Raw genomic sequence first — 71595 nt, forward strand, 5'->3', positions numbered from 1 at the left:
TGTACATATAAACGTCTTACCTTAAGGTGTTTAACTTGCTCCCAAGGATGAACCAGACTGATTTCTTTTGATTTTCCCATGATGTCAAGCAGAGGCACTGAAATACATCCACACTTCCAGTTGACTCAAATGATGTCAATTAGCCTATCAGAAGCTTCTAAAGCCATTTTAAAAGGCACAGTCAACTTAGTGCATGTAAACATCTGACCCACGAATTGTGATAGTGATAATCTGTTTGTAAACAATTGTTGGGAAAATGACTTGTCATGCACAAAGTAGATGTCCTAACCGACTTGCCAAAACTATAGTTTAACGACTCCAACCTAATGTGTATGTAAACTTCTGTTACGTGCGCCTCTCGGAAGATGGAATGCCCCTGCTACAACTCAACTCCCTGTGGAGTGAAAAGTATGGGATTGTAGGTGCGAGTAAGGATGACAAAAGCAGAGGATTTACAGTTTACTGGGAATTTATTTTCCTTCATAAGGTATATTTGGGGAAAGGGCTGAACGGAACCAAAGAAAGTAAATGTCAAAGCCCCCTCTCCTGCCTACCCACTACTTACTTAAAACCTGTTAGAGCTCTAGGGGCGCTATTTCATTTTTGGATAAAAAACGTTCCCGTTTTAAGCGTGATATTTTGTCACGAAAAGATGCTCGACTATGCATATTCTTGACAGTTTTGGAAAGAAAACACTCTGAAGTTTCAGAATCTGCAAAGATTTTGTCTGTAAGTGCCCCAGAACTCATTCTACAGGCGAAACCAAGATGATGCATCACCCAGGAATTAGCAGAATTTCTGAAGCTCTGTTTTCCATTCTCTCCTTATATGGCTGTGATTGCGCAACGAATGAGCCTACACTTTCTGTCGTTCGCCCAAGGTCTTAGCAGCATTGTGACGTATTTGTAGGCATATCATTGGAAGATTGGCCATAAGAGACTACATTTTCCAAGTGTCCGCCTGGTGTCCTGCGTCGAATTCGGTGCGCAATTGCCAGCTGCTTGTACTTTACCATTTGATTCAGGGGAGAAAGCATGTGTCCAAGAACGATGTATCAATGAAGAGATATGTGAAAAACACCTTGATGATTGATTCTAAACAACGTTTGCCATGTTTTCAGTCGATATTATGGAGTTAATTTGGAAAAAAGTTTGCGTTTTGAGGACTGAATTTATGGATTTTTTTTGGTAGCCAAATGTGATGTATAAAACGGAGCTATTTCTAATACACAAGGAATCTTTTTGGAAAAACTGAGCATCTGCTATCTAACTGAGAGTATCCTCATTGAAAACATCAGAAGTTCTTCAAAGGTGAAGGCTTTTATGTTTTTGTTAATGTTGCGTGCTGGATGCTAACGCTAATGCTAACGCTAAATGCTAACGCGAAATGCTAACTCTAGCTAGCTACTTTTACACAAATTATTGTTTTCCTATGGTTGAGAAGCATATTTTGATAATCTGAGATGAGTGTTGTTTACAAAAGGCTAAGCTTGAGAGATGGCATATTTATTTCATTTCATTTGCGATTTTCATAAATAGTTAACGTTGTGTTATGCTAATGAGCTTGCTGATAGATTTACACAATCCTGGATACAGGGGTTTTTTCATAGCTAAACGTGACGCAGAAAACGGAGCGATTTGTCCTAAACAAATAATCTTTCAGGAAAAACTGAACATTTGCTATCTGAGAGTCTCCTCATTGAAAACATCTGAAGTTCTTCAAAGGTAAATGATTTTTTTGAATGCTTTTCTGTTTTTTTGTGTAAATGTTGCCAGCTGAATGTTAATGCTAAATGCTACGTTAGCCATCAATACTGTTACACAAATGCTTGTTTTGCAATGGTTGAGAAGCATATTTTGAAAATCTGAGATGACAGTGTTGTTAACAAAAGGCTAAGCTTGAGAGCTAGCATATTCATTTCATTTGCGATTTTCATGAATAGTTAACGTTGCGTTATGGTAATGAGCTTGAGTCTGTATTCACGAACCCGGATCCGGGATGGGGAGATCAGAAAGGTTAATCATTTAGCACCACCTGGTGCGCTAACCAAAATACCTGGGGTGGTCCACCCAGGTCTTACCTAGTAAATACTACAGATTATGTAGGCCCGCAGGCCTCTTGCCTAAACACTCCCTAGGTGCCTTCCCCCTGGGAACAACAACACAATGGCAATAATTTAAAAACTGCATCATATTAAGCTCTCTCAGCAACAACCAACACAGGACACAGGACTAAACCTATGTCTGAGCAACAAAGGAACACTGTTTTTTATTAGCTGTATCCCCTGATGAGAGGGCGGGGTCAGCTCCAAATGGCAATGGGGCCAACCAATCAGCTGCTTAGGGGAATTTTAGGAAGCCATCTTGAAACACACACATACAAACCAAACCATAACTGGGGAACGTAACACGCAAACTTAGTTTGCAATAACCCAACAGAGCGTCAGCAATCACATTCGCCGAACCCTTCATAGTTAATCTGTACATTGTATCCTTGTACAATCAGAGCCCGCCGCATAAGGCGGTGGTTCTGATTGTACATTTTCTTCAAACACAAGGATTAGGGTCCGTGAAGACCAGTATAGGCAAGGCGCTGGAGCCCACATACTTCAAAAAACTCGAAGGCTAGCAATAAAGCCAGGGCCTCTTGTTCAATAGTGGAGTACCTTAACTGACACAAGTTGAACTGACGGGCCAATCCACTCCCTTTTCATCTTCCTGCAAGAGAACTGCACCCACCCCCACTATACTCGAGTCAACCTCCCAAATTAAACGGTTGGTCAAAGTTGGGGAGGCAAGCACTGGGGCACTACAAAGTAGCACTTTGGCAGACTCAAAAGCATAGTTAGTCCTGGGACAACTTAAATGGTACCTTAGGAGCGATGTAAGGGGAGCTACTACCGTCAAGAAATTCTTACAGAATGTACGATAGTACCCTACCATCCCTAGGAATCTGCGCAATTGGCAGCAAGTCGTGGGAGCAGGAAAAGCAACACTTGCTTCCACTTTGCCAGTTACTGGGCGCACTTGACCTCGTCCCACTTGTTTCCCTAAGTAAGTTACAGTAGCCTTCCCAAACTCACACTTGGCCAAATTGAGGATTAAATAAGCATTCTCCAACCACTGAAACACTCAAGGTGGCGAGATGATTAGACGAATTAATGACCACATCGTCAAGGTAAGCAGTACAATTTGGCACATCCGAACAATGTTTACTAGACGCTGAAAAGTAGCGGGTGTATTACACATTCCAAAGGTCATCAGTGCATTGTACGAAATTATCAGGCGTAACGAAAGCCGGGATGTCCGAGGCACCTGCCAATATCCTTTTAGCAAATCTAACTTACTAACGTAAGCAGCAGAGCCAATTCTATCAATGCAGTCATCTCAGCGAGGTAAAGAATCAGACTTTGTAACAGCATTTACATGATAGTACGTTCCGCTTATGTACAGACTGTCTGCCTTAGGAACGAGAATATACGGGAAACTCATTCTGTGTAAAATAAGCTACCTCTGTACAGATGCTGACGTATGGGAGCAGCATTCCCCACATCCACGTCATGTTCCAAGATGGACGTGTGACTTGGAACGTCCCAAAACACATTGAGAACTATATATCAATAGGGTAAGATCATTAGTTTGATCGTTATCCAAATGTTCTATTTGAGAGGGTAACTTTTTCAGCATCTCTGAATTACATAAGCGTGTACACTGCTGTAACGTATGGTGTAACTCCAGCCCGTCCTCCTTATCCTCCTCTAGGTCCCAGCCAGACTTCAACACCAGCGCAGCCACACTGGAGACGGTGAGCTGGCCCCGGCTTACCTGAGGAACAGTTTGAAGAATCACTCACATATTGTGACGGCCCTGAATTTTTCTGAACCGTCTCAGTGCTTCTCCTTCCATTAGGGCGCTTTCCCTTTAGTTCCCAATTAAATAGCCATCATCAGCTGCGCAAAAGTGGGGTTGTGATGGAGACGTGAATGAGGATGTGTTCAACCCTCAGTTCCAAAGCTTCTCTATAACGTTTGTTTTGTTGCCTTTTAAACGTGTGTTTTGTAGCCTAATAGAGTTTACCCAGGATCTGATCCACTCTTTGCATCGGTCCGTGGACTACACCTCTCTATTCTTCGTGGCTTTTCTCAGCTGGAGATCTGTTGGGGATTGGATTGTCTGACTGACCGACTGACGACAACCTTTTTGTATACGGTATTTCATCTGTTTTGATGTGATGTATACTGTGATTTATGTAGTAAGAGTTGATACGCTTTATAGTTGTTATATTGATTGTATGATTTGATACTGGGTGTACATTACACTTGTATGAACAGACAGACATTGCGTGACTAAGGTCACTTGAGTTCCCTGAACTTCTTTACTGGGCTGGACTCTTTTTAGGCCCGAGGTACAGGACATTCATTTCTGGAGGAACCAGAACTCATTGTGTGATCATTTATGTTGGTAATACCACCCACGCAAAATAATACAGTTGTTTTGAAGTTCTTTCCAATGTTTTAAGGGTTTATGAAAAGTGTATTTCCATCCTGACTTTTACATAAGTCTATAAGTAGGCACACCTGGCACCCCTATATAAATAATAACCAAGTCAAAACCGTTACAATATGCTTTCAGCATGTTCAGATGACACACTTCACTCCAGTCACTAATGGTGTCATGAAATAGGGGCGCGATTTCGCTTTCCCCTGCCTTAGTTTTTACGGGGTTAAAAACTGTCAGCCTTGCAGAAGGAATACTCAGTGCATTGTCTACCTCAACATTCTCAAATGGAACTAGCCAAATCCACCACATCTCCTAGCTTGCAAGATTGTGCCCTCGTTAACATCAAGCAGGAAAAACATGGGGAAATGCTTGAACCAATTTATCTGTAGTTTTGATTTCAGGGTTGTCCACTACCTCTAACACAGGAGTGATGTTACCACCAGTGATACCATTCCCTAGTAGCAATGTGACTCCTTTTACTGGTAGTGTAGACACTACACCAACACGGAAACGTCCTGATACCAAGTCTGACGGTACAGGTATGGTTTTTGTCTCTATCCCCTGTAATATGATGTGAGCCACAATACATTTCAGGGGTAAAGCATCAGTAACGGTTATTGACTGCGCCGCACGTGTGTCTCGTAAGATTTGTATAGGCTTTTGATCAGCTTGTTCTCCAGTTAAGGAAACACAACCGGCAGAGGTAAACGGAGCATAGATAGGATCAGGTTTCCCAAAAGTAGAATCAATAACTTGGTCCAACGGACGAGCCAAAGACTTGACTAAAACCACACTTTCATTTTTGGGGACTTTTTTTTGTTTATTTTTTCAAAATCGGACAGTCCAATCACGTGACCCTTTTTGGTGACAGTAAAAACATTCACGGATTTTGTGCGAAGGCTTAGGGTCGTTGGAGGAAAAGCAACCGAACGAGGCACTGATGACGTAATCAGTTGGCCTTCAAAACGAGGCGCACCAAAGACAGTCTTGTGTCAAAGCATACTTATCTGCCAAAACTGCTGCCTGAGTCACTTTCTGTTCATTTAAATGAACTACAATTCTATCAGGGAGGTTGCTTTTACAATCCTCCAACAGCGTCAACTCCCAAATATCAGCAAAGGTGTTAGTTTTGCTGGCAAAACAACATCAATTAAACACTCTTTGTCCCTTACAAACTCAAAAAACCCTCTTACCGTACGTTTGTTGTGGTTCCTGAAGCGCTGCCTATAAGCTTCAGGCACCAACTCATAAGCCCGCAACACAGTAGTTTGAACTGTATCATAGTGTAAATTGTCTTCCAGGGAGAGAGCAGCTACTACTTCCTGGGCTTTCCCAGACAATTTACACTAACAGGAGCGGCCAATGCAGCGCAGCGGCCACACGCTCAAACACAAAGATATAGGAATCAACTTCCGACTCCCGGAATGGAGGGACTAAAGCTATATTTTTACTCAAATCGAAGTGGGCTTGATGATGAGCAGGTTGTGGAGTCGCACTGGAGCCAGCATCTAGCTCCAGTTGTCAGATCCTCACCTTGTCGATTTCCATTCTCATTTCTAGATCAAACTTAAATCTCTTTCTTTTTGCTCCATTTCTAGCCTCACCTTCAGCCTAGCGGTCCCGTCTGAACGACCCGAAGCAGAAGATAAAGGGTCAAATCGGGGCAATGTAAAGGGGGTACGAGCAACCCTTCCTCCTCACCATCCTCCGACTTAGGAAGGTCTACCCATCTCCTCTCGTTAAACCCTCCCTGACTAGCACCACAAGCTCAGCCTTTAGAGCTTTAAGGGACGGAGAGTCCATAATGGTCAGCTAAAAGGTCTACTTTCCGCAACCCCACCAAACGATCAACGGAGGGCGCTTCAATGAACTTGGAGATGGCTGAGGCCGCCATTTTGTACACTGCAACCTAAATAAGTCATCCAAACTCAACCTACCATCACACCTCAATCACCAATCAGAGAGTTCAGTGCAGCAGGGTCCGGTGGGTATAATGGATTATCCTGGATGAGCCCCCATTATGTTACGTACGTCTCTCGGAAGAGGTAACGCAACTCCCTGCTACAACTCAACTCCCCGTGGAATGAAAGAGGTATGGGATTGTAGGTGCGAGTAAGGATGACAAAAGCATAGGATTTACAGTTTACTGGGAATTTATTTTCCTTCACACTGTAAATTTGGGGAAAGGGGGCTGAACGGAATCAAAGAAAGTAAATGTCAAAGCCCCCTTTCCTACCTACCGACTACTTACCTAACCTTTTAGCCCCACCTGGAGCGCTAACCAAAATACCTGGGGGTGGTCCACCCAGGTCTTACCTAGTGTGCATAGACAGTAAATAATACAGATTATGTAGGCCCGCAGGCCTGTTGCCTAAGCACTCCCTAGGTTCCTTCCCCTTGGAACAAAAACAGAATAATGCAATGTGAATAAAAAAAACTGCATCCTGTTGACATACTAATCAGCTCTCTCTCTCAGCAACAACCAACACAGGACATACTAAATCTCTGTCTGCGCAACAAACACAGAACATAACCATCCACCCTCTAACAAAGGAACACTGGCTTTTATTAGCTGGAGAAGGAGTCTAAAGGGATACAGCTGTATCCCCTGACGAGAGGGCGGGGTCAGCTCCAATTGGCAATGGGGCCGACCAAGCAGCTGCTTGGGGGAATTTCAGGAAGCCACCCTGAAACCCACACATACAAACAAAACCACAACACAACTTCCAACTTCAACTGTACATCACCTGAAGCCTAGAGTTAAAAAAAGATGCTATAATATCCACAATACTCACTGAAACAGAACTGTCTAACTGCTGCTCAGGGACAGCTGGCTGGCTTCACTCTGTCAAAGTACTGGACAGCAATATTACAAACAGGGAAAAATACATTAGAAATGTAGGAGTAAAATAATGTTAAGTAAGCAAGTTAGAGGAAATATGCCCCAACTACCTTATTGGAGGAGCAATTTTCTCAACAGCTCACTTTTCTCTGCAACACTGGATCACCATGTCAGTATCCAGGACCATTAGGATGTCCTTCTCGGTGGCCATCAGCATGAAGGCCTCTAGGTGCTCTTGATGTACTTTAAGGTAGAGAAACTTTGCTCACAAGCTAGCTGGGTAACTGAGAGGTGGAGTAGGAACGTGTATCCAAGGATATGTTATGCATTAGTCAGCAGGTTGTACCGTCTCAGCGTCTGGTAACAACACAGTGGACATTCTTTGCAGAATGAGCAGCATTTATTCTTCATTTCTATGAGGGCCATCCTCTACCTCATGTATTCCTCATGTATTCCTCCAATCCTGAACTTTTCAGTCTTTTCCACTGTACAGCGAGGCTCCTCAGCTCACTGCAAATTGCCAACAGTTGCTCGGCTATCAAATCGAAACAAGCTGAGCTCTTGAAGGGCTGTCTCTGGAAGACCATTGGATGTTATTTGGGAGAGGTTTCTTGGGTCCAGAAGGGGCTAGGTCAGAATATAGAATGCCATGAGACAGAAATCGCCTGTATATACTATCTGTGACTGTATCCATAATTTGATTGTGATTTTGAACTTTATAGACACACTCTCTGCCTCTGTCAAAGCTTCATCTTCAGCCATCTCTCCAGACATAATTTTCTTCTTTCTTTCCCTTTTCTGTGGGAGAGTGGCTTCCACCTCAAGTTCTGTGTCCTCATCCTGTTCTTTGATCTTCTTATTTGCAAACTGAACAAAATGTGTCTGTAGCTGCCTTAATGGTGTCAATCTCTTGACATGCCTTTCAGGGTATCCTGTGTAGCCACAACCATTTGATGGGCAGACGGATGTCCATCCCACTTGTCTGCAGGTATTTGGACAGTGGTGACGTGTTTGCAAATATCAGAAGAAATATTTGAGCTGTCAGTATCGTCTCATACCGGAGAAGAGCCTCAGTAAATCCTCTTGCCTTCACCCGAACAGTTGTCTTCAGGTTGGCCTGTCCTTGTATGGCTGATCATGTGAGGAGCACTTCAACATAGAGACCCTGGTCTGGTTTTCCAAAGGATCTAAAGACCTTCTTCAAAGCACTATCCTTAGCCCACCAGCGTGTTTCCTCTGATTGGAGAGATATAGAACGCCGTTTGGGTCTTAAAGCACATGGTGAAAATGCAATATTTGTAATGCCACGTGTGTAAACGGGTGCAGACGCTAAATTAACACGTGCAAAATAAACATTGCAAGCGGTCATGCACACGTCAACGCCTACAGCTACTAAATATACACCTACACACGCTAACTTAACGCGTTCCTTAATATGCTAATTTTACTAGCCAATTTCCCTAGCTCCTCCTTTCAACCAGATTTCACAGTTTGAAGGAACTTCTTTTTCTACTACAAGCTGAGAATGAACCTTTACAAGGTAACGAACGGTTTTGTCTTTGAAATGTGTTTTTACTGAATCGGAAAGTTTATCAGCTAGTTTACAGTGGAAGGATCTGTTTCATCATGGCTATAAAATTCAGCTAACATTAATCTAGCACCAGGGTCAGCAGTGCTTAGCATAAGCTAAGTCAGATATTTTGTTAGCTAACATCGGTAGCCTTGAACCCTGGCCATATTATACTGCTAGTCACAGTGAAGTCTTGTTTTTTTTCAGCCGGGCTTTTAATAAAACACATGTCAACTATAATAGCCACGGAAACACATTGGACTGTGTTAATACTATCAAGGTCAATTAACTTGCATACTAGCAAGATTGTTGCTTGTAGACAACGGAGACGCTCAAAATCCTGGCAGTTCTCGATTTTTGAACTATTGTCTTTATTTTAATTTATCATTGACTTAAAGGAAGACAACCTACCTAAATGTGACTTATCGGCTAGTACTGAAGCAGGACATGTTTTTGAGTTACATTTTTAGCCCAAAGCCTTGTATTTAAGCAAAACAACTTAAGGTAGGCAACTTCTTCAGCCTGACTGGCTTTCATTTAAATGCTAGCGTTAGCTGCGCTAGCTCGCGATTAGCATGAAGACACATGTCAATTATACATTTTTACATACGTCAGAATGCATTTTCTTTTATAGCTCTGCTTTCAATGTCATCCTTACCCACAAACTGGTTAGCAGGCTCTGGGTGTAAATCCTGTAATAACAAATTAGATTTTTTACATTACAAGAATGTGTATAACAAAATGGACCCGACAGACACTACCATGGTACACATGAGTACATGAAGGAGCTGTGGGACCTGACATAATGGTGATAGGACAACAGTCTCAGCATAAGCAAAACAAAGTAGATGGTGTTACTTGACCATTCTCCCATCTACTGTACATTTGACATGGAGATGATCAGCAGCTTCAAGTTCCTGGGCCCTGATATCCTTTTCTGCCCTCAGTTACTTCACTCTAAGTCCCACTTGTGCTTCTCCACTACCCACAAACTTGCTGCACCACGACCTATGTACCAACTATTTTGTCTTTTATTGCCATAGCACATGTAAATGAAATGTCCATATTTACTGTAAGATTTATTTATGGTAACTTTGCACATTGTAACATATTAACTTGACATACAGTTGAAGTCAGAAGTTTACATACACCTTAGCCAAATACATTTAAACTACATTTTTCACAATTCCTGACATTTAATCCTAGCAAATTCCCTGTTTAGGGTCAGTTAGGATCACCACTTTATTTTAAGAATGTGAAATTAATAGTAGAGCGAATGATTTATTTCAGCTTGTATTTCTTTCATCACATTCCCAGTGGGTCATATGTTTACATACACTCAATTAGTATTTGGTAGCATTGCCTTTAAATTGTTTCACTTATGTCAAATGTTTCGGGTAGCCTTCCACAAGCTTCCCACAATAAGTTGGGTGAATTGTGGCCCATTCCTCCTGACAGAGCTGGTGTAACTGAGTCAGGTTTGTAGGCCTCCTTGCTCGCACACACTTTTTCTATAGGATTGAGGTTTGGGCTTTGTGACGGCCACTCCAATACCTTGACTTTGTTGTCCTTAATCCATTTTGCCACAACTTTGGAATTATGCTTGGGGTCATTGTCCATTTGGAAGACCCATTTGCGACCAAGCTTTAACTTCCTGACTGATGTCTTGAGGTTCCTTCAATATATCGACATAATTTTCCTCCCTCATGATGCAATCTATTTTGTGAAGCGCACCAGTCCCTCCTGCAGAAAAGCACCCCCACAACATGATGATGCCCCCCTGTGCTTCACGGTTGGGATGGTGTTCTTCGGCTTGCAAGCCTCCCCCTTTTTCCTCCAAACATAACGATGGTCATTATGGCCAAACTGTTATAGATTTGTTTCATCAGACCAGAGGAAATTTTTCCAAAAAATATGATCTTTGTCCCCGTGTGCGGTTGCAAACCGTAGTCTGGCTTTTTTATGGTGGTTTTGGAGCAGTGGCTTCTTCCTTGCTGAGCGGCCTTTCTGGTTATGTCGATATAGGACTTGTTTTGCTGTGGATATAGATAATTTTGTACCTGTTTCCTCCAGTATCTTCACAAGGTTCTTTGCTGTTGTTCTGGGATTGATTTGCACAAAAGTACGTTCATCTCTAGGAAACAGAACGCTGCGTGGTCCCATGGTGTTTATACTTGCGTACTATTGTTTGTTCAGATGAACGTGGTACCTTCAGGCATATGGAAATTGCTCCTAAGGATGAACAAGACTTTTGGAGGTCTACAATTTTTTTTTCTGAGGTCTTGGCTGATTTCTTTTGATTTTTCCATGATGTCAAGCAAAGAGGCACTGAGTTTGAGGGTAGGCCTTGAAATACATCTGCAGGTACACCTCCAATTGACTCATTATGTCAATTAGCCTATCAGAAGCTTCTAAAGCCATTACATAATTTTCTGGAATTTTCCAAGCTGTTTAAAACCACAGTCAACTTAGTGTATGTAAACTCCTGACCCACTGGAATTGTGACACGGTGAATTATCGGTGAATTATAAGTGAAATAATCGGTCTGTAAACAATTGTTAGAAAAATGACTTGTGTCATACACAAAGTACATGTCCTAACTGACTTGCCAAAACTATAGTTTGTTAACAAGAAATTTGTGGAGTGGTTGAAAAACTAGTTTTAATGACTTCAACCTAAGTGTATGTAAACTTCCGACTTCAACTGTACATGACTTAACTACTTTGCATAGTGCTCAGTTTACCCACTAAGAAATCATACATTTATTTAAATATTAAAGCTGCATTATGTATTACTGTGTCCAATTTTGATTCTGGTTGGTTTTTGAAAACGTTCACTACACAGCTTTGTTTTGATGATGGACAATCCTGTCTGAAACTTTCATAATATCAATCATTTTGGGACACATCAATTAACATTGGCTGTGTTTTGCTGATGTGGGCCGTGTTTCTTCAATGATCATGGTTTTAGAAGTCAGTCCCTCCAGAAACATATGACTCTTCTCTCTATTGCTCTTTTATTGGTACCAGGTGGGGAGTGCTCTGCTTTGGAAAGAGAAGCCAAGTCTTTGGCCAAAAGAGGTTTCTCAGCGTAGATGAAAACCTCTCTGAAGAGGCTTGAGTGTCTATTCATGTAAGGCAGGAGACCTAGACACTCCAGACTCTCTTTGAATCTATAAAGTAAAAAAAAGTCTATGAATTTGCCCTGAAGAATTTAACTAAACTTGAGATTCCTTAGATATAAGGAAACTCACCACTCAATAGCATCCCATATCCTGCTTTCTAAATATAACTTTGTGGCTGACTTCACCAGGGCATCCCTCTCCAATGTATGAATGTATTGCACTGGACCCAACATGACCACTTCCTGTGCCTCGTCAACAGTTTGTGCTAACTGGATCTTGGATTGAACTGTGTTTTGGGTCAAATTAGCAAAACAATAAACTGATTATCAATACCCTTGAAGATTGACTGCCAACAAAAATAAACCAAATCCATGTGGAAAAGTTCTCATGAACTACAACCCTAATTTTTTCCAAACTTAGTGCAAATGAACAGTAGCTTCACATCCATCACAGTATAAAGTACTTACCTTCTCCAACTTCTCTCTGAAGTCATATTCCGCAATTTCTTTCAGTTCTGGCACAGGAGGTTGTAGGCCACACACTTGCCTGTATAGCCTCTCTGAAAAAATGTGTCTCAACACCCCCATGTACCAGACAGACAGCAATCATGCGGCCCACCTGCTTGTATAAGACATCAGAGTGCTGTCACACAGAAGACAAACAGTAAAAAAAGGACACATTACATACAAAAATCAAATGTCTTACTCACCTTCAGAATTGCAAGAAAGGCATTTTTGACAATCAGGTCGTCCCTCAAATATTGCAGAGGAATGGATGGCACTCATTAGCAGACGAAGAAATTATCTTGAGGGACTGCCCTCATCAGCTGCCCCTTTTCCTTCAGCATCCCTAAAAACCATGTCTATTTATGCCTCTGGATTAAAGCGGGTACTCTTAAAGCCTCTCATTGCACCATCATAAACGTTGTCCCTCATCACATTCATTTGGTTGGCATCTCATTAACTTCAGCAGAGACATTCAGAATAACAAAGCTCAGATACTTCCCACAATTCATCTGTAATAACAAGACATTTAATTATTTACAGGGATGACTACCTCATTGTCATCACCAACAACAACAGGTGAGTGTGGTGAAGGTGGACGATAAGCCTCAGGGAATGGTGGAGGGGAGGCCACAGGAAGTGGTGCAGAAGATGGGGTGCCACAGGAATAGGTGCTGCCACAAGTGTAGCCTCATTTGTAGAAGTAGTCTGTAAAAGGTTATTTAAAGGCTTATTCATTTCAAAAACATGGAGAAAGCAATAAAGCTGTGATTGCGTTCTGAAAATGATTTACAGGGGGAAAAAATGTAGCCGCATGTATCACTCACTATAATGTAGCTCTATTTAAAAATATATATATTTTCAATATGTATTACATTCAACAAGCAGACAGGGTTGTTTTCTCCTCCACGGTCTGTCCTAACTGTGGAGGGAACGCCATTTCTGGAGACAGCATTCATGAAGCAATCCGTTACAGTACTGCTGCGAGTTGTTGCTGGAAGCACGGAGAAACAACGAGACGGCTGTACCCATCAATGCCACCATGTACAGTGCCTTGCGAAAGTATTTGGCCCCCTTGAACTTTGCGACATTTTGCCACATTTCAGGCTTCAAACATAAAGATATAAAACTGTATTTTTTTGTGGAGAATCAACAACAAGTGGGACACAATCATGAAGTGGAACGACATTTATTGGATATTTCAAACTTTTTTTAACAAATCAAAAACTGAAAAATTGGGCGTGCAAAATTATACAGCCCCTTTACTTTCAGTGCAGCAAACTCTCTCCAGAAGTTCAGTGAGGATCTCTGAATGATCCAATGTTGACCTAAATGACTAATGATGATAAATACAATCCACCTGTGTGTAATCAAGTCTCTGTATAAATGCACCTGCACTGTGATAGTCTCAGAGGTCCGTTAAAAGCGCAGAGAGCATCATGAAGAACAAGGAACACACCAGGCAGGTCCGAGATACTGTTGTGAAGAAGTTTAAAGCCGGATTTGGATACAAAAATATTTCCCAAGCTTTAAACATCCCAAGGAGCACTGTGCAAGCGATAATATTGAAATGGAAGGAGTATCAGACCACTGCAAATCTACCAAGACCTGGCCGTCCCTCTAAACTTTCAGCTCATACAAGGAGAAGACTGATCAGAGATGCAGCCAAGAGGCCCATGATCACTCTGTATGAAATGCAGAGATCTACAGCTGAGGTGGGAGACTCTGTCCATAGGACAACAATCAGTCGTATATTGCACAAATCTGGCCTTTATGGAAGAGTGGCAAGAAAGCCATTTCTTAAAGATATCCATAAAAAGTGTCGTTTAAAGTTTGCCACAAGCCACCTGGGAGACACACCAAACATGTGGAAGAAGGTGCTCTGGTCAGATGAAACCAAAATTGAACTTTTTGGCAACAATGCAAAACGTTATGTTTGGCGTAAAAGCAACACAGCTGAACACACCATCCCCACTGTCAAACATGGTGGTGGCAGCATCATGGTTTGGGCCTGCTTTTCTTCAGGAGGGACAGGGAAGATGGTTAAAATTAATGGGAAGATGGATGGAGCCAAATACAGGACCATTCTGGAAGAAAACCTGATGGAGTCTGCAAAAGACCTGAGACTGGGACGGAGATTTGTCTTCCAACAAGACAATGATCCAAAACATAAAGCAAAATCTACAATGGAATGGTTCAAAAATAAACATATCCAGGTGTTAGAATGGCCAAGTCAAAGTCCAGACCTGAATCCAATCGAGAATCTGTGGAAAGAACTGAAAACTGCTGTTCACAAATGCTCTCCATCCAACCTCACTGAGCTCGAGCTGTTTTGCAAGGAGGAATGGGAAAACATTTCAGTCTCTTGATGTGCAAAACTGATAGAGACATACCCCAAGCGACTTACAGCTGTAATCGCAGCAAAAGGTGGCGCTACAAAGTATTAACTTAAGGGGGCTGAATAATTTTGCACGCCCAATTTTTCAGTTTTTGATTTGTTAAAAAAGTTTGAAATATCCAATAAATGTCGTTCCACTTCATGATTGTGTCCCACTTGTTGTTGATTCTTCACAAAAAAATACAGTTTTATATCTTTATGTTTGAAGCATGAAATGTGGCAAAAGGTCGCAAAGTTCAAGGGGGCCGAATACTTTCGCAAGGCACTGTATAACTATCCTCCACTTAAATCACAAAACACAGCTCTGGTTGATACAAAAGCTGAAGACACATTTAAATATACAAACATCACCATCCTCCTTTGCCACTTAGATGCTGCATCAGGTTCCTGCAGGATATAACAAAGCAGCAGGCCAGATATTTAAATGAACATCCAAAATGTGGAACAATGTTAATGAACAGTCTACTGCGGATCACAACTATAAGTCCTTCCTTTAGCCCTCTAAAGGCCACAACAAGGGTTTGTTCCAGACTGTTTCCTGCAGCGGATGATGTGGGATTACAATATCTACTTCAATAGGACAAATAACCACGTTTCTCTTGATGAGTCAAGAGGACAGACTCTCCTGTTCTTCACACTTGGGCACAAATACTTTGCTCCAACTGTTTTTGCCTCCATATGTCCTCCAATATAAACATGTTTGTTAATTTCACGATGCAGATATTCTATCAATCACAGAAGTAGCAGAAACACAATAAACCAATTATTACCCACATGAGTGACATATGGTATCAAGGGCCATTGCTTACTGAACTGTTAGTTGTTGATGAACAATTTTGAGATGTTACAACTTCTCACCATTGATATAGATAATTGTGTCTATCAGTTTGTGGTTTCCATCAAGGTACCATAACGAGTTTGGTCCAGCAACACGGTATGACCTTCTATGCAGCCTCTGCGACATGGCTCTGAGGGCAGCCGCCCTCGGGTTAACACGAAGCATGCTGTCCCTCGCTCTGCGTCTCTGCACCCAGAGCCCTTAATTGTGATCGAAACAGCCTCCGGTCCACGTTTGTCGTTCCCAGCCACCAAGTCCTTAATGTTTTCATCCAGAGCCAAGTCTGACATGTCAGAATATAACGTTGCAGGTGACGGATTGTACATTTTTTCCAGACACTTCAATGGACAGGGATGAGGTAATGCATATCCTCATAATCATTTTAACGTCTTGTCTTGATGGTAGTCATTCTAAATTGTTTGATTGGTAAGAAACTGAAAACCATGCATCTAAAGTCTGTAGTTTATACCATTTACTCCCAAGGCCAACTGACCATAGACGACATTTGACTGTCGATCGGGACACATGTAGAATATCTGCCATCTAAGACACACTGAAAGCACAGGACATCAGAAACCTCAGTTGCTCTTGAGTGATGGCATAACAAGGTGCACCTCTAGCTCCTCTCCAAGTCCGACGAGCCCGGAAGCTGGCTGTAACAACAACACTGTGTTTAGGCTACTTAATGTATTGTGACACAGCCCACCCCCCTCATTCCAAAAACACTTAAATTATAGTAACTGTCACAAATTGTGGTCAAGTAATGTTTTTATAATATTGGATTTTAAAGCCAAGCCATAAATAGGAATGTTGATCAAGAACGAATAGAATAGGCAGCAGGAGAACGAAGAGTGAAAACAACAAAACAAGCAGTAAACCCAACCACACCCAACATTTATCAGCCTCCCCCTACAGTAAACCCAACATTTATCAGCCTCCCCCTACAGTAAACCCAACATTTATCAGCCTCCCCCTACAGTAAACCCAACATTTATCAGCCTCCCCCTACAGTAAACCCAACATTTATCAGCCTCCCCCTACAGTAAACCCAACCACACCCAACATGTATCAGCCTCCCGCTACAGTAAACCCAACCACACCCAACATGTATCAGCCTCCCGCTACAGTAAACCCAACCACACCCAACATGTATCAGCCTCCCGCTACAGTAAACCCAACCACACCCAACATTTATCAGCCTCCCCCTAGCCCACTCAACGTTCCTCAGCATGGTTTCCATTCTGCAAGACGACAGTTTTGTGAAAATAGAGACCATGGATGGGACTGCGATTCCTGTTCAAACAGTGCCATAAGTACTAACGTTAACATTCCTGGTTTATGTCTGAAGTTGTTAATTTCTACATCATAGGCTTAGATGAAATATTCATATTTCAAAGGGTTTTCAAAATGAATATCTGTGCTGTTGGAAAGCTGATATGTTGTAGTTATTAGCAAAGTATTTACAGGGTTGTCCTAGGTCAAATGAGCTTTGTGCGCTTTATAAATGTTTTCATACTAGCGTGGCAAAGGCTAGGTAGCATTGAAATTATAGCTAGCCAGCCAGCCTGCCTGAAGTTTTAGACCTTCAGTTGTTGTTTTGCCTAAAAAATACAAAAACATGTTTGACGTCAGTACTCCTCGATAATAAGTCACCTTTATGTAACTAGCAGGGCTTTAAAAATATGACAAGATGGCGCCGTTCACTGTGGCTATGGCCGGGATGTGCGGCTAAGGAACGTTAACAAGCGAACTAGTAACTCATTTAGCAGTCCAGCCATTTAAATACCAGCATTCATTACAACAAAATATATATATTCTACATATACTAAAGTATAAAACACTCCCTTGGCCTAATCAGACTTACAAAATTAGCGACACATATGCCTAAGTTACTTACACTGCTAACTCAGTGTCTGAGCCTCCAACATAGCTGCATAGCACTACACAAATCCGTCCTCTGTGTTAGCTAGCAGATCAACTTTATGATTAAGTATTTATAAATATTCAACCTTGTTCACGTGGACTGAAGGGCATTAAGTCCAGGATTATCGGAGAGCAGAAGCCGAGTGCAGAGATTTAGGGTCTGTTTGCAGCGGCGAGAAGGAACTTCCTTATCCATCTTCAATTGTGGTGTTGTTGCCTCAAACATGACTGCACACTGATTTAGTGAGAGGAAGAGGTAGGGAAATTGGCTGGTAAAATTAGCATATTGTCATGACTTTGGCCTCTGAGTATAGCAACCATCCCCCTCTCCCTCTGCCTCCCCCCTTGCCTCCTTCAACTAGGCTGCTGTGGTCAGAGGTCGTATATTCCCGAGAAGACCTCATGGACACACAGTTATAGAGTAGTTTTTCATGGAGACAAAGGAAATCCTTCCACCTCACAGAACTTGAGGTACGAACAAATTTCATGTTCCAGAGAAAGTGTAAAAGATCGGTGAAGAATCCAGCTACGAATTGGTCCGTTTGTCACAACTTGGGAAGCTCAAGAGAGACGGTGTGGCCACATTACCATAACGCTGTTTATATAATAGCCTCAGATATGAGGTGTACATCTAATTGTTGTATAAGATGAGTGAGTATGATACTGTTTGTATAATGGTGTAATATGATTGTGGACTGAAGAAAAAAACAATTCCCAATTGGATTTGAACTAAATCAGAGGACCGCCCGCCCCTGAGCCCAGTTAGGGTCAGACATCCTGGGACAGCCCTTTTCTGCCATTCCGAATAAAACCCAACTTTGAGAAATTATCACCAGACCATGTTTCTCTCCATTAGGTTGAGGACAAAGGTTGTAGACCAAGCTTACCTCAATTACGAGATGGCTAAAGGTTGTAGAATCTTTTAACCATACCACGTGGTTAAACTCTTAGACTATCGATACCGACAGAATAAGAACAAGTCTTTGATATTAATTACTAGTCTGCAGCTAGGAATTCGGTATCATTAAACGCTTAGAATGACAACCGCCGAAACAGTCATTCTATAACGAATGTCACTTTGAACTATCCCCTCTAACCGAGAGAGAGAGGGAGAGAGACGGACATTTCTACAAAAGAAAGACTTTTCACCATCGATCAAGATGACACACTGAGCGTAAATATATATATCGATTGCAAATGTTCTCAAATGAGTAAGCGTTCATGTGTAAAGGATTAGCACATTTTAATTGTTATAATTATCACTTTGTAGTGACTTCTTGGTCGACCCCCCCCCCCCCCCCCTAATTTCCCCTTTGTCTAACAAGCCGCCATACCGGTTCAGCCCACTAGGGCACATTTTCCTATCATTACATTTACCTTTGTTTGTTTATGAATTTCTGTGAATTACTTAGTTAGTAATAAATAAATGATTTAAGACAATTGATGTATGGATGACTCATAGTGAATACAATTTACGACGTTTGGAATGAGACTAACGTGAGGTAAAATAAATATATAATTAATCAGAAGACTATTGATCAGATATGAAAATATCTGAAAGGATATATTGGGAAATTATAACTTTGTAATCGGAATACTTTCCTTGGTGCCCCAACTTCCTAGTTATTTACAGTTACATGATTATTCAGTTTAATCGAGTAACTAATTACAGAGAATCTTTGATAAAAACAAAGTCTTCAGTTTAATGATAGTAAAGACACGACAATATTAAAGTACGAGTTAAGTTAGTGTGTAGGTGTGTATTTAGCAGCTGTAGGAGTTAATTTGGCGTGTGCAGGACTGCTTGCAGCCGTTTATTTAGCACATTTGCAGGCGCTTATTTGATGCGCGTAGGCGTTAATTTATCACCTGCACCTGCTTACTTTACAAACACAGCATTAAAAATATTGTGTTTTGACCACGTGCTTTAAGACCCAAACGGCATTCCATAGAGAGAGGTGTCTGTGGCGCAAGTCCTGGCTCTTCTTCTCCCACACATCTATCCTTTGGTAGGATTCACAGAGTAACACAGCAATGTTAAGGAGAGCAAACAGGGACCCACTTGCTAAGACAATTTCAGTTGTTGTCAGACAAACCAGATTATGGACACATGTATAGCACCATACATGCACTTGATTGGGGGACTTTGAGGTTAACGGAGTAGAGAAGCCCTGATATTTCTCCTGCATATTGGATGATCCATCCGTAGCATTGCCAATGCATTTGCAATTTATCCACTCCATCTGTCAACAACTGGACAAAGTACTGTCCAGTGGATGCCTTACACTTCACAACAGCCACAAGCTTCTCTTGTACAACATCTGTCACATAACACATCTGTCACATATCTCAATGACAGAGCACTGGTATTGAGAAGTTGTGTCCTGCGTTGTCGATCTGGAACATTCCAGCCTGCTCCATTTCACTTGACATGATCTCTTGGACAACGCTCTGAATTGTGTGAATGACGGTGTTGACAGTATTTTTTGAGAGGAGTGTGATTAGAGAACCTCTGCCTCTTGCCACAGACTTGATGTAGGTTCTTGCTTTTCTCAATACGCAAGCAGATGTCATACTTTCCCAGCAGTATTATCATCTCCAAGAAATGACTGTGATCGATACTGGTGTCCTCTAATGTATACGCTGCCTCAGACTGTATCCCCCTGTAACTGAGCCCTATCTTGCCAATGACTTTCACTAAGTCTACGACACGTTCCAGCACCTGCCTTCTCCTGCGTACCTGCTCTCTGTGGGCGGACACTTGACTGCCACTGAGCAGACTTTGAATGTCTGCTTGGGAGGACCTTAAAAAGTATGTCTCAGCACTACTTCTGTGCATGTTGCTCTTCTACCCTTTGGTGAACATGTTTCCAATCCGCCATTCAACTCATAAAAATACTGCTGTCAGTAGGCTTCACAAATGCCATACAAATTGACTTGAGTCTCTTGAAATAATCAAAAGTTGGTCTGGCATCCTGGCCTTCCCTGACTCTCTTCCACTGATACTGGACTGGACCTATCATCAACCTGGATATGAATAAAATAATATATAAATTAACTAATAAAAGCCCAATTCTGAAAAACTACAAAAACACAGCAGCAGCCCCACTATTTCATATCAAGTGAATGAATGACAACACAACATGTTTTTTTTTGTGTGGCTTTACTCACCGTTCACACAGGACTGTTGGCATGGTGATGCGTTTCAATGCATTGTCTAGTAAGAGGCAAAGTGGTAGGAACCATGGCGATGAGGATCATAGCTAGCAAATCACTGTAGCCATATTCTCCCGCACACAATAGGAATTTTGAGGGAAAGGACTTGATTGGTTTTACAATATGTATACTATTTGCCACCAATGGCTGTATAGACATGAAATAAAATGTGCTAATTAAAATGTTTGACCAATAGTATTTGCATTTCACTCGTAAATTCTGATATAACATGTTGTATTTGTAACACATTTAGGCACATATCTACTGCTTCGGCTGCACTGTCTTTGGCTTCGCTGTCCTCTCCGTCTACTCTTTAACCCGCAAACCGGGTTGTGGCATCTTCCTCTTGCCAGTCTAGCACTTCGATGTTAGCATCGGTGGCCTTGGTACTACTACTACTACAGAATAAGTTTTTTTTTATTTTTTACATTTACTTGCATTTGAGTGAAGACTTTTGACTGCGAGTGTGAGCGAGACAAAGGGGGCGGGACAAAGGGTTGCATAGACGTTCCTTTGGAATAGACCAACGGGCCTGAGGGAAAGGGGGGGTTTCTCCCGGTGACCAGTCCGCTACTGCCGGCCACCCCAAGCTTTGGAGAGCCCAAGGTTACCGTCTACCCCAAGCTTTGGAGAGCCCAAGGTTACTGTCTACCCCAAGCTTTGGAGAGCCCAAGGTTACCGTCTACCCCAAGCTTTGGAGAGCCCAAGGTTACCGTCTACCCCAAGCTTTGGAGAGCCCACGGTTACCATCTACCCTAAGCTTTGGAGAGCCCAAGGTTACCGTCCACCCCAAGCTTTGGAGAGCCCAAGGTTACCGTCTACCCCAAGGTTACCATCCACCCCAAGCTTTATAGAGCCCAAGGTTACCATCCACCCCAAGCTTTATAGAGCCCAAGGTCACCGGCCACCCAAAAAGAAAATCAGAAAATAAACAAAGATACAAAACACAGGTGAATCTTTGGCCTCTCCCAGGCGCTCACTTTTTTGGGGGCAAATTTTATTTTTTAAATCTGCCCAAAAATGTTGAACGCAAATACACCTCCAGTCTGAGGCTTACAGTTTTATAATATAGACATTCACCAATAAATACACTACACACACATTACTTGAACATACACAGCATCATACCTTTGATGAGAAGTATAAAAAATGGTCTCTGCATGTTGCCTTGTTTATTATTCCTGAACTTAATGAGTTAAATTACGTATGATATACAGGCTAATGATTCTGCCTGCCTTTTCAGTAGGAACTAAGTGATTTATCTCTTCCATTGACTACAGTTATTAACGGTTGTCTCTTTTTTGTCTGAAATTACACTTGTCATCATCATCCCCACGTGTGATTAATGTCACCGGAGCTATGGTTTTACCCCCTCATCTTACTTCATCAGATAGGCACTGACACTTAAAACTGGTCTGAGACCTGCTCCGGGTTCTAAATCCATTTGTTTTAATGAGTTAACCACCGTAGCAGAGAGTTAATCATGAAAGCCAAACTGATACTTTTACTTTACGGAAAGAACTTTGACATTGTTTCAGACATATCCAGTTTGACTAGCTTGTTTTCTACAAGCCTTACTGAGAAAGTGTCAGACATTCTTTTTTCGGGTGATTTCCCCAGCTGTTCCAAGAGCTGTAACTCTCTTTTACTTTAAGTGCAGCGATCAGGAAAGACAGTTGAAAGTGTGCCGCTGTCCCTGGGAGGTGTACTCAAGACACAGTGGGGCCAGCCAGGAAGGGCCTGAGGACACCCAGCAGCACTGCGCCAATCAAGTGTGCTCAGACTTAGTGGGGCCAGCCGGGAAGGGCCTGAAGACACCAAACAGGTTGCAGAGGTGGAGACATAATAGGAAATATGTCAACTGAAGACATTACGCTCGCGAACGTTGCAAAATGAATGTAGATGTAAATGTAATCTATTATTCAATTATTGCACCCACACTGCTCGCGCGCGTCAACGAGCATCTGCGTTGCCATGGGCTAAAATAGAAGTCAGTTCTATTTGTGACGCAGATTGCGCTGCAGGTCCTGCCTCGCCCATCTCCTCATTGGTTTATAGAAGCAGGTACCCACATGCCATCTCCTCCTTGGTTATACCCACGTGGGTGACAAAGACGAACAAGGTCAGTGGCGGTAATGCACCTCATTTATGAAAGTTGCCAATCGCAATATAAAGTCGAGAAGAAAAGGCCTGGAAGGAGGAGAGATGACTAGAAACGATTCGGTTGACTGTTTTTTATGTGTGGATTAATTGGCGGCGTAGAGGATCTTGTGCATTTCAGGTAAAAGAACAACTCAATGTTTATATCCCAGGACAAATTAGCTAGCAACAGCAAGCTAGCTAAATAGAACAAATTAGGTAGCAAGTGAAAGCTAGCTAGCTAAATTGCCATACATGTTTAATGCTTTTTGACCTGTCCCCAAATGAATGTAATTGGTTCAGAGTTTGTTTTGATATTTTAACCTGCGTGTAGTGATCGCATTTGGTGTAGGGGGACAAAATAAATGTATGGACGATGGCGCACGCACGCAGCCGGTTGGGGTTCCGTGTTAGGCATGGGGACTGCAGATGTGGCCAGGGCAATAAATTGCAATGTCCGTACTGTGAGACGCCTAAGACAGCGCTACAGGGAGACAGGACAGACAGCTGATCGTCCTCGCAGTGGCAGACCACGTGTAACAACACCTGCACAGGATTGGTACATCCAAACATCACACTTGCGGGACAGATACAGGATGGCAACTAATGCCTGAGTTACACCAGGAACGCACAATCCTTCCATCAGTTCTCAGGCTGTCCGCAACAGGCTGAGCGAGGCTGGACTGAGGGCTTGTAGGCCTGTTGTAAGGCAGGTCCTCACCAGACAACACTGGCAACAACGTTACCTATGGGCACAAACCCACTGTCGCAGGACCAGACAGGACTGGCAAAAAGTGCTTTTCACTGACGAAGCGCGGTTTTGTCTCACCAGGGGTGATGGTCGGATTCACCTTTATCGTCGAAGGAATGAGCGTTACACCGAGGCCTGTACTCTGGAGCGGGATCGATTTGGAGGTGGAGGGTCCGTCATGGTCTGGGGCGGTGTGTCACAGCATCATCGGACTGAGCTTGTTGTCATTGCAAGCAATCTTATTGCTGTGCGTTACAGGGAAGACATCCTCCTCCCTCATGTGGTACCCTTCCTGCAGGCTCATCCTGACATGACCCTCCAGCATGACAATGCCACCAGCCATACTGTTCGTTCTGTGCGTGAATTCCTGCAAGACAGGAATGTCAGCGTTCTACCATGGCCAGCGAAGAGCCCGGATCTCAATCCCATTGAGCATGTCTGGGACCTGTTGGATCGGAGGGCTAGGGCCATTCCCCCCCCAGAAATGTCCGGGAACTTGCAGGTGCCTTGGTGGAAGAGTGGGGTAGCATCTCACAGCAAGAACTGGCAAATCTGGTGCAGTCCATGAGGAGATGCACTGCAGTACTTAATGCAGCTGGTGGCCACACCAGATACTGACTGTTACTTTTGAATTTGACCCCCCCCCCCCTCCTTTGTTCAGGGACACATTATTCAATTTCTGTTAGTCGCATGTCTGTGGAACTTGTTCAGTTTGTCTGTTGAATCTTATAAGTTCATACAAATATATTTGCACATGTTAAGTTTGAAAAATAAACGCAGTTGACAGTGAGAGGACATTTCTTTTTTTTGCTGAGTTCATGCACATCCTTTTCCGATTACAATGCTTGACAATAAACAAAAACAGACAGTGCCATGGCACCTTTTTGAACTGGAAATCCAGTCACACCTCATGCCTTTTCCCTCCGTGCACACACAGACCATGATCCAGTACACATGAACCTAGAGAAGGAATGGACCATTTAGTAAATGTATTGCTTTTGTATAATCTGAAATGTTTTTCCTCTTGATGAAAGTTATACACACAACATGTATTTGTGCCTTTAGGATTAATAAGGCTCTTTAAAAAGAGACATGATACTGTAAATATGTTCATGTACTGTGCACAATGCAATAAAATGCAAATTAATTACTTAAAAATCATACAATGTGATTTTTCTGGATTTTTGTTTTAGATTCCGTCTCTCACAGTTGAAGTGCACCTATGATACAAATTATAGACCTCTACATGCTTTGTAAGTAGGAAAACCTGCAAAATCAGCAGTCTCAAACACTTGTTCTCCCCACTGTATGTCATAATACAGACACACAGGCCTGCGTGCATGAGACACACACACACACACACACTAAAAGGGTAGAACAATTAGTGATAATTACCCGTAACCAAGAGAAGGCTCTCACCTCACTCCCGAAATACGACTTTTAGTCGAGTGCATCCTGATTTCTACAGCAAGCCAACAGATAGCCGTGTCTATTTTTTTTCTTTGTGGCGTCCTGTCTTTGTCCGCTCTGCTGCCCTGCCGAGAGAGAAATAAATCGTCATTATGGACGACATTAAAGTGTCGGTGACAAGCATATGTCAGCAGTGACGCATTAATCAAATCTTAATGGCCACCGCTGCTGTTGAACTAATGATTATTTCTGGAACTCTCTAATGACTGGAACCGTAGACTGCACAGCACGGCAGGGTTCTGCCGTTATGTCTCCCTGCTATACAAGAACTGAGACAGGCTGTGTAACCTTTTATTAGAGATATTAGTTTATTAGTTAGAGATTAGTTTATTAGTTAGCATATATTGTGAGAAATTACCCATAAGTGTGAATTGCAAGATGTGTGGCTCTCTCTAACTTTATCCTCCCTCTTTCTCACGAACTCCCCCTCACCCCCTCTAAAAAAAACACTCTGGTTGTGGATCCTTTTGTTGGGAGTTCCTAATGTTGATATCCTCTTTTCCTTTTAGGAAGACAAGAAGTTCAGTCTATGTAGTGATTTGAATGTACCTGAAAGTACATCACAGTTTGATAGTCGGCATGATAGTTCTGCAAATACATGTTAATTCATACTCCAATCTGTGTCCTAACAAGTAACGCTCTACTGCCACCTGGTGGCTGTGTTAGCACACACATTTTCAAATCAAATTATATTTGTCACATGCGCCGAATACAACCGGAAAATTCCTTTTGAAATGCTTAATTTCAATAATTTAATAACGAGCCCTAAATAAACTAAAGTAAAAAATGTAACAAGAAAATTACATAACAATAACGAGGCTATATACTGTATGGGGATACCAGTACTGAGTCAGACTATGGATAGATAATAGACAGCGAGTAGCAGCAGTGTAAAAACAACAAAGATGTTTACAGACGTTATCGCAGGTTCAGTGAAATGCTTATGTTTCTAGCGCCAACAATGTAGCAATACAATAACAATACACACATAAACCAAAAAGAAAGAACAAGAAATGTAGACATATCTGAGACAGGAATATAAATATGTACAGTATGTGAAAGGTGTGTATAGACAGTATATGAATAGAAAATCTGTGTACAGACCGTATATGAATATAGAGGTGTGTATAGACCAGGGCTCTCCAACCCTGTTCCTGGAGAGCTACCATTCTTGTAGGTTTTTGCTCCAACCCTGATGTAACGCACCTGATTTCTAATAATTAGCTAGTTGATGATAGGAATCAGGTTAGTTACAACTGGAGTTGGAGTGAAAACCTACAGTGGGTAAAACAGAATGTAAAATGTTTTAAAGTGACCATTTGTTCAATGACTGTATGTACATAGGGCAGGAGTCTCTATGGTGAAGGGTAGGTAGAGTGCCGGGTGGTAGCCCACTAGTGGCAGTGTCTAAGGTTCAGGGCAGGGTACTCCAAATCAAATGTATTTGTCACATACATATGGTTAGCAGATGTTAATGCGAGTGTAGCGAAATGCTTGTGCTTCTTGTTCCGACAATGCAGTAATAACCAACGAGTAATCTAACCTAACAATTCCAAAACTACTACACACAAGTGTAAAGGGATAAAGAATATGTACATAAAGATATATGAATGAGTGATGGTACAGAACAGCATAGGCAAGATGCAGTAGATGGTATCGAGTACAGCATATACATATACTGAACATCAAACAAAGATTATCTATTATATTGACAAGATAGTTGACTGACCTTTCCCACTGTGCACAGACGTCAATTCAACGTCTATTCCACGTTGGTTCAAGGTAATTTCGTTCAAATTACACAGAAACAATGTTGATTCAACCAGGTGTGTGCCCAGTGGGTTCTAATAATGGAAATGCATGTCTGCAAAGGTGGACAAGGCTAAATCAGGTGGGAACATTCTAGCCAATGAGAGAGAGCAGATAAGTGCGTGAACAACTGACACAACTTCGATATAAAAAAAGTTTTTCTCAAAGTTGCCGGAATGCCACGTGTGTCCACTTATATCATTACATTTCTAACACCCTAATCATTACGAAACTTGTTTCGTAACTTGTTCAATCATATAAGCCTCACATAGCAAATGAGCAATTACATTTTTGTTGGTAAACCAAATTCGACACTCATAGATTCCAAAACAAAAATCCCCATTTGGTCTGCTTAACGCGGTATTGTCGAGCGCACAGCTTTTGGGGCTGGAGATGAACATCTTACTTCACCTTTGACTCAAATCAAAGAACAGTGAAGAAAAAATGGCCTATTCATTGTTTGATTTGGGTGTACCGGTGTGTGTTAAAAAAGCCAATAGGTGACAGTAAAGCTTTAGTTGTTAGGCAACATGAGAGCAGTGTTTCTTAATCCTGGTCCTTGGGAGACCCCAAAGGGGTGCATATTTTGCTAGGGCATGTTTTGCTAGGGCATATTTTGCTAGGGCATGTTTTGCTAGGGCATGTTTTGCTAGGGCATGTTTTGCTAGGGCATATTTTGCTAGGGCAAAAAAACTAAAATGTGCTCCCCTTTGTGTCCCCAAGACCAGGATCAAGAAACACTGCAGTAGACAGATCAGGGCCACGTTCAAAGGTTCTCTAACATTGCAGATAGAAATGTCATGAATAGAGCCTACATGATTTCTTGTTCCATGTCGGAGAGGCATGTTTATTCTATATAACATGTTTATATCTGAACTGTCCAAACGTGTCCTCCTGAAGGCGCCCCAGAGTATGAATGAACATACAGTATCATAATCAAATGTCATTGTGGTGTCAAGGTACTTTCGCCGGCAGGTAGCCTAGCGATTAACAGCATTGAGCCAGTCATTGAACGGTTGCTGGTTTGAGTCCCTGAGCCGACTGTGTGAAAGATCTGTCAATGTGCCCTTGAGCAAGGCACTTAACCTTAATTTATCCTGTAAATTACTAAAAATGTACATTTTAAATCACACTACAGGCCTGAGGCAACTGAAATATAAAATTTCTTTAGTTACCTTGTTTACGCTGTTCTTTTGTCTTCTATGGCTGACACTTGTACACGTGAAATTACGAAAGACACAAGATAATGTGTGAATGTCTGTGTGTGACTGGGATAGGTAACTTCTCTGCAGAATCTTTACAATATTGTGTTTTGTGGTTATTGGTCTGAAGAGGTCTTTATTATAATTTTTCCCTCAATTAATTATTAACTACATTCATTACTTAATTAACTCCATGTTTTTTCTTGTGCCTCTTCTTTGGGGTTGTATGACTGTGCAAACCAAACCAGAGACGTTTAGAATCCTTATTCAAATGTAACCTTAAAAATAAAAGGGTTTCTTATTTGAATACCGGAAGTGACGTTTTAAAAAAGGAAGACAGAAGGAAACACATCCACGAACAAAGCTCACATTATTTTATTTTGAATCCAAGTATACTGGCACTGAAAGCTCGAAATGCGAAAACACCATATCCTGATTGAAGAAGGTATGGTTGCAGTGGCCATCTCTTTGGCGTTGTCAACATTTCTAGGCTAGTTAGCTAGTGTATTGAATTAAAAGCGTGAGGGATTGTAGCTAGCTAGGCAATCTATTAGACAGTTTAGCCACACGTTGTAAAAGATGTGCCACAAACAAAAACGTAGCTTGTTAGCTGAACGAAGTAATTGCATTTTCACATGGAAATAGCACTTGATTTTCTATGTAATATTGTAGCTCGTTTTCAAGGAATGACATTATATGAAGAAAAAAAATTATACTTTGCTAAAACGTTGGAAGCTATAGAATAACAAGGATACATGTCAGAGTTATCCAAATAACTGAATGTGTGCCTGTTGTAAGTCCCTCTCTGCCCCTCATATATGTTATCCAAATAAGTGAAATTGTGACTGCTGTAGGTCCCCTGTCATCTCTGTTACCAGCTAACTGAATTTGTGTCTGCTGTAGGTCTCCCTCTCCCCCTATCATCTCTGTTATCCAACTAACTGAATTTGTGTCTGCTGTAGGTCTCCCTCTCCCCCTATCATCTCTGTTATCCAACTAATTGAATTTGTGTCTGCTGTAGGTCTCCCCCTATCATCTCTGCGTCTGTTGGTTCCTCCCCTGCGGCTGGTGTCTGCAGCTCTATGGCAAGTTGTTCAGCAGAGAGACGTAATGGACTACGGGTTGGTGGAGGAGTTTGTCACCACTGTGTTGGAGATAGTTCCTGATATGATGAGTTACAGGGAGAGAGTCCAACTCATCATGGGGCTGCGAGCACAGGTGAGAGATGGTGCTGATTGGTGGAGACGAGGGAGTGGCCAGAATTCCTCAACTCTCATCTCCTGAGGTGTATTCATTAGTGTGTACACCATAGTACCTTACCATATTCTATTGAGGCATATATTAAACACAAACCCTTACGGGCAACAGGTAGCCTGGCGGGTTAGGGGCTTTGGGCCAGTAACCAAATCAGCAAGGCAATTAACCCTAAGGGGGTGTGTCAGTGGGATACGCAAAAAAACACATTTCCATTTCACACTTGTACAGGTTACCCTCTTGTACAGTGGAACAGGTTTATATACACACGCCCTAATAATAATCATTATAATAATCATTGATGTGCTGCTTTTAGAGTGTATTTATTGGTGATGTGTTGGCTTGTGCAATGAAATTTCCCCTCTGTGGGATGAATAAAGTATCATCTTATTTTAGCAAAATGTTTTTTGCAACAAAAAAAACTTTCTTATTGGACACATTCTTATGGGTCCCTCCCTGTTTCAGCCCATTTGCTTCCTAGTGAATACACTCCCGATGTCAATATACTGTTTCTATTTTTGTTGGCCCACCCACCAGTCCAATTTGAATTGCATTCATAACAAATTGAACTTTTACTAATTCAGCTGGTTCTGGAGTTGTGTCGCTCTGATCACCTAGCCAACCCTGAGACCATCCAGCCACATCTGAATAGGATGAAGACCTGTATCATCACCCATAGGGGCAAGGAGGTTAGTACTACCCAGTAACAGATCAAGACTTGTAACGCTGCTACTTAGTTGAATTTATTATGACTGAGCTATCCATACTTGCTGTAGATTTCTGATCCAGAGGTGGAAGCGTCACAATTAACTTTCCGGAAGCTGATTCAAACTCTGCTGGAAGACCCAATTGAGAAAGAACACTTCTTTCAGGTCAGTGTTGTAACTTAAAGCTGCTTATAACTAAGGGCCGATTTATTTTATGAGGCAGGTGCAAATAATTCTGTAAATCAGAAAGTACTGAATATCCTCTACTTGTTTCTTAGAATATTTTTCCAGAGGAATTTGGCCCCAAGTATAACTCAGCACTGCAGACTCTGGTGTGGGAGTTCCTCTCCAGGCTGGAGAAGCTGCTTCCAGCACCAACCCTTCAACAGGTACCATGCTAACATCGTATTACCTTCATCAGGGACCATACTAACATCTTATTACCTTCATCGGGGACCATGCTAACATCGTATTACCTTCATCAGGGACCATGCTAACATCTTATTACCTTCATCAGGTACCATGCTAACATCTTATTACCTTCATCAGGTACCATGCTAACATCTTATTACCTTCATCAGGGACCATGCTAACATCTTATGACCTTCATCAGGGACCATGCTAACATCTTATGACCTTCATCAGGGACCATGCTAACATCTTATGACCTTCATCAGCATACTGTCATACATGTTGTTTAACAATTGCATATGTTATAATACAAAATGGATACATTGGTCTTTTTAAAAGCCATTCTCTCTCTTCCCATTAGACGGCATCTTGGTTCCTACCTGACCCCTCTGTCCTGGAGGAGTGTGTGCAGTGTGTATCCCACCCTCAGCATTTGAAGACCCTTCTCCAGCACCACAACAACACATGTGGACATGTAGACACCAATGGTAGGAGAAATAGACTTTGGACAGGAAATAATGTTAGCAGAAAGCCTATAACATTTCCATGTTTGGTTTTAATATTGACTTTTCTTCTTCAACTGTCTCTAGCTCTGTCTTCCGGTGACAATCAGATCCTCGCTTCAATGTCTCTCTCTTCCTTAGTGATAGATGAAGCCTTCACTGACCAAGCTGACCCAGAGGTCCAATCAGAACCTGAGCAGGAATGTATGAGCCCTGTCTCATCTGACAATGAGCCAAAGATGGCCTCTTTGTTGGAACACATGGAGAGTGAACTGTTGCCTTTGAATAAAGAGGTGAAGCCTGCTTTTTTGGAGGTAGCGTGTAGACACAAGAAAACAACAGCGAAAAACAATACATCTTTTCACCACCTTCACACTGACAGTGGGCTGAAAATTCAAGGAAAAGCCCACAGCAGCCAACAAGAAGTGCAGGACATTTCTAGTTTATCTACTTCCTGTCGGCTCCGTCAGCCCAAAGTGCTGCTACACAGACTTGACATTACTGATATGCTTTTACCTGTGACGGAGGTCTCTTCAACACCGAGGAGAGAGAGGCTTCAGATTGACAAAGTGGGATCCCAAGGACAGAGAAGAGGACAGGTCATATCACAAAAGAGTGAGAGGAATATCAATGAAGAGCCCTCTGATGGTCAACCTCAGTATTCTCTGGCCCCTGACCCATCCCTTACCACAGGACAGCCTAAAAGAAACAAGCGTGTCAAAATATGCTCCTTGTGTGGAAAGACTTTCAGCGAAGCAAAGGATTTGACGGCACACATGAGATGTCACAATGAGCAGAGCCCTTCCAAGTGCACCCAGTGTGGACAAGACTTTGAACACCATGAGGACTTACAGAAACATCAGCAGAATGTGTGTGAGGCGGCAGCTCAACCAGAAGAGGACATGTCTACGGCATCTTTTAAGGAGGATAACATGTCTATGACATCTGTAGAGGATGATTGGACAGAGATATCCCACCCCCATGACACTTTACCTCAGAACAAAAGAGGTCCCTATGTTCATCACACTCCAAAAGCCTTCCAGCCTTCCAAAGCCAGACAAATATGCCATGTGTGTCACAAGACTCTTTGTAATGTATTTATGCTGAGAAGGCACCTGAAATCCGTTCATGGTCTGCTCCCCTACAAGTGCTACAACTGTGAGGCAAGTTTTGGGAATAATCCTAGTTTGAAGAAACACGTAAAAGAGTGCTTGAAGACGAAGAAACGCCACCCTTGCTCTCTGTGCGGTGTGACCTTTGAGCCAAATGAGTGTTCGGAGGGGAACCAACAGCAGTTCGTAGAAAATGGTACAGCGATACCCCAGAATGCAACAGCCTTCAGTGCTCTGCCCTTCAGTGCTCTGATACAGTCCTCCAGTAATTACAGAACATGTCTTCTGTGTAATGAAACTTTCGATACTGCAGCGAACTTGAGAATACACCTAAAATGTCAACATGATGTACATCCTTACCCATGCATCAATTGTGGGGAAAGTTTCCCAAGCATATCGGATCTGCGGATACACAAGTGTTCAGGTCAAAACATTCCAGACTCCAGAAAGTGTCCGGGGTGCAGGAATAGGACATCTCAATCCACACCGCAGCAGTTAAAGACAAGTCAGGAAGTGAACCTTAGACACCAGACAGACAGGCCACTAGTTGCAGCAGAAAACGAGATGGCGATCCCGCAGTCCTGCAACACAGATGTTGACTACTCAAATGACTTGCAGCAATGCAAGCCAAAGGAGTGTGAGATTAACTTTCAGAGAGGACAGCAAGACTGGAGTGAGGCAGTTGATCCAAACCATCATCCAGAGGAGGTTGATCCAGCACACAGAAGCAGTTGTCTGGTTCCAAGGGAGGATGGGACAGAGATTCCCCACAGCCATCGCACATCACCCGAGAACCCAACAACTTCCAAAGCGCCTCCCACTGGCGTGATTTTAAATTCTAGAACATGTCTGGTGTGCTATAAGACATTCTTTAACAGAGCAAGCTTGCTTCAACATCGGAGACGTCACTCACAGGGTCAGGGACCCCACACATGCACCATATGTTCAAGAAGCTTTGGTCGAGCTTTCGATTTGACACGACATCAGGCCAGGAAAACAGGTTGTGGCTCAATGCACCGTAATCTCGTTGTACATGAGAATGCTCCTACCGAAGTTAAACCGGTCTTCTCTTGCCCCCATTGTCAGGAATGGTTCACGAGTGAAAATAAACTGGAGACACACATGTTATGTCACACAGGGGAAGGGTTCACATGTAGGTTTTGCGGCAAGATGTTTGCTAAACAATATAAATTATACATCCATGTTCGTTCGCATATTGACAGACCTCATCTATGTGATGCATGTGGTAAGGATTTCAGAACTAAGTATGCATTGAAAGTACACACGCGTGTACACACGGGAGAACGACCGTTCTCTTGCCCAGATTGTGGCAAAAGATGTTCTTCGAAGGGTAATCTGAAGGCCCATCAACAGAGTCATACAGGAGAACGTCCATTTGCGTGCCCTCTCTGTAAAGTACGCTGTCGCATTAAGTCGCAACTAAAAGTACACATTTTAACTCACACAGGGGAGAGGCCTCATAAGTGTTTGGCTTGTGGGAAGACTTTTCAACTGAAACTTTTGTTGAGAAAACATCAGTCAGCTTCATGTTCTTAGTTGTCTTTGACTCCCTTTTTGTGTTCGATTTTTTTTTTTTTTATTTGTCAAGATTCTCCACATTACTAGCTCATAACTAGGTGACTAGCTCGTAACTAGGTGTAGGTTCTAATCCAGACTGTAGCCTTCACCTTTTGAATGTACATGTTTAAAGAACATGTCAAATATGCAGGATTTTATTTTCACTAAGAATTGATTAACACAGCAGCCCATTTGTAAAAATCCTTTATGTGGCAAATATGTTGAAAATAAACGGTGCAATTATTACGAGTGGCGGTTGTTTACCCCCAAGTGTTTCAGCTGTTCTTATTCAAAGAGCACCATGGTATAGCTATAAAGTTTTTACCCCATATGAGCATCCAATATATAGTTTTCTTTAAGTTCAGGATGTTTTTGTTCACTTACACCCCAAGAAAAATAATCCATGCAGTGTTCATGATTTTATAATGCCCTTCTGAATGTTTCTCAAGAGTATAGATTAAAATAAAAATGCTAACTGTAATCATTGCAGAACATATTACGGTACCTTGAGAATAAAATGATAAAAGCAACTGAGATTGAGATGAATAAAACCGCATTTGAGCAGAACTCAGTGTTCCTCTGTCTTTTTAATTTATTTAACCAACGACATGATCTGTTAATTACAATTAATATCCTGGAGGAAGGATCCTTTTTTTTTTTACAATTAAAATAAACTTAACCTCGATATTCCCAGAAAGAAGTCTGTTCCAGACTATTGTTTACTTTGCTCCAGTTTAGCATTAGCAATAGTTGAGTACAAAAATAGCATTGATCTAAGCAGCATAGCCTCCCTAAAATGCTTTAAGGACCAGTGGATTAAGGCAATGTTGTGTCTAGGCATACAGTAATGGCTGATTTTATATAAATCAATGATGTTAACAAGTATCCTACCAGTCACATCAACTAGGAGGATAGGCACTAATATCTCAAAGTAAGGCAGTTGGGTGAGGCTAGCAGCAACTATGCTTTCACAATTCTGGTTGAAGCACCGGAGTCACCCACCATTTCTAATTCACAGCCATAAACACACACAGATCTCATCTCTAAAAGTTTTGTATTTTATTTAAGACGATAATCCTTTCCAGAGTGGCCAGCTGAGATGAATGAGCTTCATGTCACTGTGGAGTCTCCTGACGCGATCCACGTCCTCAACTGAGAGGGAGAACCCAAAGACCTGAGGAGGAGACACTTATGAGTGACATCACTCTCGGAGAAAACAGTCCTCCCCAGATCTCAATGGTATTTTAAATTGAGGCACGGCCATTCATTGTCTGCTTAGTTACCTCTGAACTAAGCAGCCATTCACGTACATACACATCAACTAAAAGCAAGCCAAGATATAGGGGCAGCCAAATATACACACAAAATCAGATGAAAGGGTTTGTGAAACAAAAGGAGAAAAGCGAATACGTTGTATGCAAATATGATAATCAGATCGGAGATACATTTTGTAGGGTGGAAGACTGCAAGCCAGGGAAAAAGACCAGAAAGGAAGAGTGGCTGAGAATGATTTAGTTACTAAATAAAGTTAGAATAGTAAAGAGCTGAAGCTCTGCTATCCATAGAGGCAAGGCATGCTTGTGAGAAGCAGTGATGGTGAACACATGCTGCACCTGTCACTCCACACATGTGGGATCCCAGCTCACGTGTCTCCCATCATGCAACTTGCCCAATGCCTCCATGTCTTTCCCCTCCAGTTGGAACCCAAAGACCTAGGAGTGGGAGGAGCCAGGACCAGCAGGGGGGGGAAAGGTGGAGGGCAAACATGGTGGTTTGATAGAGATGATACGTCCTTTTAGCTGGGGGCAGGACTCTGGACAGAATCCATTCTTGAGCTTGTGATGATCATTTGACATTTGTTGAGTCTTAAAGTAACAGTACACCCAAATGTCCCTTTTCAGCCTTCACAGACTCACGTTGGCATTGATTACCCTAAAACAATGGGGTTCTCTTAGAGCCTATTTCAACTCATTTGGACGATTTGGGTGAACTGTATTTTTAATATTAGATTGAGCTAGATCTACTTCAACACATGCTCAAACAGAACTCCACTAAAACATGCACACAACTCCCTTCTTCTGTCTTGTAAAAAAAAAATCCAACTCACTTGACAGTTTTCCAGGATCCTCTCGTTTTTGGTGGACTTGGGAATGGTGACAACTCCATTCTGAGAGGGAAGGGGGACAAAGCACACCGTTAAATAAAGATTTGCATTTTCAGTGTCTTAATGTAAGTGTATAACTATGACAGTGTAATAAGGAATATCTTTTTCGTAAGAATGAGTAACTGTATGGAACTTTGAAAAGTAATCAACACTCTCAAACATCCCCTTTACCAATCATATCCAGCCTGAGCAATGAAGCAAACAGAGCAGCTGCATCTGCTAACGTATGTTTCTGCAACCCCACTTTTTTTACTAGAAAAGTATCATGATCCATTGGGTAATTTGTCATTTTCAGTGATTATAAATATTTTTGAGCAATTTTTTTATTTTTTTATTTATTTTTTTATATATGTCCACGGGCGACACTGCACACTGCCCCCGCCCACCTGTAGAAGAGGAATGCATATGTGAGAATGCTGTTCGTCGACTACAGCTCGCCTTTCAATACCATAGTGCCCTCTAAACTCACGGCCCTGGGACTGAACTCCTCCCTATGCAACTGGGGTCCTGGACTTCGATAGGCCACCCAGGTGGTGAAGGTAGGCAACCATGGGGCACTCTGTTCAAAACATTGACATCAGCAAACCGCTCGCCCACACAACGCTATAGATGTGGTCTGCGGTTGTGAGGCCGGTTGGATGTACTACAATTTTTTTTTTTTTTTTTAAACAGGCGGCTTATGGTATATAAATGAACACTCAATTCTCAGGCAACAGCGCAATCAAATGTATTTATAAATCCCTTCTTACATCAGCTGATGTCACAAAGTGCTGTACAGAAACCCAGCCTAAAACTCCAAACAGAAAGCAATGCAGGTGTAGAAGCACGGTGGCTAGGAAAAACTCCCTAGAAAGGCCAGAACCTAGGAAGAAACCAGGCTATGAGGGGTGACCAGTCCTCTTCTGGCTGTGCCTGGTGGACATTCCTGCAGTCAGCATGCAAATTGCACGCTGTGAGGTTCTGTGTTATATACTATAGCCCTTACCATATCATATGTGATGGAATATTATTTGCTGTTGGCTTGTGTGGGTATATGTGTTATGCAACATAGCTGACTTGAGACACTTAACAGTTTCAGGGCCATGGGCCTTTCTCATGATGGAAAAAGACAGGAACTGTGCAATGAGTTGGGGGGGCACATTCAGAACGTAGTGTTGCGAGAACAAAAGGTATTTTGTTAGATAACTGTATATTCTACACAACTACAACGACTGACCGCTGGAGCGCCCGGGGGCTGGGACCAGCTCTGCGCCAACAATCAACGATAGGCTGGGTGAGTTTAAACCACGCCCAGTCTCTACACTGACAGGCCGGCTCGGAAGCAGGAACTACTTCTGTCAGAGTATATTATAATATCTTTGTCAGGAACAAGTCAGTTCTGTTTGCCCTGCGAGGTGTGACAGAGAAAATCTATACGAAAATTGCATTTACCACTTATTGCTTAGCTAATAAAAAATACATAGCATACAATCGGTGTCATACTTATCCTGATACCAGATTCGAATTGACGCAACCCTAACAACGCTCCCTCTTAAAACTTGAGACATCTGTGGCATTGTGTTGTATGACAACTTCACATTTTAGTGGCCTTATTGTCCCCAGCACAAGGTGTACCTGTGTAATGATCATACTGTTTAATCAGCATATTGATATGCCACACGTGTCAGGTGGATGGATTATCTTGGCAAAGAGAAATAAGCTTTTTCTGCGTATGGAACATTTCTGGGATCTTTTATTTCAGCTTGTGAAACATGGGACCAACACGTTGAGTTTGTTTTTGTTCAGTGTAACTGATGGGATACACAAGCTACACATTCCTTGCCAAATGAGGACTCCAAATGGACTGGTTGATTGAAGTTGGGAAATATGTGTTCCAAAAAACAAGCTGCAATTTTGCATTGCTTAAAAGTTTCCGCTTAGGCTACTTTGCAAACTGCTAGTGCCATATAGATTTGGTTATAACCCCCCCCCCCCCCCTTAAACATAGAGGTTCCAAACTGAAAATATGCAAAAACAGTTTGCTAAAGACATACATATTTTCATCAGAATCATTAAGCCTGGGCCTACTCACCAAGCAGATGTTGTGGCCGTAATTCATCACCATGCAGTATTCAAATGTGGAATTGTCCATTTAGAAAGAACAGGCAGGAAACTAAATCAAACATCTGTATATTGAAAAGAAGACTGATTGTGGTTTATAACCAAAATCATTTTTGTTTTATTTCAACTCGCCAAAATGGGCCCCCCCCTGTATTCTCTTTGAGAATAACTGTTTTAGACCTGAGATGCTACTTCACACGGGCAACTTTTTATATATTGGGAAAATATTCTGTTCCATTTTATTCTGTTATATTACATCATGATTTTTTTTTACTATAAAATAGGTATGTCTTGACTGTGATAAGGGATAAGAGCGTCTTGTCTTAAATAAACAAAACTATACCATAACACAGCCATAGGTTTCTACAAGGAACACCGCTGAGGATACTGCCTTGATTGAGATTCTGTTCCACCATATAATGTAACCAGTTGATATTACGCTTTCAATAAATCAATATTAAATTACTTTTATTTTTTATTTTATTGACAATATTTATGGACAATTTAGCAATTAGGATTTTGTTATATCGTTGTCCCCCGGTGTCTAGCTAGCTAAAATTGGCCCTTTCCTAAATTAGCCATTGATGGAGATCGGAATTTGGCCTTGTGGTTTTACTTAATTCTCAGTGTTGGCCAAAGACGAGCACACTTGATTCAACTTGTCAACTAATCATCAAGCCCTCAATGAGTTGAATGAGGTATGTTTGTCAAGGGCTATAACAAAACTGTGTACTGTTGGGGGGTACTGGAGGACCAGGGTTGGGCTGTTATGGCTACTGGAGGACCAGGGTTGGGCTGTTGGGGCTACTGGAGGACCAGGGTTGGGCTGTTGGGGCTACTGGAGGACCAGGGTTGGGCTGTTGGGGATACTGGAGGACCAGGGATGGGCTGTTGGGGCTACTGGAGGACCAGGGATGGGCTGTTGGGGCTACTGGAGGACCAGGGTTGGGCTGTTGGGGCTACTGGAGGACCAGGGTTGGGCTGTTGGGGCTACTGGAGAACCAGGGTTGGGCTGTTGGGGCTACTGGAGGACCAGGGATGGGCTGTTGGGGCTACTGGAGGACCAGGGTTGGGTTGTTGGGGCTACTGGAGGACCAGGGTTGGGCTGTTGGGGCTACTGGAGGACCAGGGTTTGTGAAACACTGCGTCAAGGTCATGTAACTGTCTGTTACATGCAATGCACGTCGTGGACTTCACTAGACAGAGGTTTCTATCAGGATTTGTGATAAAACAAAAGGTGTGGTTGAATTTATTCTGCCACTGTCTTATTGTCTTGGCCTTGAGGCCTATATATCACGGTCGCAAGGCATATGAACGAACAGGTAATAGAGCAAATGACGCAATTATCAAAACACACAGGTTGTAATATGGCTTTTTTTATGGCTTGGCTTCCCCAGTGATTTTATCCACGCACTGACACTGAATTCCCCTGATATCATATTGGTATTGTGTGTAGATCAGTGACACCAAATCTTAATGTAATACATGTTGAATTCAGGCTGTAACCCACTGTAGGTAGGCATCAGGAGAGATGAGGGTACCTGTACGCTCCACCGGATGCAGATCTGAGAGGGCGTGCGGGCGTACTTGTGTGCCAGCTGGAGGATGGTGGGGTGGCTGAGAGCTTGACCCTTGGCCAGGGGGCAATAGCCCTCGAACACGATGCCCTCCTGGCGACAGTACTCCACCAGCTCCTCTGGCTGCTGGAACGGGTGGTACTCCACCTGAGAGGTGGGAAAGGGACATCACTCGGTCTGTCCTTTCCTGTCGCTTATAACTGGTGGGCCAATGTAGGTAACAGGTCATGTCCCACAGACACACTGGCCGCATTTCCATTCCAAATATCAATCGCCTACCCTCTGCCCTCATTCAGTCTCCGTCACGGATCTAAGATAACTAGGTGGTCACTGGACAGGAAGCTACAACTCGTTTTATCCATGTTGCAATCACCCATCCAGTCCCTTCAGATCCTTCAGGGAGTGAACTAGGCCAGGAAAGACTGTGGAATGAAACGCAGCCCAATGCATCACTCACCTGGTTGACGTGAGGCACCACACTACAGTCCTCCTTCAGCTCCTTCAGATGGGAGACGAGGAAATTACTCACGCCGATGGCACGACACACGCCTGCCCCGTGTTCACCGAGACAGAAACAGAGGGCTCTAGATAAGAGACCTATGCAGAATCATATAGTCTTATAGCACGGTGTGTGACTATAAGAAATACTTTTCTGTGTCACCTTCATTATACAGCTCCTCCAAGGCCCTCCAAGTCTCCACCCTGACCTCCCTATTGGACCTTCCTGGGACCATGGCATCTGGCCAGTGCATCAGGTACAAATCTGAGAAAGGGAGAAGGGTGGGGGTGGGGGGGGGTGAGAGAGGTTGTGAGAGGGGAGAGTGGGAAAGGGAGAGAGACAGAGGGAGTGAACAGGGAGGGAAAGGGAAAAAAGAGGATTGATACAATTAGAGGGAGAGCAAGGAGTCAGTAGACATTCCACCACACCAAGGAGACATAGACATTCCACCACACCAAGGAGACGTAGACATTCCACCACACCAAGGAGACGGTAGACATTCCACCACACCAAGGAGACGTAGACATTCCACCACACCAAGGAGACGGTAGACATTCCACCACACCAAGGAGACGGTAGACATTCCACCACACCAAGGAGACGGTAGACATTCCACCACACCAAGGAGACGGTAGACATTCCACCACACCAAGGAGTCGGTAGACATTCCACCAAACCAAGGAGACGGTAGACATTCCACCACACCAAGGAGACGGTAGACATTCCACCACACCAAGGAGACGGTAGACATTCCACCACACCAAGGAGACGTAGACGTTCCACCACACCAAGGAGACGTAGACATTCCACCACACCAAGGTGACGGTAGACATTCCACCACACCAAGGAGACGGTAGACATTCCACCACACCAAGGAGACGTAAACATTCCACCACACCAAGGAGTCGGTAGACATTCCACCACACCAAGGAGACGATAGACATTACACCATACCAAGGAGACGGTAGACATTCCACCACACCAAGGAGACGGTAGATATTCCACCACACCAAGGAGACGTAGACATTCCACCACACCAAGGAGACGGTAGACATTCCACCACACCAAGGAGTCGGTAGACATTCCACCACACCAAGGAGACGTAGACATTCCACCACACCAAGGAGACGTAGACATTCCACCACACCAAGGAGCCGGTAGACATTCCACCACACCAAGGAGATGGTAGATATTCCACCACACCAAGGAGACGTAGACATTCCACCACACCAAGGTGACGGTAGACATTCCACCACACCAAGGAGACGGTAGATATTCCACCACACCAAGGAGACGTAGACATTCCACCACACCAAGGAGACGTAGACATTCCACCACACCAAGGAGACGGTAGATATTCCACCACACCAAGGAGACGGTAGACATTCCACCACACCAAGGAGTCGGTAGACATTCCACCAAACCAAGGAGACGGTAGATATTCCACCACACCAAGGAGACGTAGACATTCCACCACACCAAGGAGACGTAGACATTCCACCACACCAAGGAGACGTAGACATTCCACCACACCAAGGAGACGTAGACATTCCACCACACCAAGGTGACGGTAGACATTCCACCACACCAAGGAGACGGTAGACATTCCACCACACCAAGGAAACGTAAACATTCCACCACACCAAGGAGTCGGTAGACATTCCACCACACCAAGGAGACGTAGACATTACACCACACCAAGGAGACGGTAGACATTCCACCACACCAAGGAGACGGTAGATATTCCACCACACCAAGGAGACGTAGACATTCCACCACACCAAGGAGACAGTAGATATTCCACCACACCAAGGAGACGTAGACATTCCACCACACCAAGGAGACGTAGACATTCCACCACACCAAGGTGACGTAGACATTCCACCACACCAAGGAGACGTAGACATTCCACCACACCAAGGAGACGGTAGATATTCCACCACACCAAGGAGACGTAGACATTCCACCACACCAAGGTGACGGTAGACATTCCACCACACCAAGGAGACGGTAGATATTCCACCACACCAAGGAGACGTAGACATTCCACCACACCAAGGAGACGTAGACATTCCACCACACCAAGGAGACGGTAGACATTCCACCACACCAAGGAGACGTAGACATTCCACCACACCAAGGAGACGGTAGATATTCCACCACACCAAGGAGACGGTAGACATTCCACCACACCAAGGAGTCGGTAGACATTCCACCAAACCAAGGAGACAGACATTCCACCACACCAAGGAGACGGTAGACATTCCACCACACCAAGGAGACGGTAGACATTCCACCACACCAAGGAGACGTAGACATTCCACCACACCAAGGAGACGTAGACATTCCACCACACCAAGGTGACGGTAGACATTCCACCACACCAAGGAGACGGTAGACATTCCACCACACCAAGGAAACGTAAACATTCCACCACACCAAGGAGTCGGTAGACATTCCACCACACCAAGGAGACGTAGACATTCCACCACACCAAGGAGACGTAGACATTCCACCACACCAAGGTGACGTAGACATTCCACCACACCAAGGAGACGTAGACATTCCACCACACCAAGGAGACGTAGACATTCCACCACACCAAGGAGACGGTAGATATTCCACCACACCAAGGAGACGTAGACATTCCACCACACCAAGGTGACGGTAGACATTCCACCACACCAAGGAGACGGTAGATATTCCACCACACCAAGGAGACGTAGACATTCCACCACACCAAGGAGACGTAGACATTCCACCACACCAAGGAGACGGTAGACATTCCACCACACCAAGGAGACGTAGACATTCCACCACACCAAGGAGACGGTAGATATTCCACCACACCAAGGAGACGGTAGACATTCCACCACACCAAGGAGTCGGTAGACATTCCACCAAACCAAGGAGACAGACATTCCACCACACCAAGGAGACGGTAGACATTCCACCACACCAAGGAGACGGTAGACATTCCACCACACCAAGGAGACGTAGACATTCCACCACACCAAGGAGACGTAGACATTCCACCACACCAAGGTGACGGTAGACATTCCACCACACCAAGGAGACGGTAGACATTCCACCACACCAAGGAAACGTAAACATTCCACCACACCAAGGAGTCGGTAGACATTCCACCACACCAAGGAGTCGGTAGACATTCCACCACACCAAGGAGACGTAGACATTACACCACACCAAGGAGACGGTAGACATTCCACCACACCAAGGAGACGGTAGATATTCCACCACACCAAGGAGACGTAGACATTCCACCACACCAAGGAGACGTAGACATTCCACCACACCAAGGAGACGGTAGATATTCCACCACACCAAGGAGACGGTAGACATTCCACCACACCAAGGAGACGTAGACATTCCACCACACCAAGGAGACGTAGACATTCCACCACACCAAGGAGCCGGTAGACATTCCACCACACCAAGGAGATGGTAGATATTCCACCACACCAAGGAGACGTAGACATTCCACCACACCAAGGTGACGGTAGACATTCCACCACACCAAGGAGACGGTAGATATTCCACCACACCAAGGAGACGTAGACATTCCACCACACCAAGGAGACGTAGACATTCCACCACACCAAGGAGACGGTAGATATTCCACCACACCAAGGAGACGGTAGACATTCCACCACACCAAGGAGACGGTAGATATTCCACCACACCAAGGAGACGTAGACATTCCACCAAGGTGGGTGAGAGTAAAAAGAGAGGAAAGCATTTGTTTTTTTTTATTACCTATAGTGGAAGAGCTTTGGTATGAGTAGGGGGAGATCATCTTGTTGTGGACGTTGTCTCTTGCAAATGAGAACCGGTTTTCAATTGACCAGGTTCAATAAAGTATGAATAGGTTTCCCTTATCTATTATTTCAAAAAGGACTGAATACTTTTTATCTATCAGATAAGTAAAAAGTACTCAGGCCATATTGTCTTGAGCCTTACCAAGGTATTCCACCCCTAGGCGGGAACACGAGTCGCGGCAGGCCTTTTTGGAAGCGGTATAGCCGTATTCTCCGGGCCACAGTTTGGTTGTAAGCCATAGGTCTTGCCGCGGTACTCCGCTCTCCTGCACGGCTATACTCAGCTGCTCCTCACAGCCGTAACGCTTCGCTGTGTCGATGTGCCGCACGCCACACTCGCGGAGTGCATACAACATGGCGTCATGTGAATACCCGCCGTCATGTGATGTTCCTTGGGAAGAAAAGAAAGATACATCACTTTCCCTGATTTAGAATTTCAGGTATGAATTTCAAACGTTCCCTGATTTAGAATTACTGGTATGAATTTCAAACTTTCCCTGATTTTAGAATTACTGGTATGAATTTCAAACTTTCCCTGATTTTAGAATTACTGGTATGAATTTCAAACTTCTTCCTTTCAATGGGGCCATCTCAATAGTCTGAGGTGTTTCACTCTCCTTAGAATCATCTTCTCCTTCATCTGCACTCCTATAACAACATAAAATGAAAGCAATTTGGAGGATTGGCCAACCAATCCACAGAGCAGAAAAATTACAGGGGAATCAAAGAGGGTGCCTCTGTGGACTACTGATACTGTGTCTCTTCATTCACACTGATTACTGATCTACAAAACATTTTGGTTAGCCACTATTGAGAAGCTACTGATACTGTGTCTCTTCATTCACACTGATTACTGGTCTACAAAACCTTTTGGTTAGCCACTATTGAGAAGCTACTGATACTGGTACTGTGTCTCTTCATTCACACTGATTACTGGTCTACAAAACCTTTTGGTTAGCCACTATTGAGAAGCCCACTACCTTCACACTGGTCTGTGTTGTTTTCATATTCAGTTCAGTTCAAAAGTTCGAGGATGTGTTCTTGATGGAATTCATGCTAGAACAGTCAGTCCTCTATGTAGGCTAGTTTGACACAATGTTGCGATGTTTCAGCAGAAATTCATCCGACTAATTCCATACGGTGTGTGTGTGTGTGTGTGTGTGTGTGTATATATATATATATATATATATATATATATATATATATATATATATATATATATATATATATATATATATATATATATATATATATATATATATATATATATATATATATATATATATATATATATATACACATACATACATACATACATACATACATACATACACCATATATATAGATTAACTGACTCATCCTGAGCACAGTAGTAAACATTGTTGCAAAATACCTTTACATTTCTCTTTAAAAGGTTGCACGTTATGTAAAATAAAGGAAGCTTTGAACATTAACATCGATTTGTTTGTTTTTTATCTTACCCAGTCCAAGAATTGGAATTTGCAGGCCATTGGAAAGAGAAACTTTAGGACAAGTCGTTACAATAGAATTCATGTTTGTTCAACTGTGACTTGTAAAACCAACTAATGCGTTTTATTATATTCAATAGGACGTTTCCGGGGTGCCGCTAGAATCCAATTTTCCAAATACGTCGTAAAACTAAAAGCCTTGCGGCGAAAACCCTCGCCATAAAGCAGCACAGTTGTGCGTCATTGTAGTTTTCCTGACTTTCCCGAATTTGCCTACAAATACTTTCCTGCAAGTCTACGTTGCGTCTGCGTAAATCATCCGAACTCTGGGTAGAATAGGAAAAGAGGGAGAAAACAACTAAAGTAGATTCATTAATTGTTTTGGAATGTGCGTTATAAGGATACAACAATGAGGTAGGTAGCTTAGTGTTTTTCCTCACTGTTGTATTGTTAAGTGGCCTAGTCTATTGTAGGCCGAGGTTTGTAACCCATTTTCATTAGGCTACTTTAAAAGTCACTAACGCCGTTAAAGTACAGTTTAATAAAGTTTACTTTTTGATGATGCCATAGCCTAATAGGCCCAATCAAATTAATTTTGCATATGCATGCGCGCAACATGTTGTCGTCGATTATTATCATGGAGGGTGTTGTGATTGGAATGTCGTGGTTTACAATGTATGCGCTTGACAAATAGTCCATATTTTTAAAAAGCCTATTCTGTGAATTAGTTTCTAAGTGCCCATGCCTAGTCTGTAAAATATGGCTCCTCCAATCGACCCCTAGCTCCTGCACCCTAAACACTGAAGGTCTGTGATCTGTGTGGATTAGCAATATGGCGAAAATTCCCCCTGACCTATTACAGAGGGCAAGGTAGACCTATTTCCATATTGTTTATGTCTATCTAATCATCTCAGATCTCCACAAGTGCATAGAGAGTATGGGCTAGGGGTTGATTTGGGAATCAATATATATGTCCATTGTTGTCTTTCTCCTGAGTGTAGAGTCCTTCTCCGTGGCTGCAAAGGCCTTCGGCGGTCCTATCTCGTTGCTCCCATACTACTCCTTCTCTTGGTCGGTGCTGCCTTGACTGCCCTCCTCCCTTCCATCGAGGACCGGGGCCATGTTGGGGCCATGGGAGCCCTTCGCCATAGAGCCACCGCCGGCAGCAATGCCAACGCCATTCCCGGGCGCCACATGGAAGAGGAGGACGCCACCGCATTTACCATAGTCATACAGACGTATAACCGCACCGACGTCCTGCTGAAACTGCTCAACCATTACCAGGCGGTGCCACACCTGCGGCGGGTCATCATCGTGTGGAACAACATTGGGGAGCGGACCCCCCAAGAGCTCTGGGACAACCTGGGGCCCCATCCCATCCCCGTGGTGTTCAAAGAGCAGAGCGTCAACCGCATGCGCAACCGCCTGCAGCCATTTGCTGAGATCGATACCGACGGTGAGGTGTGTGAGTGTGAGTGAGTTGAGGTGAGGTGAGGTGAGGTGAAGTGAGGTGAGGTGAGTCAGACAGAGATGGCATTAAGGTGGCTTTCCAAAGTGTCTACCTCACTTAGCCGTTCAACCGAAGATAGATACTGACTGAGGTGTTGAGTGTGAAAGAGAGACACACAGACCAGGGGAGGACCACTAATAATAATGACATCAAACACATTGAGGACGTGGTTTCCATGTGGTTGATACCATTCCATTGACGCCATTATTATGGCCGTCCTTTCCTTCAGCAGCCTCCACTGAGACAGACTGACAGACACTTTCCTCGTCTCCTTTCCTCGTCTCCTTTCCTCGTCTCCTTTCCTCGTCTCCTTTTCTCGTCTACTTTCCTCGTCTACTTTCCTCGTCTCCTTTACTCAGCTACGTCGCAAAATTGGCCAGTCGAGTATACAGGCACAACAACGCTGTGTATTGGAAGTATTTCATCATTTAATGGTAATACGGTGTTCCAATTCTCTCCTCAGCTGTGTTGATGCTGGATGATGACACGTTGGTCAGCGTTCCAGATATCAGTTTTGCCTTCTCTGTGTGGAAGGTATGTACCTCCCAACAATACACATTGAAATCAAATCAAATGTTATTAGTCACGTGCCGAATACAACCTTACAGTGAAATGCTTACTTACAAGCCCCTAACCAACAATGCATTTAAGAAAATATGAATAGAAATAAAAGTAACACGTAATTTAAAGAGAAACAGTAAAAACAATAGCGTAACTATATACAGGGGGGTACCGGTGCAGAGTCAATGTGCGGGGGCACCAATTAGTTGAGGTCATATGTACATGTAGAATTATTAAAGTGACTATGCATAGATAATAACAGAGAGTAGCAGCGGTGTAAAAGGGCTAAGGCTAATAGTCTGGGTGGCCATTTGACTAAATGTTCAGGAGTCTTATGGCTTGGGGGGTAGAAGCTTTTTAGAAGCCTCTTGGACCTAGACGTGGCACTCCGGTACCGCTTACCATGCGATAGCAGAGAGAACAGTCTATGACTAGGGTGGCTGGAGTCTTTGAAATTTTTTAGGCCTTCCTCTGACACCGCCTGGTATAGAGGTCCTGGATGGCAGGAAGCTTGGCCCCTGTGATGTACTGGGCTGTACGCACTACCCTCTGTAGTGCCTTGTGGTCGGAGGCCAAGCAGTTGCCATACCAGGCAGTGATGCAACCATGCTCTCGATCGTGCAGCTGTAGAACCTTTGGAGGATTTGAGGACTCATGCCAAATCTTTTTAGACTCCTGAGGGGAATAGGTTTTGTCGTGCCTTCTTCTACATAATAGCTTATACTGTATTACTATTGGAATGTTCCTCAATGAATGTTGTCCCCTACTCTCATCCTCCAACAGCAATTCCCAGATCAGATAGTTGGATTTGTCCCCCGTAAACACGTTACCACGGTGACGGGGGTCTACAGCTACGGCAGCTTTGAACTCCAGGACCCAGAGATGGGAGGAGGTGACAGGTACAGTGTCTTCAAAGTATTCACACCCCTTGACTTTTTCCACATGTTCTTGTGTTGCAGCCTGAATGTAAAATTTATTAAATTGAGATGTGTCACTGGCCTACACACAATAGCCCATATTGTCAAAATGAAATTGTTTTTTAGACATTTTTACTAATTAATTAACGAAAAGCTGAAATATTTTGCATCAATAAGTATTGAACCCCTTTTGTTATGGCAAGCCTAAATAAGTTCAGGAGTAAAAATGTGACTCACTCTGTGTTCAATAATAGTGTTTAACATAATTTTTAATGACTACCTCATCTCTATACCCCACACATACAATTATCTGTAAGGTTCCTCAGTCGAGCAGTGAATTTCAAACACAGATTCAACCACAAAGACCCTGCCTTGCATAGAATGGCACCTACCTATTGATATAAAAAGCAGACATTGAATATCCCTTTTGAGCATGGTGAAGTTCTTAATTACACTTTGGATGGTGTACCAATACACCCAGTCAGTACAAATATACAGGTGTCCTTCCTGACTCAGTTGCCGGAGAGGAAATAAACCACTCAGGGATTTCCCCATGAATTTTAAAACCGTTAGAGTTTAATAGTGTGGTAGGGGGAAACTGAGGAAGGATAAACATTGTAGTTACTCCACAATACTAACCTAAATGACCGAAGGAAACCTGTACAGAATACAAATATTCCAAAACATGCATCCTGTTTGCAACAAGGCACTAAAGTAAAACTGCAAAAAATGTGGAAAAGAAATTAACTTTTGTTGGGGCAAATCCACCACAACACATCACTGAGTACCACTCCATATTTGCAAGCATCAAATCAAATCAAATTTTATTTGTCACATACACATGGTTAGCAGATGTTAATGCGAGTGTAGCGAAATGCTTGTGCTTCTAGTTCCGACAATGCAGTAATAACCAACAAGTAATCTAACTAACAATTCCAAAACTACTGTCTTGTACACAGTGTAAGGGGATAAAGAATATGTACATAAGAATATATGAATGAGTGATGGTACAGAGCAGCATAGGCAAGATACAGTAGATGGTATCGAGTACAGTATATACATATGAGATGAGTATGTAAACAAAGTGGCATAGTTAAAGTGGCTAGTGATACATGTATTACATAAGGATACAGTCGATGATATAGAGTACAGTATATACGTATGCATATGAGATGAATAATGTAGGGTAAGTAACATTATATGAGGTAGCATTGTTTAAAGTGGCTAGTGATATATTTACATAATTTCCCATCAATTCCCATTATTAAAGTGGCTGGAGTTGAGTCAGTGTCAGTGTGTTGGCAGCAGCCACTCAATGTTAGTGGTGGCTGTTTAACAGTCTGATGGCCTTGAGATAGAAGCTGTTTTTCAGTCTCTCGGTCCCAGCTTTGATGCACCTGTACTGACCTCGCCTTCTGGATGATAGCGGGGTGAACAGGCAGTGGCTCGGGTGGTTGATGTCCTTGATGATCTTTATGGCCTTCCTGTGACATCGGGTGGTGTAGGTGTCCTGGAGGGCAGGTAGTTTGCCCCCGGTGATGCGTTGTGCAGACATCACCACCCTCTGGAGAGCCTTACGGTTGAGGGCGGAGCAGTTGCCGTACCAGGCGGTGATACAGCCCGCCAGGATGCTCTCAATTGTGCATCTGTAGAAGTTTGTGAGTGCTTTTGGTGACAAGCCGAATTTCTTCAGCCTCCTGAGGTTGAAGAGGCGCTGCTGCGCCTTCTTCACAATGCTGTCTGTGTGAGTGGACCAATTCAGTTTGTCTGTGATGTGTATGCCGAGGAACTTAAAACTTGCTACCCTCTCCACTACTGTTCCATCGATGTGGATAGGGGGGTGTTCCCTCTGCTGTTTCCTGAAGTCCACAATCATCTCCTTAGTTTTGTTGACGTTGAGTGTGAGGTTATTTTCCTGACACCACACTCCGAGGCCCCTCACCTCCTCCCTGTAGGCCGTCTCGTCGTTGTTGGTAATCAAGCCTACCACTGTTGTGTCGTCCGCAAACTTGATGATTGAGTTGGAGGCGTGCGTGGCCACGCAGTCGTGGGTGAACAGGGAGTACAGGAGAGGGCTCAGAACGCACCCTTGTGGGGCCCCAGTGTTGAGGATCAGCGGGGAGGAGATGTTGTTGCCTACCCTCACCACCTGGGGGCGGCCCGTCAGGAAGTCCAGTACCCAGTTGCACAGGGCGGGGTCGAGACCCAGGGTCTCGAGCTTGATGACGAGCTTGGAGGGTACTATGGTGTTGAATGCCGAGCTGTAGTCAATGAACAGCATTCTCACATAGGTATTCCTCTTGTCCAGATGGGTTAGGGCGGTGTGCAGCGTGGTTGAGATTGCATCGTCTGTGGACCTATTTGGGCGGTAAGCAAATTGGAGTGGGTCTAGGGTGTCAGGTAGGGTGGAGGTGATATGGTCCTTGACTAGTCTCTCAAAGCACTTCATGATGACGGAAGTGAGTGCTACGGGGCGGTAGTCGTTTAGCTCAGTTACCTTAGCTTTCTTGGGAACAGGAACAATGGTGGCCCTCTTGAAGCATGTGGGAACAGCAGACTGGTATAGGGATTGATTGAATATGTCCGTAAAAACACCGGCCAGCTGGTCTGCGCATGCTCTGAGGGCGCGGCTGGGGATGCCGTCTGGGCCTGCAGCCTTGCGAGGGTTAACACGTTTAAATGTCTTACTCACCTCGGCTGCAGTGAAGGAGAGACTGCATGTTTTCGTTGCAGGCCGTGTCAGTGGCACTGTATTGTCCTCAAAGCGGGCAAAAAAGTTATTTAGTCTGCCTGGGAGCAGGACATCCTGGTCCGTGACTGGGCTGGATTTCTTCCTGTAGTCCGTGATTGACTGTAGACCCTGCCACATGCCTCTTGTGTCTGAGCTGTTGAATTGAGATTCTACTTTGTCTCTGTACTGACGCTTAGCTTGTTTGATAGCCTTGCGGAGGGAATAGCTGCACTGTTTGTATTCGGTCATGTTACCAGACACCTTGCCCTGATTAAAAGCAGTGGTTCGCGCTTTCAGTTTCACGCGAATGCTGCCATCAATCCACGGTTTCTCGTTAGGGAATGTTTTAATCGTTGCTATGGGAACGACATCTTCAACGCACGTTCTAATGAACTCACACACCGAATCAGCGTATTCGTCAATGTTGTTGTCTGACGCAATACGAAACATGTCCCAGTCCACGGGGTGGAAGCAGTCTTGGAGTGTGGAGTCAGCTTGGTCGGACCAGCGTTGGACAGACCTCAGCGTGGGAGCCTCTTGTTTTAGTTTCTGTCTGTAGGCAGGGATCAACAAAATGGAGTCGTGGTCAGCTTTTCCGAAAGGGGGGCGGGGCAGGGCCTTATATGCGTCGCGGAAGTTAGAGTAACAATGATCCAAGGTCTTTCCACCCCTGGTTGCGCAATCGATATGCTGATAAAATTTAGGGAGTCTTGTTTTCAGATTAGCCTTGTTAAAATCCCCAGCTACAATGAATGCAGCCTCCGGATGAATGGTTTCCAGTTTGCAAAGAGTTAAATAAAGTTCGTTCAGAGCCATCGATGTGTCTGCTTGGGGGGGGATATATACGGCTGTGATTATAATCGAAGAGAATTCTCTTGGTAGATAATGCGGTCTACATTTGATTGTGAGGAATTCTAAATCAGGTGAACAGAAGGATTTGAGTTCCTGTATGTTTCTTTCATCACACCATGTCACGTTAGTCATAAGGCATACGCCCCCGCCCCTCTTCTTACCAGAAAGTTGTTTGTTTCTGTCTGCGCGATGCGTGGAGAAACCCGTTGGCTGCACCGCTTCGGATAGAGTCTCTCCAGTGAGCCACGTTTCCGTGAAGCAAAGAACGTTACAGTCTCTGATGTCCCTCTGGAATGCTACCCTTGCTCGGATTTCATCAACCTTGTTGTCAAGAGACTGGACATTGGCAAGAAGAATGCTAGGGAGTGGTGCACGGTGTGCCCTTCTCCGGAGTCTGACCAGAAGACCGCCTCGTTTCCCTCTTTTTCGGAGTCGTTTTTTTTTTGGGGTCGCTGCATGGAATCCACTCCGTTGTCCTGTTTGTAAGGCAGAACACAAAATCCGCGTCGCGAAAAACATATTCTTGGTAGTACTGATGGTGAGTTGATGCTGATCTTATATTCAGGAGTTCTTCTCGACTGTATGTAATGAAACCTAAGATGACCTGGGGTACTAATGTAAGAAATAACACGTAAAAAAACAAAAAACTGCATAGTTTCCTAGGAACGCGAAGCGAGGCAGCCATCTCTGTCGGCGCCGGAAGAGGCTATTCGGTGGTGGTGGCTGCATCATGTTATGGGTATGCTTGTCATCGGCAAGGACTAGGGAGTTGTTTTATGATAAAAAATAAACAGTATAGAGCTAAGCACAGGTCAAATCCTAGAGGAAAACCTGGTTCAGTCTGCTTTCCAACAGACACTGGGAGACAAATTCACATTTCAGAAGGACAATAACCTAAAACACAAGGCCAAATATACACTGGAGTTGCTTACCAAGACTACATTGAATGTTCCTGAGTGGCCTACTGTAGTTAAAGTTTTGACTTACATCTACTTGAAAGTCTATGGCAAGACTTAAACGGTTGTCTAGCAATGATAAACAATCAATTTGAAAGAGCTTGAAGAATTTTGAAAAGAATAATGGGCAAATATTGTACAATTCAGGTGTGCAAAGCTCTTAGACTTATCCAGAAATAAGCACCGTTGTTAGCACTGCCAAAGGTGATTCAGGGGTGTGAATACTTTTTTCAATAAATTAGCAAAAATGTCTAAAAACATATTTTCACTTTGTCATTATGGGGTATTGGGTGTAGATGGGTGAGAGCGAGAGAAAATCTATGTAATCCATGTTGAATTCAGGCTGTAACACACAAAATCTGGGTCAAGGGGTGTGAATACTTTCTGAAGACACTATAACTGCATAACTATAGAAATTTGCCATATCTAGACACTGAAGGCCTAGATGTAGACGTTGTTGCTCTAAATCATGTTCATCTGTGTCTTGCGCCCTGATGCATTTTTTTTAAAACAATCTGAATGTGGGCCCTGCTTTCCAAACTGCTGCAGGTACTCCATGGTCCTGATCGGCGCCGCCTTCTTCCACCATCGCTACCTGCAGCTCTTCCAGGAGCAGCCGCCGGAAGTGCACGCCCTGGTGGATGACACGCAGAACTGCGACGACATCGCCGTGAACTTCGTCGTGGCAGCGGAGCTACAGCGAGGTTCTGGGACCATAAAAAGTAGACCCTCTGGCATCTTTGTGAAGCCCGTGGATATGCGCAATCTGGAGAGGGACGCCAGCAGCGGGTACCTAGGCATGTGGCACCGTCCCGAACACCTGCTCCAGCGCTCCTACTGCCTGAACCGGCTGGCACAGATCTACGGCGCAATGCCCCTGAGGTATTCTAACATGATGCTGTGCCAGTTTGGCTTCCCAAGCTATGCCAACCACAAGGGCAGGGGCTGACTGGCACAGGGAGGCACGGACTGGCATTGACAGGTGTGGAACACAGCAGGCATTCAGGTAGGTCAATGTACAGGTGTTGGGATGTGATAGGGCAAGGGGATGAGGATTTGATCAGTGTTTTGGGTGATGAAACAGAGTAGATTGCATGCCAAGGTTAATGGAATAGAATGGCGGGGTTAATACTGAAGTTAGTATTGTAAAGCTGAATTGAAGTACGCAGGATTGTGTAACACAAAGCGTTAAGAGGAGTAACACTTACTGTAAAATGTGAGGATTTTGCTTGGGTAATGGTTTCGGTTTTTGGGATACCCTAAAGTAAGGTTCTCATTCTGTTGTCTTTTTGTAGGAGAGCGAAGGGATTCCTTATTATGACCTCATCGGGACTAGATCTCTGAGACGGTGACCTCCAGGACCAAACACTGACAACAAGGCAGATGGTCCAACAACCGGGGCCTAACTAAAGATGGACTCTTTACGTTAATCCTGTTCTTGACAATCTGACAGACAAGATATCAGTATTAAACCAGAGGACTTTTGCTGTTGCCAAAATCCTAGGATATTACGTGGCTGTAGATAGATAGACTTTAGTTAGTGCAATGGCTTTTACTGCCAGCTGATGTCAGCATTGCAATATGCACATTGTACTGTAACTGTTCAAAAGTCCAATTTTACTTTTGCCTTACTTTGTGTCACTACTTGCACTCCCATGACAGACATAACTTGTCAGGTATTCAGATGTGGATTTGATAAATGATTCAATATGATGAGACACATACACAGGTGCTCATACAATCACAAGACAACTGAGAATATTCCTTTGATTCTGAGATGCATAGCATTGGAAGGGCAAGTGAACATTTATTTTTTTTAATCTACTGGTTTAAACATTATTATGACGCCATGACTTGAATAATGGATGCTTTCTGCTCTTGCTCGGCTCAAACTTTGCAGTGTTAAACGGTACTTACTGGAATTATGTGAATGTTACGCTGCCTTTTCTGGTGAGAACTGGTGCTGTTTCTGGCGATCGCCTCCCTGACATGACTGTTTCAGGGTGAATATCTACAAGACTTGTAAGCAAGTATCCTCTGTCTTTTTTTTACAATTTCTGTTGCATTAAGAGCCTGAATGCATTGAAAAAAGGCTGTCCCTTCAAACTGTTTGTCCTTCGATCAGATTTCATATTATCTCCCTTAAAATGGTTTGTCTGCCAAAAAAATCTACTAATGTGCATCTCAAACTAGAAAACAATGTTTCTTTTCTACATGACATGTAGACCACTGGAACATTTATTCTCTCATTGATTTGTTGTTTTGTTTGTGATTGTGGCTTTGTTTGCATATGCTGTTGGTAGAGCTTTGTTGCAAATCATTTGTTGCACAGCACACTAAGCCCAAACAATTAAAGGTTCTAATATGCATTTTGTATTTTTTTAATGTTATAAAATAAAAGGGTTTATGTCCGCATATGGACTATTATGTTAGACAACCGGTCGGTTGTCTATCTGAACATTCTCTTACATTGCACTCCTTTTGAACAGGCTATGATTCTGATTAGATAGATTACTGACCATTTCGAATCCCACCGTACCTTCTCCGCTATGCAATCTGGTTTCAGAGCTGATCATGGGTGCACCTCAGCCTCGCTCAAGGTTCTAAACGACATCATAACCGCCATCGATAAGAGACATTACTGTGCAGCCGTATTCATCGACCTGGCTAAGGCTTTCGACTCTGTCAATCACAACATTCTTATTGGCAGACTCGACAGCCTTCGTTTCTCAAATGATTGCCTCGCCTGGTTTACCAACTACTTCTCTGATAAGAGTTCAGTGTGTCAAATCGGAGGGCCTGTTGTCCGGACCTCTGACAGTCTCTATGGGTGTGTCACAGGGTTCAATTCTCGGGCCGACTCTCTTTTCTGTATACATCAATGATGTTGCTCTTGCTGCTAGTGATTCTCTGATCCACCTCTACGCAGACGACACTGGCCCCTCCTTGGACACTGTGTTATAGCTAACCTCCAGACAAGCTTCAATGCCATACAACTCTCCTTCCATGGCCTCCAACTGCTCTTAAACGCAAGTAAAACTAAATGCATGCTATTCAATCGATCACTGCTCGCCCGTCCAGCATCACTACTATGGACGGCTCTGACTTAGAATACGTGGACAACTACAAATACCTGGGTGTCTGGTTAGACTGTAAACTCCTTCCAGACTCACATTAAGCATCTCCAATCTCCATCTCTCCAGCACCAGCTGTCAGAGCAGCTTACAGATCACTGCACCTGTACATAGCCCATCTGTAAACAGCCCATCTATCTACCTACCTTATCCCCATACTGGTATTTATTTATTTCGCTCCCTTGCACCCCAGTATCTCTACCTGCACATTCATCTTCTGCCGATCTACCATTCCAGTGTTTAATATCTATATTGTAATTACTTCGCCACCATGGCCTATTTATTTCCTTAACTTACCTCATTCTCACTCACTGTATATAGACTTTTTGTTTTCTTTTATTCTACTGTATTATTGACTGTGTGTTTTGTTTATTACATGTGTAACTCTGTGTTGTTGTATGTGTCGAATTGCTACGCTTTATCTTGGCCAGGTCGCAGTTGCAAATGAGAACTTGTTCTCAACTAACCTACCTGGTTAAATAAAGGTGAAATAAATCAATGTAAAAAATTAGATAGTGGTTTAATACAGCCTTTCTTAAAGTATGGGTCGTCCAGGTGGGAAAGGGCAGTGTGGAGTGCAATAGAGATCATCTGTGGATCTGTTTGGGCGGTATGCAAATTAGAGTGGGTCTAGGGTTTCTGGGATAATGGTGTTGATGTGAGCCATGACCAGCCTTTCAAAGCACTTCATGGCTACGAATGTGAGTGCTACGGGTCTGTAGTCATTTAGGCAGGTTGCCTTTGTTCTTGGGCACAGTGACTATGGTGGTCTGCTTGAAGCATGTGTGTATTACAGACTCAATCAGGGACATGTTGAAAATGTCAGTGAAGACACCTGCCAGTTGGTCAGCACATGCCCGGAGCACACGTCCTGGTAATCCGTCTGGCCCCGCACCTTGTGTATGTTGACCTGTTTAAAGGTCTTACTCATGTCGGCTACGGAGAGCGTGATCACACAGTCGTCCGGAACAGCTGATGCTCTCATGCATGCCTCGGTGTTGCTTGCCTCGAAGCGAACATAGAAGTGATTTAGCTCGTCTGGTAGACTCGTGTCACTGGGCAGCTTGCGGCAACTCGCGGCTGTGCTTCCCTTTGTAGATGATGCGCTGTCAGCCACTGACTTGTCATTCCCACTCGCCACCATTCACCGCTGTCATCAATTGGACTAATGCTAGCGACAAGATCTGACTGAGCTCAATTGTCATGAAACACAGCGATGAGTTTTTCTGTTTCACACACACTCATAACGAGGAGCGCCCACAATGTGTTTTGTGTGTGGAAGTGCTTAGTAATGAATCTCGCAAAACGAACAAATTTAATAAAACAACACGTCCTGACCAAACATCCAAAGCATGATGGTAAACCCAGGAAGTTCTTTCAGAACAAGGCAGAATGTTTCAGGAAACAGTGCCTCAACAGTGGAAAAATAAATCCGCTAGCAAGACATTGTTGTCATTATATAACAGGTGATGATCAGCAGAAATAAGGGAGTACTAACTCTCATAGAGTTTCTCTTTCAAACAATCCCCTGGCTTTGTACACAGCTAATAGCTAAAGTTAGTCAAAGCAAGCAAGCTACTGATAGTGCAACCCTAAGTAACTACAGATGAAGGTGAACAATGATCAGGCCCACTGTACATTTTACTGTAGAAATTATTGTTGAAAACTAGTCTCGATTGGAACTTTTGTTGTTAACAAACAGTTTCAAGGCTGAGCATCACCTCAGTGTTACACTGTTAAAACAGAGACCAGAATAGACATGTTGCTGTTAAAATACAATACATATTTTTCATTCTGAACTGGAATAAATGGATTGATCACTTCACACAGATATAGACCAGAAAAGGACAGCGTGCGTGTTCTGTTCTTCATCTGTGTGATGTGATCAATCCGTTTATTCCAGTTCAGAATGAAAAGTATTTATTGTATTTTAACAGTAACAGTTCCAACCCATACAGATATGTAAGTGTTTTAATGGGGAAAAATAACATTCATAGATATTTATATGGATATTTCATTTCATCATTTGTTTTAGGCATAAGGGCAATGAAATGTACCGATATTTATGTATAGTTGCATATTTTCCTAAGCTTGGGTCCCAGGAAAACAGAATTTCTCATTTGGGTTCCAGGAAAACACAGAATTTCTCATTTGGGTCCCAGGAAACCACAGAATTTCTCATTTGGGTCCCAGGCTGAAAAAGTTGAAGAATAATCAAACAAAATGCTGGTTCCGTTTTGTTTTCTCTTTGCCCCATACTTCAACACATTCTGGAAATTCCCAGGCTAAATTCCTAATTTTAGTTCAGACCTTTTAAGATTGTAATCATCATTTAATCTCTGGGTTGAGGCACATCTGAGGAAATTGAAACATATAACAAACCCACTCCCTGGAACTTCCAATAGACCAGGGTCATTGGGGCACACATGGAAAAACATGTTGTAATGGAAAACAACTAAAATGAGCCTTTCTTATTAGACAAGTCCAACTAGCCCCTTCCTGTTCTAGTCTGTTTTTTATTGATTGGTGCGTAATGAATACGAACCAACCAACTTCAGAATCCATCTTTGCATTACTGTTGCACAATGCAGCCCGTATCGTCCCTCTTATTTTCCTCATGTTACCTAGGTTTGAGAACATATACCATTTGGTTGCTAACAGTAGGGGGCAGTTTAGAAAAACAGCTTTTTATTTTATCTTTGCCGACCATATTGCACGGTTTACAAAAGAGTGTGTGTATTGGCAGGGAAGTTGTCATTTTCAAGGGGAACTTACCGGGAACAAGAAGGAAGAGACACAATGTGCCTGTAATAGACTAGATTAGACTACCTCTCTATCCGGTTGGTTTATGACCCGTTTGAGTTCTATCCAATAGAGGAAGGAAGTTCTAAACCCCTGTATGAAGGTACTTGTGTATTGAAAGATTTAATCATAATATCAGAACGACTATGTGATGAACATCGCGGTTTTGACCCCAAAAATAAATGTTCCTCTCACGAAAGACACAGGTTAGGTTTTTGCAAATGAGTATTATTTTTTTTAATCTAAACTGATGCCTCTACACATATATTATACACAATCACCCTAACACACAAACATCCTGACACACAGATCTACAGGTCACAGCAAATACATCTGATTACTTCTGACTGGAGGACATAGCTTATTAACTGTGAAGAGGGGCTAACCAACACTTGTTCATCACTGGAGACGGTAAACAAACAAACCCCTTCACAGACTGCACAGTGCTTCTTAGATGAGAGCTCAGCAAACACAAAAAGGGCATTACTTAGCTGTTTCCTTTAAAAACGTGCGTAAAAACATCCCATGACTCAACGTGTGTAAAAGTATTTGGACATTAGGCATCTGGTCTAAGGCTGTAGGTGCAAATATGTCTCTACTTTGATCCGTATATGTGACCTATGACCCGAGGATGGCGATGAGGTCAAGCTGACTATTAATCTCTAGACCCGGACGAGAAGTGTTACTGATAGTGGGATGCATGGTGTCCCCGCTACATCATCATTACCCAATACCCACAACACTTTCCCTACTACACTGAGCAACAATATAAACACAACATGTATAGTGTTGGTTTTATGAGCTGAAATAAAAGATCCCAGAAATGTTCCATACACACAAAAAGCTTCTCAAATGTTGTGCACAAATTTGTTTACCTCCCTGTTAGTGAGCATTTCTCCTTTACCAAGATAATCCATCCACTTTACAGGTGTGGCATATCAAGAAGCTCATTAAACAGCATGATCATTACACAGGTGCACCTTGTGTTGGAGACAAAGGCCACTCTAAAATGGTCCGTTTTGTCACGAAACACAATGTCACAGATGTCTCAAGTTTTGAGGGAATGTGAAATTGGCATGCTGACTGCAGGGATGTCCACCAGAGCTGTTGGCAGATAATTGAATGTTAATCTCTACCATAAGCCGCCTCCAATGTCATTTTAGAGAATATGGCAGTACGTCCAACCGGCCTCAAAAACGCAGACCACATGTAACCACACCAGCCCAGGACCTTCACATCTGACTTCTTCACCTGTGGGATCGTCTGAGTCCAGCCACCCGGACAGTTGATGAAACTGAGGAGTATTTCTGTCTGTAATAAAGCCCTTTTGTGGAGAAAAACTCATTCTGACTGGCTGGGCCTGGCTCCTCAGTGGTTGGGCCTATGCCCTACCAGGCCCATCCATGAGTGTGCCCCTGCCCATTCATGTGAAATCCATAGATTAGTGCCTAATTTATTTGTCAATTTAATGACTAACTCAAAAATATAACAGAAGCATCTAATGTATACTGAACAAAAAGAAAACGCAATCATTTCGATTTCACTGTTTGTCCCCCTAAGATTTCCTCAGTTTTGTGTGTGTCTTTTCACAGATTTGGCTGAAAGCTTTTAAAGGGGAAGCCAACCAGAGATCATTTGGGATTGGTGTCTGTAAGCACAATGAACTCCAAACTCCTCCTCCCATTGACTGAGCCCTTGGGACAAATATGGTATTGTACTTATGCGATATGTACTTATGTTTTTTTTTTTCTTCTCAACAAACACAGTCTCTAAATGGAAGATTAGTCTCACACTTCCCAGAAGAGTTAGTGGAACATGGGTGTTTTGTTTCTGAGATGGTTTCCTTGATACGGAGTGCCATATCCTCAGTCAAGTCTATTTGGTCTTTGTGTGTTTTGGAGGTATGCCTGTTGTTTCCTTGTTTCTTCCGCACCCTCCAACTCTTACCTAAACCCCTGTATCACCCTGTGTGTGTCTGTTCAAACAGGAGGCAGGGTACACCTTTTCATTGTCATCTTTATTACAATAAGTCTGTACAAAACATATTAATTCACATTTCTTTAAAAAAAATTATATACAGCAATAATATAAACTCTAGTGAAAGAAGGTCTGATGCTGCAGTGACGCAATGTCCTGGGCTGGTGGTTGACTAAAGGTATTACAAGATGCTAGAAGTCATACCTGTGCAAATCATCAGTTACATTCATGGCTTTGTACATCCACCAGTAGAGAACACGCATAAACAAACAATTAGGCCTCAATACAGTCCGTATCGCGGAAGGTTCTTCGCTGTAGCGCAATTTGAATTTTAAAAGGCAATGTTCCCGTAGACTGCTGTATCCGTCGGCTCAACTGGAAAACATTTACATTTCAATCAACTTCCACGATACGGATTGAATGGAGACCATGATTTCAGTGCGTGCGTGTTTGAGCTTCACTTGACCAATAGCAACGAAGAATACAGTCTCTGTCCACCTCTGAGGAAAACACCCCCTCGATGCTAGAAGTGGACTGTTACAGTGCTCAATTGCAGACTGATGTTGAGTCCATCTCTCTTCCCTCCATGGGGGGAGTCTAAACTGTCCTTTCAAGTTCATATGAATTTGCCTGTTTTGCTCTCTTCAGGAATCGCATCAGAGTCGTGGCAGCAGCGGTCATGAAAACAAAGCACGCTGCAGGTATGATGACGGTCTTTGGATTGACGGATTTATCTGGAGGGATGAGATTTAAAGTTAGCAGACTCCATATCCATTTTTTCATACTTTTTTAAATTTTGTTTTTTCATACACTGCTCAAAAAAATAAAGGGAACACTTAAAAAACACAATGCAACTCCAAGTCAATCACACTTCTGTGAAATCAAACTGTCCACTTAGGAAGCAATACTGATTGACAATACATTTCACATGCTGTTGTGCAAATGGAATAGACAGCAGGTGGAAATTATAGGCAATTAGCAAGACACCCCCAATAAAGGAGTGGTTCTGCAGGTGGTGACCACAGACCACTTCTCAGTTCCTATGCTTCCTGGCTGATGTTTTGGTCACTTTTGAATGCCGGCGGTGCTTTCACTCTAGTGGTAGCATGAGACGGAGTCTACAACCCACACAAGTGGCTCAGGTAGTGCAGCTCATCCAGGATGGTACATCAATGCGAGCTGTGGCAAGAAGGTTTGCTGTGTCTGTCAGCGTAGTGTCCAGAGCATGGAGGCGCTACCAGGAGACAGGCCAGTACATCAGGAGACATGGAGGAGGCCGTAGGAGGGCAACAACCCAGCAGCAGGACCGCTACCTCCGCCTTTGTGCAAGGAGGAGCACTGCTAGAGCCCTGCAAAATGACCTCCAGCAGGCCACAAATGTGCATGTGTCTGCTCAAACGGTCAGAAACAGACTCCATGAGGGTGGTATGAGGGCCCGAAGTCCACAGGTGGGGGTTGTGCTTACAGCCCAACACCGTGCAGGACGTTTGGCATTTGCCAGAGAACACCAAGATTGGCAAATTCACCACTGGCGCCCTGTGCTCTTCACAGATGAAAGCAGGTTCACACTGAGCACATGTGACAGTCCTTGTTTTAAGGACATTACATCAAAGTTGGATCAGCCTGTAGTGTGGTTTTCCACTTTAATTTTGAGTGTAACTCCAAATCCAGACCTCCATGGGTTGATAAATTTGATTTCCATTGATCATTTTTGTGTGATTTTGTTGTCAGCACATTCAACTATGTAAAGAAAAAAGTATTTAATAAGAATATTTCATTCATTCAGATCTAGGATGTGTTATTTTAGTGTTCCCTTTATTTTTTTGAGCAGTGTACTTTACCAAGATAATCCATCCACCTGACAGGTGTGGCATATCAAGAAGCAGATTAAACAGCGTGATCATTACACAGGTGCACCTTGTGCATTTTGTCAGACAACACAATGCCACAGATGTCTAAGTTTTGAGGGAGTGTGCAATTGGCATGCTGAATGTAGGGATTTCCACCAGCGCTTTAGCCAGAGAATGGAATGTTCATTTCTTTACCATAAGCCTCCTCCAATGCCATTTTAGAGTATTTAGCAGTATGTCCAACTGACCTCACAACCGCAGACCACGTATATGGCATCATGTGGTGCGAGCGGTTTGCTGATGTCAACGTTGTGAACCGAGTGCCCCGTGGTGGTGGGGTTATGGTATAGGCGGGCATAAGCTACGGACAACGAACACAATTACATTTTATCGATGGCAATTTGAATGCACAGAGATACCGTGATGAGATCCTGAGGTCCATTGTTATGCCCATTTATTTTTTTTAAGGTATCTGTGAAATCCACATATTAGGGCATAATGAATGTATTTCAATTGACAGATTTTGTTGTATGTTGCGTTTCTATTTTTGGTCCGTGTGTAGGAGCTTGAGATTTGTGGCCCGAGTCTTGAGGTACACTCAGATGCCTTGTGTGTGTATAGCCTAGTGGTTAAGGCGTTAGGACAGTAACGGAAAGGTTGCTAGTTCGAATACCCAAGCCAATAATGTGAAAAATCTATCGATTTGTCCCTTGAGCAAGGCACTTAAACCCTAACTTTCTCCAGGGGCACTGTACTACTATGACTGACCCTGTAAAACAACACATTTCACTGCACGGTGAACGTGTCAATACAACATGTTTTTTGTGTGTCAATGATGTATATAAACCATTCGTTTGTGTGAGGGACAGAGAGAGAGTGTGTGTGCCCGCATGTTTTTTTGTGTGAGTATCTCTCAGTGGTCTCACCCTGGATGCTGACGCTGAGGCTGAAGCTGAGGCTCTGGTGTCCCACTACATTGGTGACATTGAGCAGGTAGAGCCCAGCGTGCTCCGGGCCCAGGTGGACCAGGTGGAAGGTTCCGTCAGAGGAGTGCATCTCCACCCCATCCCGCAGCCTCACCAGGGTGGCGGAGGGGGCGGGAACGCCCACAGCCCAGCTCCAGATGGTCACGTTCTGCCCCTTCTCAAACTCAGCAGACGGGAACACCTCCACGGACAGGTTTGTGGGCGGCGCTTCGGGGGGGAAAGAAAAGTAGCAAATTGAAATGAAGGATTGCCGTTTGTTTCAGCCTCTAGGTTGACGTGAAAATATTTGGCACGTGACGTCGTATGCTATTTGTAAACTGATTATATGGTTGAAAAGACGTCATATCACATTACAACCAGTTAGACCTAGACTTCATGACATCAAGACGTCATGGAAACATTCTGGTTGTTATCTGGTCAGACTGGTGATAACCAGAATATAACTATTTTACTACTAGCACTGACATTGCTGCTAATTTCTTTATTGATGTGCTCACTATGACTGAGAGATGTGGTTGTCCCACCTCACTATGACTGAGAGATGTGGTTGTCTCACTTCACTATGACTGAGAGATGTGGTTGTCCCACCTCACTATGACTGAGAGATGTGGTTGTCCCACCTCACTATGACTGAGAGATGTGGTTGTCCCACCTCACTATGACTGAGAGATGTGGTTGTCCCACCTCACTATGACTGAGAGATGTGGTTGTCCCACCTCACTATGACTGAGAGATGTGGTTGTCTCACCTCACTATGACTGAGAGATGTGGTTGTCCCACCTCACTATGACTGAGAGATGTGGTTGTCCCACCTCACTATGACTGAGAGATGTGGTTGTCCCACCTCACTATGACTGAGAGATGTGGTTGTCCCACCTCACTATGACTGAGAGATGTGGTTGTCCCACCTCACTATGACAGATGAATGCACTAACTGTAAGTCGCTCTGGATAAGTGTGTCTGCTAAATTAAATTGATTAAGACATATTTTTCACTTTGCAGCTAAAAAGACGAAAACATCCTTTTACAACCAGTTAAAACCTTTTACATATTTATTTATTTTTACTTTAGTTTATTTAGTAAATACTTTAACTCTAGTTCTTGAACTGCATTGTTGGTTGAGGGCTTGTAAGTAAGCATTTCACGGTAAGGTATCATGTGACAAATAAAGGTTGATGTGTTTCAATGACATTGAATACCTTGTGTACTTACATGAGCAATGGTAAACTCATTGAAGCAACTGTCGCTGGTGCCAACGTTGACACAATATTAAGCACGTTTTTTTTGTCCTTATGAATTATAATCTTACAGTCAGTATTTGTCAACTGGAAATGGGATCGCAATGGGATATACCTTTTTATAACTACAAACCACAAGCTGATATAGTTTGCTTTTATCTGACTCACCTTGAACATTAACAGTCATGTGAGCTGTAAGGTTTCCTACGACGTTGTGGGCCACGCATTCATACTCTCCCCCGTGGGACCATGACGCTTCTTCCACCAATAGGGTCGCTCCCTCTCCTGCCACGACTGAGCGGCCATCTTGGTCCAGTTTTCTCCACAACACAGTAGGTTCAGGGTTCCCCTCAGCACGACACGTCAGTGTAAAACCGTCTCCGATTTTCACCTGAGTGTTCTCTGAGATAGTGATATTTCTGGGGGAATCTACATTGGGGAAAATAATGGTTGTTAGATATACATTATGGAAGTTAAGTTGCAAATTGTTTACATCAAATATTGGCTTGTTTGCTGTATAGTTCATATACCTATGACATAATATGAAACAAACCTTTAGTTTTAGGCAAACAATGTGCTCCTTTTTGTCCAATGAGGTCATTTCTGGACAATATTTCTGTCCATTTATGGGACCCCTTTTATCTCGAGCACCCCAGAGGCAAAAGTTATGTATAGCCTCATTAACTTCTACCCAAATTGTATTTGAAACATTGTCTAATGAGAATGATTGAACAACTCTTGACAGAAATGTACTTACATTGAACTGTCATTGATGCGACAGTCGTTGTGGTTCTCTGGGTCTCTGTATAAAGCTCATTGAAGACTGTGATGTTAATGGAAGATGTCTGTTTCCCATAGGGATTGGTAGCCTGACATTCGTACAGTCCCGAGTCTCTAGCTGTCAGCGATTGGACAGTGATGGAGGTGTGGCCCTGGTTGGACTCTAGCTCCGCCCCCTGACTGCCGGTCAACTGGCGTAACGCCACACGCCCCTGCGGCCCACTCTCTGATTGGCAGGTAATGGTCACACTGTCCCCCGCTTTCAGCTCACCAGATGGGCTCAGATAAAGAACAGGCTTCTCTGGAGGACCTGCCAGGGGCAATGAGTAACATAATCATATATCAATTAGGTTATATAAATACAAAAATGTCAACATAAAAGGGGAATAATAATGATGGTAAACTATGTTAATAAGGTATTTCACAAAGTAAAATCAACTATATGGTTCCAACGTTGACACAATATTAAGCACGCTTTTTTGTCCCAATGAATTATAGTCTTACTTGGTTATTCTGTGTTTTACAGTCAGTATTTGTCAACTGGAAATGGGATCGCAATGGGATATACCTTTTTATAACTACAAACCACAAGCTGATATAGTTTTCTTTTTATCTGACTCACCTTGAACATTAACAGTCATGTGAGCTGTAAGGTTTCCTACGACGTTGTGGGCCACGCATTCATACTCTCCCCCGTGGGACCATGACGCTTCTTCCACCAATAGGGTCGCTCCCTCTCCTGCCACGACTGAGCGGCCATCTTGGTCCAGTTTTCTCCACAACACAGTAGGTTCAGGGTTCCCCTCAGCACGACACGTCAGTGTAAAACCGTCTCCGATTTTCACCTGAGTGTTCTCTGAGATAGTGATATTTCTGGGGGAATCTACATTGGGGAAAATAATGGTTGTTAGATACACATTATGATTAGTTGCTAATTGCTCATGTCAAATGATGGCTGTATGGTTGATATACCTATGACATAATATTAAACAAACCCTTAGTTTTATGCAAAGAATGTTTTATTTTGCTCATGGGTATGCTCCTTTCTGTCCAATGAGGTAATTTCTGGAGAATATTTCTGTCCGTTCTGGGACGGCAGGTAGCCTAGTGGTTAGAGCATTGGGCCAGAAACCAAAAGGTTGCTAGATCAAATCCCTGAGCTGACAAGGTAAAAATCTGTCATTCTGCCCCTGAACAAGGCAGTTAACCCACTGTTCCTAGGCCGTCATTGTAAATAAGAATTTGTTCTTAACTGTCTTGCCTGGTTAAATAAAAATACAATTTAGGAGACCCCTTTTGTCTCAAGAGCACCCCGGAGGCAAACGTTCTGTATAGCTTCTTTAACTGTATTTAACTGTATACTGTATTTAACTGTATTTAACTGTACTTTAACTGTATTTAACTGTAATTTAACTGTTATTTAACTGTACTTTAACTGTATTTAACTGTACTTTAACTGTATTTAACTGTATTTAACTGTACTTTAACTGTATTTAACTGTACTTTAACTGTATTTAACTGTAATTTAACTGTACTTTAACTGTATTTAACTGTACTTTAACTGTATTTAACTGTACTTTAACTGTACTTTAACTGTATTTAACTGTATTTAACTGTACTTTAACTGTATTTAACTGTATTTAACTGTATACTGTATTTAACTGTAATGTAACTGTACTTTAACTGTATTTAACTGTACTTTAACTGTATTTAACTGTACTTTAACTGTATTTAACTGTATTTAACTGTATTTAACTGTACTTTAACTGTATTTAACTGTATTTAACTGTACTTTAACTGTATTTAACTGTACTTTAACTGTATTTAACTGTATTTAACTGTACTTTAACTGTACTTTAACTGTATTTAACTGTACTTTAACTGTATTTAACTGTATACTGTATTTAACTGTACTTTAACTGTATTTAACTGTAATTTAACTGTACTTTAACTGTACTTTAACTGTACTTTAACTGTATTTAACTGTACTCTAACTGTACTTTAACTGTATTTAACTGTATTTAACTGTACTTTAACTGTATTTAACTGTACTTTAACTGTATTTTGAAACATTGTCCGATGAGAATGATTGAACAACTCTTGACAGATATGTATTTACATTGAACGGTCATTGATGCGACAGTCTCTCTGGTTCTCTTGTCAATCCCAATGTCCAGCGTGGCTCTGCAGGTAACATTCTGTCCATTGTTCTGGGCTGTCGGTCTGTATTTCAACACTGAGGTGACAGTCTGGACTTCCAGATGTTCATCTTGTTTGAGGAGAACTTCATCTCCCAGTAGCCACTCAATGATTAGACGTTCAGCTGGGTACACATCTGGAACTGTACAGGTGAGGTTACTCTCCTGACCCTCAGTCAAAAGGTCACTTCTTGATATGGTGGGATCCTTTGGTAAGGCTGTCAATGACAAATCAATGAATGGTTAATCAAAACACATTGTCTTCTGGAATGCTACGACCCAATGTGTTTTGTAGCAGTCATTTGAAATAAGACCTACAGATAGTAGCCAATGAGAAGATCTATACAGCTACAGACAAACTAACTTGTGTCCAAGTTGCATTTTAACCCACTACTGTAGCAATTAATTTAGCTATTTATTTATCAATTCATTCATACATGTTTTGATCAAATGATCAAGTCCATCATGATCCGTCAGGCCTATTTCATATAAGTAAAGAGACAATAAGAAGACACAGTGGCAGAATAAATTCAACCACACCTTTGTTTCATCACAAAACCGGATAGCAACCTCTGTCTGGTGAAGCAAGTTAATGTTTCTGACATTTTTGGACCACTAAACAACTATTGATTTAGAATTTGATAGGTGAGAATTGTCTGTTAATTGAATGATTATAATAATAATAAAATAATAATAATAGGAATAATATTCCGCCCTGAAACATATAATTGTGTGGAATTGATTAGAATGTATAAAATCATAATCAATAAATGTGTTGTCCTAGTCAGAATTAGGGTAAACAATATGTCTTTATGGTGTTCTAAACACAGACTGTCTGAGCTTGGTGCCGACCTGACTAGAGATTTGGGAGAGAACGGGGAGTACGTCTCAAGGACAAAGTCACTATCTCTGTCGGCTGGGAAGTGAGATTAGAAAAAGGGAAAAAAAAACAAGAATGAATCGCATGACCTATTGGTTTACAAAACAACAATTGCACAGTGTGTGCGTTGCAGGACATGTGTGTGCGTATTTTTGTGTGTATGTGTGGGCGTGAGAAGTCAGTATAAAATGAATTGATTTGTATTCTTGAATTCAGAACGTTCCGCGAATAAACCTTTTTGACCATTTAGCTGGGCCTCCGTCTGTTTCATTCTACCAGGATCTTACAAATTCTGGTTTGCAGACTGAGAGTAATATAATTAAATTGGGTGATGTACCTGGAGAACATAATTCTCCTATCAGAACCACGTAGAGGTACCCGCAGGAGCTGCCTCCCTATTCCAGGACTATTTCAACTTCAAAATGTCAACATCAGAATCCCCTTTATAATCCTTGTCCAGTACATAGAATTAAGTAAAACCACAAGTCCCTATCTCCATCCATGGCTAATTTAGGAAAGGGACAATTTTAGCTAGCTAGACACAGGAGGACAACAACACAACGAGATGCAACAATTCAAGTTGTTTCTGTTAATGACGTAAATTATGCTCTCGAAGCGATTTGATAGGAGACGCCAAATCCAAGCAGGCTTCCATTTACACTTTTTTTTACGCTTCCAGGACCATTCACAGTTTAGCTCAACGCTTATTGGCAAATGTTTTATTCTTTTTATTTTCGAAGGAGCCCAAAATGCTCTCTGGCTTCCCTTGCATCCAATGCTACGGGCGGCAACAATGGCATACTCTTTATGACCAGACAGCATCAGAGAGATGGCCTATACACGTAGAGAGTCGGAGTACCCCTGTTTCGCTCGCTCGGATGCTTTCTCCTGTGAGATACATTCAGCCCCTTGCGAATTGAAGGACAATTATTAAAACACAAAGAGACCAAAGATACATTTGTCGAGGAATCCTGGCTTCCCTTGGCCCCCATGAATACACGCCACTTATAGTCTACATACAGTAGGTCGGATGCCTATCGATTATACAGTAGCCCTGCTTAAAACACTTTAGATTAATTGGAATGTTGTTTTATTTGGGAGGAACCCGAGAGTGTGTATATTAGTGGATTAATGTAATATTATAAACTTCAAAGCAATTGCGCATGATCTGAAGACGTTATAAGCTACTGCTAATGAAGCCGTTCTACTATAAAAGCCTACAATGAACAAGTTCTACTATAAAAGCCTACAATAAACACAAAGCTACTGTTCATGGGGCAGTTCTATTATAAAAGCCTACAATAAACAAAAAGCTACTGTTCATGAAGACGTTCTACTATAAAAGCCTACAATAAACAAAGACGCACAAAACTTACCGTAGACGTTCACCTTAGTAGACGTTTGCGCGTTTTGTGTATCTTCTCCTTTGGTTCTGCATGTGGCCTTACAGACGACCGTGTTGATGTGATGAATTCCCAACGGGTTAAATATTTGCAGGGACACTGTCCCGTTGGTCTCCGTTTTACCGTAGAGTGACTGGTCAATCAATGAAGACCAGGTGAACGTGACGGCTTCGGCGCAACCACTGGCTTTGCACGTCAGGACCAGACTGTCGCCGACTCGAGCCATGGGATGCTTCGGTGTGAGGTTTAGGACAAATTTCGACGCTTTAAAAGAGATAATAATTTGTCCAAATTAAACATACTTGACCTTATATGAAACTTAAAACTGCAGCATTTTAGGAAAAATGTTAAGATCTTACCTGCAGTAGGCAGCAATACTATCCAAAGCGCGAACGCAGTCATGCTCTGTTTTGAGAAATTACAGCTAAATTAGTTATTCTCTTGAAGAAACCTTGAGAGACATAGCCTTCTGTCCTTGGCCCATGTTGATATTTATATATGTCATTTTATTGAGGGGGTTCCCGTTGCAGACTCCCCTTGGAAGTGTTGTAGCCCATTATTCCATGCGCCCTTGTCTCATAGGCTAGGGCTGCAGTCCTCAACCCTTGCCCTAGCCACTTTCCCTCCGAAAATCCCCATCGAAATCGGATGCAGTTTGATTGGCATCTTAATTAAGTGGTCAAATTTACTAACTTTGTCCTCTCGAAGAGTGAACAACTTTGGTCACTTGCTGGGTTGATATGACCTACAATTCAATGCAAACTGTAGTCATATGTCAAACTGGTGGCTGCGAAGTGTACATTGAACATTTTTTAAAGGCTGCATTTTCAGCATGTCAGAAAAGTATGAAGCTAGCTTGCTTAAAACAAATATACATATATATATATATATATATAAAACTAGCTGGGAATTCATACACATTTATTTTTGCATTGGCAATTTGGCTTAGTCTCCTGGTGAAGAGCCTATAAAACGTTGCTAGATTCATTAACATATTTTTTGCAACTCTGAAATTTATTGGAATAAATTACCAAACTATAAAACTAGCTAGCCAGCTATGGGTAACTGTAGCTAACTACCTGACAGGAGTGCTAGCTACAGTCAGAAGTTTACATACACTTAGGTTGGAGTCATTAAAACTTGTTTTTCAACAACTCCACAAATTTCTTGTTAACAAACTGTAGTTTTGGCAAGTGGGTTAGGACATCTACTTTGTGCATGACACAATACATTTTTCCAACAATTGTTTACAGACAGATTATTTCACTTATAATTCACTAACACAATTCCAGTGGGTCAGAATTTTACATACACTAAATTGAC

The 71595-nt window shown here is 42.8% G+C and overlaps 4 protein-coding genes and 1 long non-coding RNA gene across 15 annotated transcripts in view; 2 read left to right on the forward strand and 3 right to left on the reverse strand.

Annotated features, from left to right (window-relative positions):
- Positions 1-24636: 24636 nt before the first annotated feature.
- On the reverse strand, positions 24637-27130 carry LOC118944872. 2 transcript variants are annotated; one of them, XR_005040274.1, is made up of 3 exons: positions 27003-27130; positions 25223-25338; positions 24637-24763 (listed from the first exon to the last, which is right to left on the reverse strand). It is a non-coding gene; the product is annotated as an uncharacterized LOC118944872 (long non-coding RNA). The 2 variants fall into 2 exon arrangements; XR_005040273.1 differs by having other exon boundaries at positions 24643-24763; positions 25199-25338.
- A 1485-nt stretch (positions 27131-28615) lies between these two features.
- On the forward strand, positions 28616-34523 carry LOC110509053 (zinc finger protein 585A). Of its 3 annotated transcripts, none has more exons than XM_021590000.2 (7): positions 28616-28729; positions 29303-29502; positions 30123-30227; positions 30315-30410; positions 30524-30634; positions 31018-31144; positions 31247-34523. In XM_021590000.2, the coding sequence occupies exons 1-7, from the start codon at positions 28699-28701 to the stop codon at positions 33826-33828; spliced, it is 3252 nt and encodes a 1083-aa protein (XP_021445675.2). In that variant the 5' UTR covers positions 28616-28698; the 3' UTR covers positions 33829-34523. The 3 variants fall into 3 exon arrangements, with proteins under 3 accessions (XP_021445675.2, XP_021445677.2, XP_021445676.2); XM_021590002.2 differs by having other exon boundaries at positions 31301-34523; XM_021590001.2 differs by having other exon boundaries at positions 29306-29502.
- Positions 34524-34886: 363 nt separating this feature from the next.
- Positions 34887-45709, reverse strand: zgc:110366 (aldo/keto reductase). Of its 5 annotated transcripts, none has more exons than XM_036967152.1 (8): positions 45510-45709; positions 44171-44419; positions 40352-40453; positions 40148-40239; positions 39655-39837; positions 35957-36016; positions 35519-35561; positions 34887-35023 (listed from the first exon to the last, which is right to left on the reverse strand). In XM_036967152.1, exons 1-8 carry the CDS (start codon positions 45580-45582, stop codon positions 34998-35000), a joined length of 828 nt encoding a protein of 275 aa, XP_036823047.1. In that variant the 5' UTR covers positions 45583-45709; the 3' UTR covers positions 34887-34997. The 5 variants fall into 5 exon arrangements, with proteins under 5 accessions (XP_036823047.1, XP_036823049.1, XP_021445690.2 ...); XM_036967154.1 differs by lacking the exon at positions 35519-35561 and adding an exon at positions 44514-44676 and having other exon boundaries at positions 44171-44476; positions 45510-45683; XM_021590014.2 differs by having other exon boundaries at positions 34892-35023; positions 35463-35561.
- A 38-nt stretch (positions 45710-45747) lies between these two features.
- On the forward strand, positions 45748-55393 carry extl2 (exostosin-like glycosyltransferase 2). Of its 4 annotated transcripts, none has more exons than XM_036967149.1 (7): positions 45748-45911; positions 46281-46367; positions 46499-46968; positions 47471-47541; positions 48352-48467; positions 53574-54030; positions 54320-55393. In XM_036967149.1, the coding sequence occupies exons 2-6, from the start codon at positions 46330-46332 to the stop codon at positions 53971-53973; spliced, it is 1095 nt and encodes a 364-aa protein (XP_036823044.1). In that variant the 5' UTR covers positions 45748-45911; positions 46281-46329; the 3' UTR covers positions 53974-54030; positions 54320-55393. The 4 variants fall into 4 exon arrangements, with proteins under 4 accessions (XP_036823044.1, XP_021445684.1, XP_036823046.1 ...); XM_021590009.2 differs by having other exon boundaries at positions 45750-45911; positions 46499-46953; XM_036967151.1 differs by lacking the exon at positions 46281-46367 and having other exon boundaries at positions 45751-45911.
- A 5566-nt stretch (positions 55394-60959) lies between these two features.
- vcam1a (vascular cell adhesion molecule 1a) overlaps positions 60960-71595 on the reverse strand; it is a 16361-nt gene continuing 5725 nt past the window's right edge. Inside the window, exons 3-10 of the mRNA XM_021590021.2 lie at positions 70632-70677; positions 70246-70536; positions 67911-68207; positions 66414-66674; positions 65769-66101; positions 65180-65440; positions 63714-63980; positions 60960-61671 (exon numbers count right to left, since the gene is read on the reverse strand). Coding sequence (XP_021445696.2) covers positions 61535-61671; positions 63714-63980; positions 65180-65440; positions 65769-66101; positions 66414-66674; positions 67911-68207; positions 70246-70536; positions 70632-70674 — 1890 coding nt within the window. The 5' untranslated portion in view covers positions 70675-70677 and the 3' untranslated portion in view covers positions 60960-61534. The remainder of the gene's footprint in view (positions 61672-63713; positions 63981-65179; positions 65441-65768; positions 66102-66413; positions 66675-67910; positions 68208-70245; positions 70537-70631; positions 70678-71595) is intronic.

The sequence above is a fragment of the Oncorhynchus mykiss genome, chromosome 28 (genome assembly GCF_013265735.2).
Source record: "Oncorhynchus mykiss isolate Arlee chromosome 28, USDA_OmykA_1.1, whole genome shotgun sequence".
NCBI classification, from domain to species: Eukaryota; Metazoa; Chordata; class Actinopteri; order Salmoniformes; family Salmonidae; genus Oncorhynchus; species Oncorhynchus mykiss.

Coding starts and splice junctions, on each gene's coding strand:
- LOC110509053 (XM_021590000.2), top strand. CDS start 28,699: ATGCGAAAACACCATATCCTGATTGAAGAAG. Junction 29,503..30,122: donor TCATGGGGCTGCGAGCACAG/GTGAGAGATGGT, acceptor TTACTAATTCAG/CTGGTTCTGGAGTTGTGTCG. Junction 31,145..31,246: donor TGGACATGTAGACACCAATG/GTAGGAGAAATA, acceptor AACTGTCTCTAG/CTCTGTCTTCCGGTGACAAT.
- zgc:110366 (XM_021590015.2), bottom strand. CDS start 45,582: ATGAATTCTATTGTAACGACTTGTCCTAAAGTTTCTCTTTCCAATGGC. Junction 39,838..40,147: donor TGGTGCCTCACGTCAACCAG/GTGAGTGATGCA, acceptor CCCACCTCTCAG/GTGGAGTACCACCCGTTCCA. Junction 36,017..39,654: donor GCATCCGGTGGAGCGTACAG/GTACCCTCATCT, acceptor CTTCCCTCTCAG/AATGGAGTTGTCACCATTCC.
- extl2 (XM_036967149.1), top strand. CDS start 46,330: ATGGCGAAAATTCCCCCTGACCTATTACAGAGGGCAAG. Junction 46,368..46,498: donor GACCTATTACAGAGGGCAAG/GTAGACCTATTT, acceptor TCCTGAGTGTAG/AGTCCTTCTCCGTGGCTGCA. Junction 47,542..48,351: donor TTGCCTTCTCTGTGTGGAAG/GTATGTACCTCC, acceptor ATCCTCCAACAG/CAATTCCCAGATCAGATAGT.